Source organism: Peromyscus californicus, unplaced genomic scaffold (genome assembly GCF_007827085.1).
Source record: "Peromyscus californicus insignis strain IS unplaced genomic scaffold, ASM782708v3 Scaffold_22__1_contigs__length_63687245, whole genome shotgun sequence".
Lineage (NCBI taxonomy): Eukaryota > Metazoa > Chordata > Mammalia > Rodentia > Cricetidae > Peromyscus > Peromyscus californicus.
Window position 1 is genome coordinate 63,175,191 of NW_026294525.1, and position 72,089 is coordinate 63,247,279.

Consider the following 72,089-nt stretch of genomic DNA (forward strand, 5'->3'; position numbering starts at 1 on the left):
CTCCCCCTCTCTCTCTCTCTCTCCTCTCTCTCTCGTGTGTGTGTGTGTGTGTGTGTGTGTGTGTGTGTGTGTGTGTGTGTGTGTAGGCCAGAGGACCCCTCAGGTGGTGTTCCTGCTAAGGAGCCATTCTCCTATTTTTTGAGACAGGGTCTCTCACTGGGATCTGTGGCTTGCCGATTTGTCTACACCGGCTCTCCCATGAGCCCCAGCGATCTCCTGTCTCTGCAGCTTCAGCACGGGACTACAGGGGTAGGCCACCATGCTTTTTACATGCATGCTGGGGATCTCAGCTCAAGGATCATGCTGGGTGGCCAGAGCCTACCTATGAAGTCATAACCTCAACCCCTAATCTAACCAAAGTAAAAAATTTGCACAGAACCTACTCTAAGTGAATTTGTAAAACAAATGACAAATGATAAGCTGTCCAAAAATTACCATTTATATAATAGACAATGAAATAACTTTGACATATTGATGAAACGTATGACATGTTACTCATGACCAGAAACCATAGGAAGAGCATATACAATGTTGTTAAGTACTTGAAAAAACTGTAAAGTGATTTTATTAGCATTGATCAATGTCTTAGTTACTTTTCTGTTGCTGTGAAGAGACACCATGCCCAAAAGAGAAAGCATTAATTGGGACCTTCAGTGCCAGAGGGTTCCATGCATGTGAACATGTCAGGCAGGCTGGCAGCTGGCAGGCACAGCAGTGGAGTGGTAACTGAGAGCGTCCATCTCCACCCACAAACAGGAAGCGATAGGGCACTACCGGGAATGGAAATGGTGTGGGCTTCTGAAACCTCAAAGCCCAACCCCAATGACACACCTCCTCCAACAAGACCACACCTCCTAACCCTCCAAACAGTCCCACTGACTGGGGACCAAGGACAGACACACAAGCCTAGGGGGCCATTGTCATTTAGTCCACCACAATTGATTATACCTAATTGTGGGTTTCATTATGACATTTTCATGCGTATACATATGTACACACATAAAGTAGTTTGATCATATTAATCCCAGTAATTTTTATTGTCCCCCATGTAAGTTTTTAATTATACACATATTTGTACATACTGATTGGTAGAATATGGTAATTCAATATGTGCACACCATGTGTAATGAGTTGGTCGGTTTTTATCAACTTGACACAAACCTAGACCTAGCTGGGAAGGACTCTCAACTGAGAAAATGCCTTCAAAAGATTGTCCTGTGGACAATGTGGGGGTACTGTCTTGATTAATGATTCACGTGGTGGGGCTTAGGCCACTGTGGGTGATGTCGCCTCTGGGTTGGTGGTCCTGGGTAGTATAAGAATGCAGGCTGAGCATGCTGTGGGGAGCAAGCCAGTAAGCAACACTCTCCATGGCCTCTGCTTTGGTTCCTGCCTTGAGCTCCTGACCTAACTTCCCATCAGGAAGGGCTGCAAGCTGTCAGCTGAAATAAACTGTTCCCTCCCCAGGTTGCTTTTGGTCACGACATTTGTCGCAGCAACAGAAACCTAACCAAGCCATTTTCTTTTTCTCTTCCAGCCTTCCCGCCCGCGGGTGTCACATTTGGTTATCTGCTGTGAGATTGTGGTGGTCTGAGTAAGAACGGTCCCCATAGGTCATATGTTTGAGAGCTTAGTCATCAGGAAGCCGCACTGTTTGAAAGGATTAGGACATGTGGCCTTGTTGGAGTAGAGGTGGCCTGGTTAGAGGAAGCATGTCATTAGGGGTGGGCTTTGAGGTTTCAAAAGCCCAAGCTAAGCCCAGAGTCTGTCCTTCCTGTTGTCTGTGGATCTGGATGTCACACTCTCAGCTACTTCCTCAACAACATGTCTGCCTGCCTGCGCGTCACCATGCTCCCCGCCATGATGATAACGGACTGAACCTCTGAAACTGTAAGCAAGCCCCAGTTAAAAGCTTTCCTTCATAAGAGCTGCCTTGGTCATGGTGTCTCTACACAGCAATAGAAGAATGACTATGACAGAGATCAATTGTTTATGATACATACAAATACAAATACAGCATTCTGAGGTTGGCTTGTTTTACTTACCATGGTGTTCTCCAGTTCCATCCATGCTTCTGAAAACTACAGAATTTAATTCATTTAACTGCTGAGTAATATTCCAGTGCATCTACACGTGTTTTCTTTCTCCATTTATTTGTTGTTGACCCTGGTTGGCTGTTGTGGATGGAGCCTCAGCAAACACGATAGTGCAATGTGATGTCTTTCATGCCTTGATTACATTTCCCTTGGATACAGCCCAGGACTGGCCACTCTATTTCAGCCTTTGAGGCTCTTCCACACTGTGCTCCATGATGGGTGGGTCACTTTACTTCCCACCGACAGCCCAAGAGCCCTCTTTCTCCTCAGTTTGCCAGCATTTGTTATCTTTTTGGTAGAAGTCCTAACCAAGGGGAGGTGATCTGTTACCATGGTCTTGTCTTGCAATTCCCCGACAGATCATGACATTGAGCATTTTCTTAAGTTATCATCATTTGTATGGCTCAGGTTAAGATTTTTTATTTATTTATTCAAACCCTGTGTATCTGCGTATGTCTCTGTGTGTGGGTATATGAGCTACAGGCACCGGAGAAAGGCTGAGCCCTCAGATGCTCTGGAGCTGGAGTTGCAGGCAGTTGTGAACCACCTGATATGGGTCTTCTTCTGCAAGAGCAGTACATGCTCTTAGCTTCTGAGCCATCTCTCCATACCACTCGTAATAGAAGATACACAAATTCAGATAATTCTCAAACTTCACTTTTCTCATTAAGTATAGGAAAAACCAGATATTTATTAAAACAACGAGTTGGCAAAGCACCTCCTTAATTTGCTGGTGAGATATTTATTGGTAAGACATGTATGGAGGATGACTTGGAAAAACCTATCAAAATTTAAATGTTTATCTTTAAAAAATGTGTGTGTTTGTGTGTCTGTGTGCACGCGTGTACATGGGCAAACGCTTGCACAGGCACATGCTAAGGTGCCCCTGTGGAGGTCATAGGACGGTTTTCCAGAGTCGATTCTCTCCTTCCACTGTGGGCTCTCTCTGGAGGTCAAACTCGGGTTATCGGGCTGAGTGGTAAGCTCTTTTAACTGCTGACCTTTAAATGTCTATCTTTTTGATATAGAACCATTTTATAGGTTTAGTTTGTGGATACAGCTGGATAACTCAAAATGATGTCCATGCAACGTTAGTTATTGCACTTTACACTATGGCATTACATAGAAGGGACATTCGTGCCCATAACAGTGGCCTGGGCCTCATAGCATATCTGCACCATAGAATATGGTACAGCTATAGGAAAGAGCAAAAATGACTGGGTGTGAGGGCACACGCCTTTAATCCTAGTGCTCAGAGAGCAGAAGCCAGCCTGGTCTACATAGTGAGTTCCAAGCCAGCCTGGTCTACATTGTGAGACCCTGCTCAAAATAAAGACAGAACCAAAGGAAAACCAGGAGGAGGGAAAAGAAAACCTGTCCTTGTTTTCTATAGAAAATTCTTTCCCATGTGCTATTAGGAAAAAGCTGCAAAATGTGTGGATGGCATACTTCCAACCTTTTAAAAGGAGAAGGCACCACACATTTGTGTTTGTGTAGAAAAGCTCTGAAGCCACATAAGAAACCAGTGCTGTGGATTCCCCGCCCGCCCCCCCATTTGAATGGTAGGAAGAATTGCATAGACATATTATAGAGATAATTTTTTAAACTATTCTTTAGTTTTCAATCATTTGATACTGTACTATTAAAACCAACAAGAATCATTCAAACAGCTTGACCACATACAAATATCCTTTTCAGATTCATGGGAACATTGTATTATAGTATTTTGTGTTGTGCTAATAGTAAAATTGGTAAATAGTAAATGTTGAAAAGCTTTTCTAGTCTGTGTAGAGAGAAACTCTGTAGGAGAATCAGCTCCCTGATGAATCAGCATGGATGTGAGAAGATTAGTCTGTGTGATGTAGAGAATATGGTTGGGCTGCCTCAGCAAACAGCGAATTTCCTGTTGCTGGCCTGTTCAGGTACATGTGTTACTGCAACTTGGGAATTCTGGAAAGAATAACAGCCCTGGTAATCTCTCCAAATAATTCTGAGGTTCTATAGTTACACACACACACACACACACACACACACACACACAACACACACACACACACACACACACACACACACAAAGTATGGATCTGGAGAGATGGCTCAGTAGTTAAGGGTACTGACCTGAGTTCAAATCCCATAACCTGAATGACAGCTCAGAACCACCTGTAACTCCAGTCCCAGAGGATCCGATGTACATTTCTGGCCTCTGCCAGCACCGGGCATGTAAGTGGTGCATAGAGCTACAATGCAGGCAAAACATACATGCACATAAAATAAAACAATGTGTTTTTAAAAAAGGTGACGTAAACACCATGCATTTTTATCATAATACAGATATATTTTAAAGCAGCTTAGAGATTTAGACATCTTCAAAATTATTTTGTGGATTATAAGGAACTAACGAGACAAGAACTCTTGGGGATGGGGTGGGCAGGGAGGCTGGAAGAGGGCCCAGGGCGGGCCAAGGACATACAGGTAGTCTTATCAAGCTAAACAGTCCTGGCAGATGCGCGTGAAGCTTGTAGCATTTTGCAGGCAGAATAGGCAAGAGCACACCACTTCCTGGGACTCCAAGCAATGTGCAGACGGGAAGTGATACTCTAGGAAATGACTCGAAGTTATCGCATTGATTTTCAAATCATCCCTGTTCATCCCAGCTGGGGAAACACCTGGCAGCCAGTGCCTTCAAGCACTCTGACTTCCAGTCTGCCTTAGCTGATGTCCACGGCTCAGCTGGATATAGCAACCGACAGACTAGAAGGTGCTTGGTAAATTTTTGATGAGAATAATGTTGGACCCAAACAAACGCAGGTCTTTCTCGGGAGCATTTGGAAAGCTGACAGAGGCTGAATTGCCAGTGAGTGACCAGCGAGCCCCTCCTCCACCTTCCCGTTCCTCCCTCCTCACTCTTTCTCCTCCCCTCCTTTTCAAGTCACTTCCGTGGCCTTCTGAGAAATGACTTCGTGCTCTGTGGGAGATACTGCACTGGTGGTGCTCAAAAAACTTAAAAAGTCACATAGTCACATGTGTTTTACTGCCCATTGTATTCCTAGTATGAGGGAAATAAAGATCACCCTCCCCCCCCCCCCCCCCCCCCCCCCCCCCGTGTGTGTGTGTGTGTGTGTGTGTGTGTGCGTGTGCGTGTGCTGTGTGCACGTGTGTGTTGTGTGCACCGGTGTGTGCAGATGTAGAGGTCAGCATGTGTTCTACCCTGTCATTCTCCACCATGATCTCCTTGAGACAGCGTCACCCGAGTCTGGAGCCAGGCTGGCAGCCCGCAAACTCCAGAGACCCTCTTGTCCCTGGTCTCCAACAGTGCTGGGGTTACAGGCACGACATGGCCATGCCGGCTTCTTGTATGGGTCCTGGGACCCAGATTCAGCTTCGCTTAGCTCTGCTTGCTCCGGAAGTGGTCTCTGTGGCCACTGTGACGGTCTCTCAGTGTGAGTGAGCTGGTGGTTAGTGGGATGCCGTCACTGGGAGGTGGTAAAAAGACAGCAGGTACACTTCGTGGAGGAGGGTGAGAGGAAGAGGAGGTTTAAGGCTTGTTGTTAAATGTTAATTTTGTGTGTCAGCTTGGCTGGACCTGCGCCGAGATATTTGGTCAAGCATTACTCAGGGTATTTTTGTCAAGGTGTTTTTTTTTTTTTCTTTATGACAGTCATATTGAAACAGTTGATTTTGAATAAAATAGATGAATGCCCAGGATGTGGGTAGACACCATTTAGTCCTCTGATGGCCTTAATAAACCTAACATCCTCTGAGGATGCTCTTTCCTGCGCTTCCAGCCCACCTACACCTTTAGGCTTACCAGCCCCCACTTCATGAGGCCACTTTCTTAGAAAGCTCACTAGAGGCACATTCCATTTTATTGGCAGATACTGGTTAATACATTAATTATGCTTTTAAAAATAAGTGTTATTTGAAATCGTAGCATTATGCAAATGAAATCAGTTAATTTTGTTTTTATCTATGAATATCATATGAATATCTATGATTTTCAATTTCCTCATCTATAAAATGAGAAGACTGGATAGTCATGCACTAAAATCCATTCACCTCACCTGTGGACACATAATGTTACGTTGACCACTGTGTTCTTTCCAGTGAAAAGCGAATGGAAGTGGTATATTCCATGTCTGGGCCTGCATCTTAACATGGAAGGTATTCTTTCTCTCTGTGCCACATTCCCGTTCTCCGCATCGTTGAATCTGTGGCCACTCAGCCTGTTCATAAGATGCCTTAGGAAGGAAGCACTTTGGAGGCTGAGGTATGAGGAGAGTTGTGAGTCTGGGCTACATAGTGAGACTCTGCCTCACAAAACAAAACAGAAAACAGACATAACAGCAAACGCCTCAGGAAGTGGGAGAGCAGTGCACAGCAGGAGCCAGACTTCCTGTATGACTGCTGCAGGGCACAGGGCGAGGGTGTGGACCAGTCCCCCAGCACCGGTGGTGAGTGAAGGAGAAAGAAGTGTCTCGGGGCCATGGCGAGCGCGATCAGTGTCTTTGTTGAAAGCAGCTTAGTTTTGGACCTAACTAATGCAGGGCAGCACTGGCAACTGTCTTGTCTGCTTTGTGGGATTGTTATGACAATCGGATGGAAGAAAACGGCCAGGCTCTGGGCGACCGCTGATTGCACCATCCTTATTGATTAGGCAGCACGAAAGCTTCCCTGAGACCTCAACAGCAGTGTGTGCCGTAGAGACTCTGGACACTGGGAGAGCTAGTGACCATCTTACTCTTTTCCAACGGGAGAACACCGCTCTGAGACTCCAAACAAAGCAGGTTTTATTAATCACCAGGCTTGCCCCCATCACATTCAGGAACCAAGAGCTAGTGTAAACAGCGGGGAAATGAGCGGCTATGGAAAGCGGCTGACACATTAGCTCACCTTAGTTTTATGGCCATTTTACAAGCTGGTGGCAATTCCCAAAGTACCTGTGTGAGCTACAATATATTGAATGTCATTAATTGTCTAGGTTTTGCCCGAAAACCAGTTTAGAGTGACAGGATTTATGGTTTCATACTCCTGTGAGGGCACACCAGCTTCTAAACCTTATTGGTCTGAGTATTAACTCTTCGCTGGTTCTGATTTTACATACGAACGTCTCAAAGTACAGCACACATTTCGGAAGTCACTGTGTGTTTACTATATCTACAGAGAGGTAGGCGCCGTGACAGTACGAGATTCCATCTGAAGCGGATGGACAGACATTTGAAAGAAAGAAGACAATGGCCACTGGCTGCTTTCCGTGGCCAGATATGGCCTCAGAGCAGCATTCCTGTGGGATGAGAAAATGGAGTGTTTCTTGTCCCTTTCTGCGGGCCAAGCAAGTCTGAGGTGCCAAAGGAAGTAGGTTATTAGGCCTATTTTCACAGTTTCTTTGACATCTCTTTCATTTCCTTATCAAAACTTCATACTGGAAAAAAGCAAAGCATTAACAGCCCCCATCAAAAGAGCGATCCATTAGGAAAAGCTCCAGGAGGTCCTGCCGGATGGGGAGAGCAGTGTGCACAGGGAGGGGGTATCCAGCTGTGATGGCATGTGGAGCAGCTAGAAAGGCCAGCCTGGAAATCCACAGTGAAATCCTGCAACTTGTGAAGCTGAATAAGCAACTGAGTTTCTTTGGAATCACACACACCAGCAACTCCATACACCAGCTATTCCACACACCAGTTACTCCACACACCCAGCTACTCCACACACCAACTACTCCACACCCCAGCTACTCCACACCCCAGCTACTCCACACACCAGCTACTCCACACACACCAGCTACTCTACACAAGCAAGTTCCCAAGGCAACTGTTTTCCTTAGACACTGGCAGCTGCGTTTCCCAGCAATGTCTTACACAGAAAACCAACAGGAGTCATTCTGACAGGAGGGAAGGATCATCTTAGGTGCTAAAAAAAGAAAATATCTGGGCTTGTTTGGAACAAGTGAGTTTCAGTGGTTTCAAACCCATTTGGGAATTTTCTTCATAGTAACAAATGTCCAAGAAAACGCTTTTTCTTTATTATTAGATCTTAGATTGATTTAGCCAAATACAAAGCTGTCTTTACCAAATACAAAAGAGCAAAATAAAATCAAATGAAGTGAGTAATTAAACAGAGGGAAGGGAGAGAAAACGAGAGTGTGTTCTGCAGACGATGGAAGAGATGGAGTGTGATGGAGATGGAGTGTGATGGAGATGGAGTGTGATGGAGATGGAGTGTGATGGAGATGGAGTGTGATGGAGATGGAGTGTGATGGAGATGGAGTGTGATGGAGATGATGGAGTGTGATGGAGATGGAGTTGATGGAGATGGAGTGTGATGGAGATGGAGTGTGATGGAGATGGAGTGTGATGGAGATGGAGTGTGATGGAGATGGAGTGTGATGGAGATGGAGGGTGATGGAGATGGAGGGTGATGGAGATGGAGGGTGATGGAGACGGTGCTGTGGGGAACTGATAGAATGGATCTGTGACAGAAGAGAGAGGTGGGGTGAAGGTGCAGCTCATTAGACATTGCCTGTCTGACAGACAGCATCTCCTGCTGAAGACGTGAGGAGAAGGTAGGTTGTTAAAGCGGAACTGAGTCCCACAGCTCTAGCCAGAGCTTTCAGAAGCTTGGGAAAGGTAGGCTTTGGCTTGGCTTGGTTGGAATTCATTTGATTTTTGTACATTTGAGTCACTGTTTTAGAGTTACTAATTTTATTAATATTATTAATATAACATATATGCAAAATATGATATTATTAATATGGAGGAGGGATACATATATCATATATAATATTTATACCCTATATTATGTTACATGCATTTTTTTTTCCTGAGACAGGGTTTTTCCGTGTAGTTTTGGTGCCTGTCCTGGATCTCGCTCTGTAGATCTCGATTCACAGAGATCTGCCTGCCTCTGCCTCCCGAGTGCTGGGATTAAAGGCGTGCACCACCACTGCCCGGCGTTACATGCATTTTATACACGTGTATGTTTAGTTATTATGAAAAATTAAGGAATGTGCTGAGTGATCGGGGAGTTCGAGAAGCCATCACAAGTGGGAGATGTTGGGAAGCTCTGGCTTAGCTCCTATCTGAGTCTGCCGGCCTGAGATCACAAAAAGCCAAGGGCTGACGGTCTAACCTCCAGCCTGCCTGAAGTCTGATGACAGAAGAAGGCCACTCCCAGCTCAGACCACCAAAGACTTTCCTTTACTCTGCATTTTGTTTTATTCAGGGCTTTCTGTCGCTTAGAAGCCCCCCTACAAGGGGCAATGTGGTTTGCCTGGCTCAGTTTACCCACTCACATCAGTCTCATTCAGAAACACCCTCACAGACACACCCAGGATAATGTTTAACTATATAGACACCCAGGGGCCAGCAAGATGACGCGTGAACGCAACCATCACCATCATACCATGCAAATGCTGGCCTTGGTGTACCTGTCCAGAAGGTCACACAGGACCTTTGGGGTACAGCCCACCGGCACCCGCATACTGCTCTGTGAAGTCAGCAAGCGTGGGGGGAGGAGAGAGTGTTGATTGTCTTTGCCTGTCCTCTTGGTTTCGTTCCGACGGGAGGAAGGTAGGGAAGAAAAGGGGAGAGAAGGCAGTTTGGAAATGAGGGAAACGACTGTCAGAAGACCAAGTTCTCTCTGGCTCAGAAGTGCTACGGGCCGGTGCTCCAGCTCACTTAACAGCTACACCTCCTCCCTGATGCCCCTGTCCTCAAAGACCTGCTCGGTCCCGACCCCAGGCCTCTCACTAACACTAAATTGGTAGCTCTTTGGATAAAATAATTTCACAAGGCTAACCAAGAGCTTAAAAAATCCCTATGTTCTCAGGGCTGGGAACACCATTCTGTTAGGACAGACACCGACCGGGCTCTGTCCTAAGACAACCAAATCTTTCCTACTGAGGTTTTATTTTTCTTGGGGTGGTAGTAATTGATTGTGAAGACAAATATTCTCATTAGATGAAAATTAGCTTCCTTCCTTCCTTCCTTCCTTCCTTCCTTCCTTCCTTCCTTCCTTCCTTCCTTCCTTCTTTTTCTCTCTCTCTTTCTCTCCAGAGTTTTATGTAGCCCAATCTGGCCTTATGTCCTCACATAGTGAAGGGTGACCTTGACCTCCGTCTAAACCTCCTGCCTCCAGTCCTGCATGCTGGAATTTTAAGTGTGTGGTGTCATACCTCGTTTATGTGATGCTGGGGAAGTACCCTGCCCACAGCGTCTGCTCTGAAAACTCATACACATTTCAACAGATTGTTAACATTTAGCTACATTTTTTCATTATCTTTTTTTATTTAAAAGTTTTTTTTACAATTTTTTTAATTTTATATGCCAACCACATTTCCCCCTCCCTCCCCTCCTCCTGCTTCTCCTTTATCCCCTCCTTCCCCATCCACTCCTCAGAGAGGGTAAGGCCTCCCATGGGGAGTCAATAAAGCCTGGTACATCAAGTTGAGGCTGGAGCAAGCCCCTCCCCCATGCATGGAGGCTGAGCAAGGTATCCCTCCATGGGGAATAGGCCCCAAAAAGCCAGTTCATGCACTAGGGATAAATCCTGGTCCCACTGCTAGTAGCTACATTTTTAATTGTTTTATGTGTGTGCGGGTGCATGTGTTTGTGGACATACACATGTAGGTGTAGTATTTTCTAAAATTATGGTGTGTAAATGCTGTACAACACACAGCTAATCAGGTTTTAAAAAGTAATTGTGTTACTGTGGCACACACCTTTAATCCTAGTACTTGGAAGGCAGAGGCAGGTGGATCCTTATGAATTCCAGGCCAGCCTGGTCTACAGAGAGAATTTAAGGCCAGCGTGAGTGCATAGTGAGACCCTGTTGAGAGAGAGCAAATTTATGTAGATGTATATAGTCCAGGGTCAGCAAGACTGCTTCCCTCATGGTGGCCAGGAAGCAGAGAGACAGACAGCAAATGCCTGGGACAAGACACACCCCTTCAAGGGCACACTTCCAGTGACCCTCTTCCTCAAACTAGACCCTACCACCTGACGTTCCACTGTCCTCCCAAACAGTGCCTCTTGTTTGGGACGGTGCAACCTCGAATTTCTTTTAAAGATTTATTTATTTTTCTGTTAATTTGATGTGGGTACTGGGAACTGAACTCAGGTCTTCTGCAAGAGTCGTACACGCTTTTAACCGCTGAGCCATCTCCTTAGCTCCAGCCTCAACTTTTGGCAAGGTGGGTCTTGATATGCAGCCCTAGCTGGCCCGCACTTACTATGTAGCCCAGGCTGGCCAGCACTTACTATGTAGCCCAGGCTGGCCTCAAACTTGTGTCAATTTTCCTGCTTCAGCCATATGAGTCCTGGGATTACAGGCGTGCACCATCATGCCCAGCCCTCCCTTCATCCCCAACTTCTCCTCCTCTTCCTCCTCCCCCATCACTTCTCTTCATCTTCTTCCTCTTCTTTTTCTTCATCGTTTTCTTTGAGACAAGAGCCTCATATATCCCGAGATGGACTTGAATATGCTAGGTAGCCATGGATGACACGCACTTCCACACCATTGAATGTAGTTCTGGGAATGGAACACAGGGTTTCATGGTTTTAGCATGTATATCTTTTTTTATCATTAAATTTATTTATTTTTATTTCATGTGCTTTGGTGTTTTGCCTACATGTATGTCTGTGTGAAGGTGTTGGATCCCCTGGAACTGGAGTCACAGACAGTTGTGAGTTGCCATGTGGGTGCTGGGACTTGAACCTGGGTCCTTTGTGAGAGCAGCCTGTGCTCTTAACCACTGAGTCATCTCTCCAGCCCCTCAGCATGTGTATCTTAAGAACAAAAATATTCAGTTCTATAAGTATATTGTCATAATGTAATATTTAACATCTATAGGATATTATACAACACACACATACACAAATACATATACTTTACACATTTCCTAAGAATATCCAAGTGTTCCTTTTTGTTTGTTCGTTTGTTTTTTTTTTTTTTCAAGAAAGGTTTTCACTTCCTAGCCCTGGCTGTCCTGGAACTCACTCTATAGACCAGGCTGGCCTCTAACTCGGAGGTCTGCCTGCCTCTGCCTCTAAGTTTATGTGATGGGATTAAAGGCGTGCACCACCATGCCAGGCTACTCAGGTTGTTCTTTATAGTTGTTCTCCCGCGCGGCTCCCCCCCCCCCCCCCCTGATTAAGGATCACATATTGTACTTAGTCATCTTGTCTCTCCAGTCTCCTAAAATCCAGAATGTCCCTGCCTGTCCTTGCCTTGTTTTGGTTTTCATCACACAGAGGTCCCTTTTGTGCTGGCTTTTATTTGTCCCTTTTTGGTGATGCTGGATTAAACCCAGGGCCCCCTGCATGCTTGGCAAGGGCTCTTTCACTGGGCCACAAATTAGCTCACACAGACATCTTCTGAAAAATTATTGTGTAGGTGGTTGTTTTCTCTACATGTATGTCTGTGTACCACATGTGCCCAGGGCCTCGGAGGCCAGAAGAGATGTTACAGATGGTGGTGAACCACCGTGTGGGTGATAAGGTTTGAACCTGGGTCCTCTACTAGATCAGCCAGTGCTCTTAACCGCTGAGCGCTTGCTTCTGCCCCCTTACATAGGTATCTTTGAAGTACCTTTGCCAGCTGTCTTTAGAGCACCCCATAATATGTATTTATCTAATTGTTTTCTCATTACTGTACTCATGTTCAACATTCTATGGCAAATTGTTGTTGTTGTTTTTAGATACTAGAGGCAAATGGAAAATCCACATATTTCAATAGGGGAAATGTTTAAGCAGATTATAGTTCATTGATGTAATAGAGGTTAAAAAAAACTTTTTATGGTTTCATGTGTGCACCACAGCAAAGCTGTGGAGGCCAGAGGACAATTTGCAGGAGTCGCTTCTCTCCTCCTACCATGTGGGTCCTTGGGATCTGGCTCAGGCGTCAGGTTGGGTAACAGGTGTCTTTATCTGCTGAGCCATCCTCCAGCCTGCATCTAAGAGAGTTGTATGAAGCTAAACACTATCTTCAGAAAGCTGTTTCGGGGGCTGGAGAGATGGCTCCATGGTTAAACGTACTTGCTGCTCTTCCAGAGGACCTGAGTTCAGTTCCAGGCACCCACATTGGGCAGTGTACAACTGCCTCTAACCCTAGGTCCAGAAGACCTGACTGATACCCTCTTCAAGCTTTCTCAGGTACCTGTATACTTCTCTCTCTCTCTCTCTCTCTCTCTCTCTCTCTCTCTCTCTCTCTCTCTCTCACACACACACACACACACACACACACGAGTATGCTAAAAAAGAGAAATCTTTACAAAGTTTAGGAAAATTTATGTTTAGTGCTCAGTGAATGGAAAAGTTAAAACTATAGGTATAAAATGATAAGGAAATCAGTCTTCGAATTTAGCAAAATTGTGTTTGACTAAGGAATGCATTCAGTAATGCCTACCGCAAGCAAGTTTAGAGTGCAATGGGGCCACCCTGTCCCAGAGAACACAACTCTAGGGCCTCACTCTTCTAGAAGACCGTGAGCTCTATTCTGAGAAAAGTCCCATTTTTTACTGGCAGTTAATTTTTTTGCCTATTTCTATACTGAAGAGAGGTTAGTATTTTATTTTGGTATAGGCATAGACAGGCTCTCCCTCTCCTCCTCCTCCTTCTCCTCCTCCTCCTCCTCCTCCTCCTTTCTTTTGGTTTTTCAAGACAGGGTTTCTCTGTGTGTAGTCCTGGTTGTCCTGGCAGGCTCTTCTTTATATCATTTAATTTTATTTCATTACGTGTGTGTGTGTGTGTGTGTGTGTGTGTGTGTGTGAATGTGTGTGAGTATGTGTGTGTATGTGGGTGTGAGCGTGTGTGTGTGTGTGAGCATGTGTGTGCACGTGTGTGTGAGCATGTGTGTGTGTGAATGTGTGTGAGTATGTGTGTATGCGTGTGTTTGTGTGTGTGTGAATGTGTGTGAGCATGTGTGTGTATGTGTGTCTGAGCGTGTGTGTGTGTGAGTGTGTGTGTGTATGTGTGAGTCGTCAGCTCATGCCATGGCACACCTATGGAGGTCGGAGGATAACCTTTGGGAGTCAGTTCTCTCTGCTCAGGATCTGGGTGTCGTGGGAGCTCACACTGGCAGGCTCTGTGCAGCAAGCACTTTACCTGCTGAAGTGTCTAGACAGATTCCTCAGTATGCTGATGTTGATAAGTGATATTCCCTTTGAAGCTTTTCTCCAAGAGTCATCCTTCTCTTGAGCTCTCTTGCTTTGTCTTCTGATAAATGTGCCTCCCATAGCTGGTGGCATTTCCCTCTTTAGACCAGAGAGGCTCAGGTTCCTAGGTCCGAACAGCACACCAGCTCTCTTGGTATCCTACCAGATCATCTTGACAGTCACTACATCATTGTATGGTGGTGGTGATCAATGGCAGACACCATATCCGGCAGCCTTTCTGTGCTCTTGTCTGTAGGTAGACTGGAGTCGCGAGGGAGCTGCTGGCCCCAGGAGTATCGTTAGGTCGCGATGGATGAGATGTCTCCGAGGATGCTTAGAGTGGGATGGAGCCTCTAGTTGCCCGGTGTTGGGTAGCTCTTGTCTTCTTCCCTTCTGCAATACTGTGTCTCTCCACCTGATTGCTGGTCTTTCCTGCCTAACGACCTACTGGTTTACTCTGGTCTCAGGGTGTGAGAAACCCGATGTCAGACACAAGGGTGTACCATCTTCACTCAGGAGATGGTTCCATAATGGTTAACAGTTGAGACTAAATATTTTAGGGTCCGTCACCTTGGCAAGTCGATGTGCTTTGGAGAAGAGTGGGTCTTGGATGTTAAAGAACAGTTGTCATAATGAAGCTCAAGTATAGGTTACTAATGCATTTCCTTACTCTTCTCCCTGCAGTGGTCCCTGACTGGGTACTTCCTGCTGCATCAGACATTTCAGCTATGTGTTCTGTAGGATGGAAATGCTTCGAGGATTCTGCCTTCATAATAATCTACTTTATATCACACAATCTTCATTCCCAGCATAGCCAGACTGGGTTAGATCCATATGGGAAGCCAATCCACAGGCTGAGCTGAAATGCCGAACACAGCTTGAGAAAATGAGCTGGACCAATCAGAATGTCTTCCCAGGGAGTGTGAGGCAAGATGAATGCAGCAAACCAGAGTGAAGGGATGCCAGAGCCAGGGTCTGAGTCACAAGCACAAAGACCTGTGGTTGATATATTGTGCACCCCAATAAACTTATCTGGGGGTCAGAGAACAGAACAGGCATAATATTAAACATAGAGGTCAGGCAGTGGTAGCACACGCCTTTAATCCTATCACTTGGGCGGCAGAGATCCATCTGGATCTCTGTGAGTTCAAAGCCACACTGGAAACAGCCAGGCATGGTGACTCATGCCTTCAATCCCAGGAAGTGATGGCAGGAGGCAGAAAGGTATATAAGGTGTGAGGACCAGGAACTAGAGCTGGTTAAGCTTTTAGGCTTTTGAGCAACAGTTCAGCTGAGAGGCATCCAGTCTGAAGAAACAGGATCAGTTGAGGAATTGGCAAGGTGAGGTGGCTGTGGCTTGTTCGGCTTCTCTGATCTTCCAGCATTCACCCCCATACCTGGCTCTGGGTTTGTTTTTATTAATAAGACCTTTTAAGATTCATGTGAGAGAGCACCAGAGGGAGGGGCGTACACCATCAGCAGCAAGCCCCAGATCTCTGCAGAAGAGACCCTGAGGAGTCAGGTCCCAGAGTTTATTTCCTTTCTTTCTTTTTGTTTTGGTTTTTTTTTGTGACAGGGTTTCTCTGTGTAGCCTTGGCTGTCCTGGAACCTGCTCTATAGACCAGGCTGGCCTCAAACTCAGAGATCTTCCTGACTCTGCCTCCCGTGTGCTGGGATTAAAGGTGTGTGCCACCACTACCTGGCCTAGGGTTTGCTTTCTAGCCTCTCTGTTTTCAGTCCTTAGCTGTGTGGGCCTTTACATTAACACAGCCCTCCTAAGGCAAATCTCGTAGATTTCTATTTCACATTATGTGTGTGAGTGCCAGTATATCGAGTTAGCTCAGAGGCATTCTCTTAACTTTCCTTTTGTAAATATAGAAGGATCTGGCCTCTAAGGCTGCTTGGACACCTAGGAGCAAGCTTCTGGCCTGTTGTCACAGCTCATTGAATATTCATTGCTGTATTCTTTTCAAGCGGGGCATAGGGATTAATTCAGCTAAAGCGCTTGGTCTCTCTCCTCCCATTATAACTAATGTCTTCGTTGTTTCCAGTTTCTGACCCTAAACTGGGCCGTAATTCCCTCTTTTGGCAGTGCTGAACCAGTAACAAAATCCAGTGCTGACTCAGCGGTGACTGGGAGGAGCAGGGAGAGACTAGGAGCGTGGTGGTTAAAGGGACAGGAAAAGGGGAGGGTCTTCTGAGGGGTTTGGGTCCTTCTGGGAGAGGAAGCCTCCTTCCTTTAATCCATATCTGGGCCAGATCTGCTGTGGATTGGAAGTGAGAGGACCATGATGGCCCTGGAAATTCTACTAGGGTATTGCAGTACCTACAAAAGGAAGATAACGAGTCTGGGTGTCCTTCGGGGTCGAGAATGGCTGGCCAGGTTCTAACTGGCAGTGTATTTTATTTGTTTAGGACAGAATCTCATTACAAGGCCCAGACCGCCACCAGCTTCCCAGTCTCCTGCCTCTGTCTCTAGTCTCTGCCGTGCCTGGCTATGCATCTTGTTTATACATTGGCAGGAGCCTGGATGTCTGGGTGGTTTGTTGGTAGCATATTTTTCTTCTTCTTAATTAATTAATTAATTAATTAGCTAATTAATTAATTACTTTTTCCAACCAGATCACAGTTTCCCTTCCCTTCCTCCTCTCCTCCCAGTCCCTCCCCACAAACCATCCATCCCCATCCATTCCTCCTCCTTTCTCTTCAGAAAAGGACAGGTCTCCCATGTACATCAGCCAGTCACGGCATATCAAGGTGCAGTGAGACTAGGCACTTCCTCTCCTATTGAGGCTGGATGAGGCAGCCCCGCAGGAGGGAAGGGTCCCGAAAGCAGGTAACAGAGTTAGAGACAGTCCCTGCTCCCTCTGTTAGGAGTCTCACAGGAAGACCAAGTTACACAACTGTAACATATATGCAGAGAGCCTGGGTCAGTCCTAGGCGGGCTCCTTGGCTGTCGGTTCAGCCTCTGTGAGCTCCTATGAGCCTGGGTTAGTTGACTTCTCTGTCTTTCCTGCCAATGCCTAAACAACCTCTGTGCTGTGTGACACTCTAGATCCACAGTCTATGCTATGAATGGAAGCGAATTTCCTGAGACAATTCTAATTTCATTTTTTATTCCTTTGTTTTCTTGAAATGAGGTCTTGCTGCACAGCCCAAGCTGACCTTGAGCTCACTGTCTTCCTGAGTCTGACTCTGAAGACATCAAATTCCTAAACTCCATCCTTTACTGTGCATTCATGACTAACACTGAAGTCCAAGTGATAGCTTTATCTCGAAAAAGAATTTATGGGATGATTTTTCAGCCTATCAAAATACCTACCAGCCACGTGCGATGCCTGTAATTCCACACTGAGAGGGCCGAGGCAGGAGGATTGTGAGACCCTGTCTTAAACAGCCACTACTGGAAAAAGAAAGGAAACAAAATAGGAAGCTTCTCGTGAAGCTCTCACTAAATATTTGTTGACTATTAATCACTAAGAGCAGGCATGGACCTTGGATGAGTGACATCTGATGGGGATAGAGGGAGGGGCCACCCTGAGGTGACACAGTGTCTGAGGTGTGTGGTCTACTCCCTTTCCATCATATTTGGAAAAATTCTCAGGTGGGCAGGTTTTCTCAGAAGTCCAGGGAAGCGGACTACTTCCTCTACTTTAGGCTGCTGGTGTGAAGAAATGAAAAAGGAAGGCTGCAAATGTCCATTTAATGAGTAGCGCACACACACACACACACACACACACACACACACACACACACACACACGCACACAGAGTTTGACAATAACATCAAAAGCAGAGCCGTGCTGGCGGCAGGTGGTGGCGGCGCACGCCTTTAATCCCAGCACTTGGGAGGCAGATCTCTGTGGGTTCGAGGCCAGCCTGGTCTACAGAGAGAGAGAGTGAGTTCCAGGACAATCAGGACTGTTACACAGAGAAACCATGTCAAAAAAAAAAAAAAATAGCGCTACGTGGATAGAGAGTCAGGGCCAGATGTGCTCCTTCGTCCTCCTCCTCCGCTCCTCCAGCCCCCGCCTCCTGGAGCTTCATCACTATGACAGATTCCGGACTCTGATGAGGTTCTGTTGCCAGGAAACCACTGTGTCATCAGTCTCTGGGTCGTCTCTCCCTCTCCTCACCAGAAGACTCTGCTTTTGTTTTGTTTTGTTTTTTGTTTTTATTTTTAATTGAGAGGAGGGGAGAGAAGGGGCAGAGTCCGGTCTCTGGGGATGAGAGTGAAGGAAGAGAAAGAGAAAAAGAGAAGACTCTGTTTTTTACTTAGTTTTTTTTTTTAATAGGTAAGACATTCACATGGTTCAAAGATAAAACGTACATAAAGCCGGACGGTGGTGGTACAGGCCTTTAATCCCAGCGCTTGGGAGGCAGAGCCAGGCGGATCTCTGTGAGTTTGAGGCCAGCCTGGGCTACAGAGTGAGATCCAGGACAGGCACCAAAACTACACAGAGAAACCCTGTCTTGAAAAACCAAAAAAACACAAACAAAAACAAGAAAAAAAGTACATAAAATTTTAAAACCAAACAAATCCCAAATTCCTCCCACTTCAACACTCAGTTCCTATCCTCGAGGAATAATCAGGGCTAGTTATTTCTTGTTTATCCTTCTGAATATTTTGAAGTACATGAGTCATACAGATATATTTTATGTCCTATCATCTATCTTTACACACCTGACAACCACTTTACACACATGTGTGGGTTATATGCTTCTGTCTTTATGAGTGGCTTTCTCATATTGATTCATTGATTTATCCAGAATTTTTAATAAGTTAAAGATTTATTTATTTTTATTTTATGTGTATGAGTGCTTATCTGTATATATGTCTGTGTACTATGTACATGCTTGGTATGCTCAGAAGTCAGAAGAGGGCATTGACTCCTTCTGAACTGGAGTTACAGACAGTTATGAGCTGCCATTTGGGTTCTGGGAATTGAACCCTGATCCTCCACAAGAGTAGCCTGTGATCTTAACCACTGAGCCATCTCTTCTGCCCCTCATTCAGAATTTTTAATAGCTAAAGACTATTCTGTTGTATGAATTTATAATCATTGACTAAAACAATTCCTTTTAAAAAAAAGATTTTGTATTTGTGTGTGTGTGTGTGTGTGTGTGTGTGTGTGTGTGTGTGTGTGTGTGAATGTAGGAGTGTGTATTAGTCAGGATTCTCTAGAGTAACAGAATTTATAGAATAAAATCTCTCACTATATATAGAAAGAGGATTTATTAGATTGGCTTACAGACTGTGGTCCAGCTAATCCAGCAATGGCTGTCTTCTGGTCCAAGAATCCAGTAGTCGGTCCACAAGCCTGGACATCTCAGCTGGTCTTCAGAATATGTCAGAATCCTGAAAAAGTGGACTCTAATGCCAGCAAAGGAATGGGATTGCTAGGGAGGCGTGAGCAGAAAGGCAAAGAGCTAAGCTTCCTTTCTCCATGTCCTTTATACATGTCCTGCCAGCAGGAAGTGTGGTCCAGATCACAAGAGGGTCTTCCCACTTCAAAAGATCCAGATTAGAAGTGGATCTTCCCACTTCAAATGAAGCAAAAGTCCCTCACAAGTGTGCCCCACCACTCTTGACTTGAGTTTTAGTTAATTCCAGATGTGACTACAACACAGCTGACAGCTGAGGAAACATCACAGGGCGTCTGTCTGCGTGTATGTCTGTACACTATATGCATGTTTGGTTTCCCTGGAACTGGAGTTGCAGATGGTTGTGAGCTGCCATGTGGGTGCTGGGAACTGAACTTGGGTGCCCTGAAAAAGCAACAAGTGCTCTTAACTGCTGAGCCCTCTCTCCGGCTCCTCAATTCCCCTTTGATAGACATTTAGGTAATTTCAAGTTTTTAGTTACTATGGACAGTGTTTTGTAAATAACCCTTGTATGATGTATTTTTTTTCATGTGTGTGCATACTTGGAAGACATGTTTCTAGGCTCAGAAGGTACATGTATAATCTTGTACCACTTGACACTGAGGTCGATGGACTACATTTATTACAGTGGTTGTATAGCATTCCGTCACCCAAGGATGCCATGACTATTTTAGTTTGTATAAAGGTATTTGAATTCACCTAGCCAAATTTCTCAGTACTGTGGCCACCATTTAAGCAATGCATGACTATATTCGTATTTCAGATAGATATTGTGAATTTACTCATTGTAAAAATTGGAGCAATTTATACTCCATCAACAATGCATGAGATTGGGCTCTTGCTTACTTGGATGAGGAAAAAAAATAGCGTAATTTTGATTTTCACTTTTTTCGGTGGGCTTTAAAAATATTTAAGCCAGGGCTGGTGGCACACACACATAATTCCAGCTACTCAGGGGACTGAGGTGGGAGGATGTCAGATTCAAGATCAGCCTGGGAAGTTTATTGAGACCTGTCTCAAAAAAAAATGGGTGTATAGTTCAGCGACACAGTACTTGCCTAGCATTTGTGGGGTCCTACGTTCAATTTTCATTCAGAACACCAAAACACTAACTTTTTAAAGAGTTAGTTATCGGCTGGAGAGATGGTTCAGTGGACAAAGCCCTTGCCACGCCACCCTGAAGACCAGATTTCAAGCCCCAGATTCTGTAAAAGCTTGGCAGGAACAGCCACTGTTTGTAATCCCAGCTGTCAGGAGGCAGAGACAGGGGAGTCCCTGAGGCAAGCTGCCTAGCTAGTGTGTGTAACATGCTTGTGCCTGTACCTGCACACACACTCACACACACTATGCACATGCAAAAAAAGTTATTATGCTTATTTCTTTTAACAGATTCTCTCTCTCTCTCTCTTTCCTCTTTTCTATCACAGTATTGATATTTCTTATTGATTTGGTTTAATCCTAACCTGTCGTTTATCTTTATTTAGTGGGGGAATGAATGTTTATTTTAAAATATTTAATATCAAATTTACCAAGTTTAAATTTTACTTTATTTTATTTTATTGAGACAGGGTCTTGCTATGCAGTTTTGGCTGGCCTAGAAATTGTTAAGTAGACCAGGTTGAAACTGAACTGGCAGAGATACCCCTGCCTCTGCCTCCTAAGTGGTGTGATTAAAAATGTGCACCATCACGTCTGTCCAAATATTTGGAATTTTGTTTCATAGTTAAAAGAACTAGATCTATGGGAGAGGCAAAAACGACCTTAAAAGTCTTTCCCTGGCCTACCCTAACATTTTATCCATTTATTTTCATAGAGATATTTTCATTTATATAGAATTTATCCCGTGTCAATGAGCTTCCAGCTGCTGGCGGCAGACTTGTCTAGTCTCCTCTTTCTTCGTCATGACCCCGTCGTCGGGGACATGTGTGTTTACTGTGGCAGGCTCCTTTCTGAGCAGTATTAAAACATCACAGTGCAAAGCCCTAGGGCCACCCTGCTGTTTCTATGACAATGGCAGAGAGGCCCCTTCTCACCCCACTCAGCTTTAGAGACAGTCTCCTTCTCAGGCATGTGCTCACATGGGACCTCAACTGTTGTCTACCCAGCCCCCACTGCAGACGCCCCAAATGTGGAGCGCAGCAGCTCAGAACCACCGCACTCAGGGGTGGAATTAGGCTTTGGGCCTGAATAAATAATTAGAAATTGGCTGCTGAGAGAATGTCCCTGATGATTGCTTGCTCTGGAATTTTTCTGGGTGGCACACAGAGTTTTATTACCCAATTAAAATACAGCAGATTAAGTAGCGCAAAAGGAAGATGGAGTGGGCAATAAATTTGCTGTGGAATGGGCTGTGGAGGGCCCAACCTGAAAGGCATGAATTTATGGTTCAGAGAGAATTGAGAAATAGAATAATCTAGTTTCGCCAGAAGGAATCACTAGCCAAGCATATTCTTCAAGGGAGACAGAATGTCTGCCTTGAGGAGCAGGAACGACAGTCGGAGGTTGGAGGCATGGACAGTGAGAAAGGCATGCTTCTGCATGAAAGGGGAGTATGTGGGGGGTGGGGTGGGGTGAGAGGAGCTAGCCAAGGGGGCATGAACAAGGCCTCTTGCGAATCTGTAGCCGTCTGTGACACCCCAGTATGGAAATAGACATTGGAGATTTGGTGGTGCCCGTCCTTGTTCGTTGCACAAGCTCAAGGCAAGCCTGGACTACATAGTGTGATCCGGAATCAAAATACCAAAACATAATACAAAAACAAAGTCACACACACACACACACACACACACACACACCCACACACACACCACCACCACCACCACCACCAACAACAACAGCAGGGGAAAAACTCTAAACCAACCAAAGAAACGGTGCTGGCTGGATTGGATTTGGGCCCTAGACTGTATCTCCAAATGGGACACATCTTAGAGTACTGGGCTCAGGTTCTCGGCTCGTGAACTTTGTGGGAGACAACGTTTGACCCACAGCACTGACTGTCTTGGAGAACGGCGGCTTCCCTACTATCCACACCTTGTCCTCTTCGGTTCCCAGATCTTATTCACGGTCATCCCCCAGTTCTCTTGTGGTTTACTTCAGAGTTCCAGTTTGCTATGAGCTGTGGGGGCTGCATCCACAGGGAGGGGTCGGCATGCCTGTTCTTCTCTTGAGGATGGGGGGGTGAACATTTCTCCTTAGGTGGTTGCATATCTGAGAGAGCTGATTTGGCACACGTACCTTCCGAGGGGGATTTAAGTGTGCCTGCACACAGGCTTATCACATGTACCCAAGATTTTGGCTGGAGCACCCAAGTGTCCTTACTTGTCCTGGAGCTACAAGCCTGCCTTGTTCCCAGACTCTGAGCAAAATAAAGCTCAGATCCTTGTCTTTGGATTGTGATCCTGCACAGCAGATTAATAATGAAGATGAAGGCCTGTGGATCAGATGTCTGCACATCCCAGAGCTGGGCTCTGACCCTAGCCCACATCTGTCAACAGGGTAATACTAGTTCCTCCCAGTCCAACTCATGACTGATGCTTTTGGCCCAGGCCCGGGAGCCATCCTTGAGTGCTGGTTGGTATAAACTGGTTTTGTTCATTCACCCATGCATTCATTCATTCAGCAAATACTAACTCAAAAATACTCCCCAAATAACTCATAAATACTGCTCAAAACCAGTTACTCTTCCAAGACACAGTGTGTGGTTCCAAGGCCGCCTCTGTGCCCAGCCATCTCAGGTTCCCACCATGGCTACACTTCACACGACTGCTTGAAAAGTTACAAAAATAGTGAACTAGCTCACAGATACGTTTTAAACTCCTCTATCTCTACTTTCTACCAGCAGTAATGATTCTGATCAGCTCACCGTTCCTCAGTCATAAAGCTCCATACACCCTGATGGAAGTCAAGGCTCTGTGATTTGTTCCCATCAGCAAATGCTCCCTGAGACAGTTATAAATCGATGTGCTAAGCCCTACGCCAGGCATCAGGAGTCCTATGGACACACGGTCTCAGCTTTCCAGGGGAAGTAGTGGCGCGTAGTTTCAACACCCAAGGCTGGGATGGAAGGGCCCTGTTCAACTAGCCAAGAGTTCACCAGTGAGATTTACCTGGGAATGTGTGGCTGAAAACATATTCTGAAAAACTAGGAAATTCTAAATGAATCCACTGTCCAAAGAAGCCATCGTGGCTCCAGCTACTGCTCTCAGGGCTCCAGGAACTGCCTCCCACTTCTGCCCTGGCTCGTGGCGCTGATTTGGATGTAGAGTCTCGGGAGCTGTTGTGAATGGGTTAGTGCTGGCACCAGTGACGTTTCTTGTTGGTGTGATCAAATACTTGACAAAAAAAACGTAAGGAAGTTTTATTTTGGCCCACTGTTTGCAGGATGGTCCATCCACAGCAACAGGAGAGGTGTGGTGGTGAGCGAGGACCCCTCTGTACCAGCCAGTGAAGTGGCTGCCGAGTTTCTGGGGTCAGGAAGCTGATACCTGAATGTTGGTACTTGTCCCCTTTCCTTGTTCTACCTTTTTTTGTTCACACCCCACCCATGGCATTCAGAGTGGGTCTTCTCTCCTCACTTATACCCTCCTGGAAAAGCCTTCACAGACGTCCCCAGGAGCGTGTTTCCTAGGAGATTCCACGGAGGTCACCAGGAAGATGAAGCATCACAGTGCCCTTAGAAAAGGGACTCCATAGGGAGCCCTGGTCCCTTCCAGTGACTACACTGAGCAGCTGGCTGTCTGTGAGGAAAGGGTTCCTGAATTTACTAGCATTTTGAGTTTGGACTTCCTAGTCTCCAGGGCTGTGAGAAGTAAGTGTCTGACGTCAACTAGCCACCTTGTTTATGATAGTTTACCAGCTGGAACAGGCTGTTGCGTTCCCACCAGCCTGCTGCTTCCGAGGGTGCCGGCTAACTTGTCCTGTTCATCACTGTTTCCCTCAGGCCCCAGCAGGCTCAGGAAGGAGATGACGCAGTGAACACCGGAGAAGAGGAGACTTTATTAGTTTTAATAGTAAAATAAGGCTACTCCACTTTTTTCCAGACCCAAAGACATGTATAAACATTTTTAAGGAAATACAGTTTTTGTTTGTTTTATTAAGCAAAGCAACTATATTTTTCATATAAATATGTAGGTGTTTTTGAGACAGGGTATCACTGTGTAGCTCTAGCTGTCTTGGAACTCACTACATAGACCAGGCTGGCCTCGAACTCACAGAGACCCACTTGCCTCTGCCTCCCGAGTGCTGGGTGAGCACCGAGTGTACACCACTATGCCTGGCTCCATTTTGAATATTGTATAGATTCACGTAGAAAATTAAAAAGAGAACAGTTGATGTCTTTTCTTCCACTAAGTGGCAGATTTTAATTTTGTTTCTATCCATGTCCATTTTAAATCAACTTCTTACATGTGAAGAGTAAAACCCAGGAACTAGTCTGGTGGCTCTCTAAAATGTCTTTTAAGGCTTTTCAAGGATTCATCCAAATAAGAAAGCCAGGCAATATAATTAAATGAGCATGGTAATTGGGCCGATTCATGGAGATAAAATCTCCCACCTGGTGAAAATAAAACCTGAAGTGACAGCCAAGAAACAGAACATAAGCTTGGGTGGTTACGGCTGATGCTGAGGGGTGAGGAACTGGAGCCGCACTGGGCTTTGTAAGTGCATCAAAACGAAGAACCAGCCTAGTTAGTGCACAGGCATCAGCAAGGTTCCCAGGCAGGGAAGGAGGCACCCAGAGAGCACACGAAGGCTGGAGGAGGTGACAATTTCTGCGCATCTCATTAATATATGAAATTGAATTAAAATACATCCCCAAGACTGGTAACATTTATCTCAGTGTCAGCAGGGGACCAGAAAGCCAAGAATGCAAATTGTTTCTCAAATTAAGTAATTTGTCATGGAAAATGGACTGTTATAAATTTGGTTAATTCTATGCTCTCCTTTGTCAGCTGATATTGAGAGAAACCCAGGTAAGCAGGTGGTAGCAGACCTTCTGTAGCAGAAAAGAAAATTCTCATTTGGTGGCCATAATCACTGGAGTCCCCAAAGATGAGCTTTGTTAGGATCTACTAATTGTCTACCCAGATTTTAGAGATATCTATTTTATGTGTATGAGTGATTTGCATGTATGTAGGTGCACCATGTGCATGAAGTGCCCAAGGATGCCAGCAAAGAGCGTTGGATTCCTTGGAACCAGAGTTAGAAATTTTGTGAGCTGCCTTGTGGGTGCTGGGAAAGGAGGAGGAGAAGAATAAGAAGGATCCAGCCTGGAGCTGCTTGTGGCATATGTTATCATATCTCGTATCGCTTTACTTTTGTTCAATCTAGAACAGTTCCTGGCCTTTGACTTCCAAGATCTTGGTGCTTTTGAAGAGTAGAAATGAGTTATCAGGGCAAAGTTTAATCAGTGAGTTTCTGTCTACCCATCTGCACTTACTGAGTCTTTCACTACGGATGGATATGAACTGATTGTCTGCCATGAGATGAGCTGTCGGGCACTGGGGTGTGTAGTCTGCTGGTTGGTTGGTGGCTCTTCCCTTAGGAAAGGCCTTTAGAGCCTCTGCGTTTTGAGAATCCAGATTTGGCTGAGGATACCTGCGCTCAGGTCCCAGCTGTACTACATACTTCTGTTAAATCTTGAGGCTGCTGCTTAACCTTTTCATGCCCCTCAGAGGGGGAAGTGAATGCAAACACCTACCACAGCTAGGCATGGTGATGAGGATATGAAATCTCAGCACCAGGGACTGAGGCAGAAAGGTTGTGATTTCCATACCAGCCTTAGATACGCAGGAAGCCTCGCTTTATACAGTGAATGAGCGAACAAACAAGACATAGTCTTATCTTTCAGAGCTGCTGTGAAGGTTGAAAGTGGTCTATTTCTGAAGGAGTTAGACACTACTGGACATACAGCAGAAAATTGTAATCTATGCTTTGGAGACAGAAGTCAGTTCAAGTTCACACACACACACACACACCATCTAAATATCTATCATAGACATTTATTAAAATGATTTAATGCCAACATGTCTGATTAAATGCAGTAATCTGTGGTTGAAATTAGACATTCTCTGTGTGAATATGCTAAATGGTCATCAGCTCACATTATTCTAAAAGGAAAAGGCAGTAACACATTTCAAATCCACCTAACCCTCCCCTCCAGTTCTCTACAGCATGAATGAAATACACTAAGACTCCTAAGGGCCCCAGTAGGTGCCGCTGAAATATATATCACTTTCTATGATAATTGCTTTGAGTTGAAGGCATTTCATTTCCTGCGATCCCTTATCTACCTCAAAGCAGAGGGTTTCCCCAAAGAAATCAATTTTCACAAGCTCTCCACCCTCCTAAAAGCAACTCTTACCCTCTGAGCCGAGAAGTCTGTGCCATACCTTCATGGACATTGTCACAAACTGCTGTCTCTCATCTGTTCTTCTGGGGGCCATTTGTCTTTCAAAGAGTCATTTGTATCTTTATACAGGTCCCATCTCTTCTAAGAAAGCCACTCACCTGTTTTTGGTTTTGGTTTTTGTTTTCTTTCCCGTTACCTTTCCTGTCTTCATCCTGATAGGTATCTATGAGGGTCGAGGATGTGACTCAGTGACAGAGCATGTGCTTAGCATGCATGAGGCTCGGCATGGCAACACAACAAAACACATGAGAAGGTCGTATACAAGCCTGAGCATTCACCCGTCTCTGTCACATTTTCTGTGAACTTCCACAGACCTACTTGAATATTTTCTTTCATTTCGTCTTTTGTGAGTTTCATTTGCTGATACTAAGTGGTCAGTTTGCAAGGTTATAGAAAGCCCCTCTGCTCCCCTCCCCCACTGTGTACCTCGTATTAAACCGTGATCATATCAGGACACCACATGTGTGAGGTGCTGATCACTAGAAGGTCGAAACGGTTGCCTTGTGTGTTGTCGTTTATACAACGAATGCGTCTGCTCTACTGCACTGACCGCTCCTCCCGGGTAACCCAAACCCACAGCTCTCCTAGAAACGCCATAGACTTCTCTGGTCTAGCACCAGGCAGAAGCAAGGGCTGGACATAAAAAGTCCTAGAAAAGGGCATTCAGGACAAGCGTCAGTGACAGAACATGACTCATCTGATCATGAGGTTCTGAGGTCACCCTACCATCAGCAGCATTAGAAGGCCACAGGCTCTCTGTGGAGCCTCACAACATGCCTACACCATGCAGGACAGGACCTCTTGGCCACTTCCTTGTTTTACAGTCAGGCTGCCGTTTACAAGTCATGGCACCTTCTAAAGACACAAGGGACATAATTCTCAATTGACATGTTGTTGCTGTTCTGTCTTTGAATTTGGAAGGTAACTGGAAAAATTTTCCCCACATTGTTTTGCTAAAATGTATGAGACTTTGGGAGGTGTAACTATAAAAATTTCCATCAGTCTAAAACAAACAAAAGAACTCCGTGGAGCAATATGTATATTCTGGGAACTTTGGTTGTGAAAAAACAAAAGGCAGTGTTTCCAGGAGACACTTGGCATGCTACACTCGCATGTAGAACCCACTTCGGCTGGCTTCTAACCCAGAGAAAGTCTTCATTCTTGTTTACCTTATGAACACAGTGTTCTACTGGGAAAGACAGGTCAGGAAATATAGACCAGATAAGACTGTCACAGAGTTGTCTACAGAGACTAGCTTCTATGACAGAGATTAAAAAGGGAAGGACTTTACGTAGAGTGTCAGGAGTGCCCTTCTAGGGGCCATGAGGCCTAAATAGAAACTTGTGGGGTGACAGGAAGTTAGGTGTAAGGGGAGTCAGACAAACATTCCAGGCAGAGGCAAAAGCAAGTACAGAGACCAAAGTGAGCCTGAACTGGCTGGAGGCCAGTGTGAAGGGAGGAGGAGGAGGAGGAGGAGGAGGAGGAGGAGGAGGAGGAGGAGGAGGGATCTCTGAGAGCAGGCCAGAGAGACAGGTAGGGCCCAAGGCAGGTGGAATCCCAGAGGCCATGGTACGGTTTGGACAGAAAGTGAAATAAGAAACTGCCCATGTTTCCATAGAGAAATATATGACACAGCCCGGGGAAGCCAGGAAACGTCAGAAATCAGCAGAAATGAGGTGACATTGAAGACAGAGAGGAGATATCAGCAACGGAAATTTGGGTGGGGGGGAGAATAATTGGACATGATGTTGAGTAAGGAAGTGGATGAGTCCGGGTTGATACTCATAGCTGGATCTGGCGACAGGTGGTCTCAAGTGTGTGGAGAGGAGAGCTCTCCATGAGGAGATGTGTAGTGGGTCACTGAATCCAGGTGTGTGGGATTCACACACACTTTATGAGAAAGACTAGAAATATGGGGCCTCTATATGCCTAGTAAGAAAAAAAATGAAACAGGACTTGGCTAATAATGGTGTTGTCTCCATCGTGTGTAGGTAAATGTATTTTTGTTTTGTTTTTAGACCGTCTCATGGTGCAGTCCTGGCTGGCCTAGAGTTAGCTATGTCGACAAGGGCCTTGAACTCACAGAGGTCTGTCTGCCTTTGCCTTCCACATACTGGGACTGAAGATGTGTGCCTCCACGCCCGGCAAGATAAGTGTGTTTGATAAAACATTACCTCTATCTTTCTCTGGCAATAAGCTTGGAAATGATCAGAATAAAAATGGAAGCCAGTAGTAGGCGAAGGGTACAAATGAGCCACCTGATGAGTAAACCCCTCTGAGTAAGTGGAAAATAATTGCATTTTAGAAGACACACAAGAGAGGCCTGAGGGAGGAAGAGAGCTGGAGGGTTGGAGCTTGAGCACCACGAAATATTGCAGGGGAAGTTACATGCCCAAGGCTGGTAGTTACATTGACCAAAGACAGATTAACGGGTGAAATAAAAGCATACAGATCTTGTTATGATTTTTACATGGGGCTGGGGGTGTAGCTCAGGTGGTAGAGTGCCTGCCTAGCACATACAGGGCCCTGGGTTCAATCCCCAGCCCCACCTAAACTGGACAGTGGGGCACACTAAGAGGGAAAGGCCTGAGAATCAAGAGTTCAAGGTTACCTTCTGCTACATAGCGAGTTCAAAGTCAGCCCGGGTTACAGGAGACCCTGTCTTAATGATACTGATAATAATAAATATTAAAAACAAAAACTTTGCTTAGTACAGAGTACTTTATAGAAAAGAAATGAAAATTTCAAGGCAATTACTTGACTAAAGCGCTACATATATCTTTTTGGGAAATGGTGACACATTGTATAGAAATAACTAGATGAGGAAAAGGGCGTGTGTTTCTGGGGCAATAATTTACGGGACTATGACTAGGAAATACATGGGAGAAACTGATGGAAGGAAGCTGGCTTCGTCTGGAGTCCTCTTGGCACAGAATGCCCGTCTCTGCAGATAAGAGTGTTTTCCTCCTGGAAGCAGGAGAGCATCTTCCTCACAGGGCATTTGTGCCATGGCTTTAGGAGAAAGGGGAAGGCAGTGTTCGGTCTGTATTTGCTCCTCCTCAGGCGCCTCCAGCTCAAAATAATCAACATGCCAGAGTGGTGTGTTTTAGGGTGGAGTGTTCTGGTCTCCTCCAGTGCCTTGGTAAAGTTCAAAATTGTGGAGAGATTAGCTACAGCAGAAAGTTTGATGTTTGGATTAAAAGCAAATGTCTTTTTTTTTCCAGAGCTAACGAATTCCTCTCTCCTTGGTCTTTTTGAATCAGGGTCTCACTCTGTAGACCAGGCTGGCCTTGAGCTCTTGATCCTCTTGCTTCTGTTAACTGAATGCTGGTATTACAGGCATGTATAACTGTGCAAGAGAAGTCTAAGGGCTGGGGTATATCAGTTGCCTAAAATGCTCAAAGCTCTGGGTTTGATTCCTACCATAAACACAAAGAAACAACAAACAAACAAACAAACAAACAAACAAACAAACAAAAAGCTTGCGCTCAGCAGAGTTAACGTTTGCCGCATCCACCAGAAGGCAGAGCGGGAAAGGGAGGCTTTGTGGTCCTGGGCAAGTGCTCTGTCATCGAGTTGAGCTACATGCCCAGCTCGTGGCTTTTGGAGACAGGGTCAAGACCGCTCAGGCTGGACTTGAAATTTCTGTGTAGCTTGGGATGGCCTCAAGTTTATGATCCCAGGATTACAGGCATGGGCTAATGTCTGGCTAATGAAGTTCTTTCCCACAAACCAAACAAAAGGTCTCTTTCTGGAAAGCATTTCCTAGCTAAATGTTAGGGAGGGAAGGTGGCAGCATTTGCAGGGTGATTTCTGTACTCTAGGAAAATGAGATGATTTCTCACGAACAAATGGACCTTGTACTCTGCATTCAAGGCTCTTTGGTGAGACGTGACATTTTTTCAATAGAAAATCATTGTGACAAGCAGTGTTTAGGAAGGAAAAATTGGGGGTCCTTAGAGTGTCCCCTCCTCTCTGAGCTCCCATCTTGTCACCAACCTCCTAACTTTATTCCACACACATTGGGATATCTGCCATTCCTTGGAAATTCTCGATGTACTTTGAAGCAGGCTAGCCAAGCATAGGGGAACAAAGAAGATAATCGGGGCACGGGGACATGGACTGGTGGTTAAAAGCCAAGTTCAGTTCCCAGTACCTATGCTGGGAGGCTCACAACCACCTGCAACTCCAGCTCCAACTCCAGGTGGGTCCAACACCTCCAGCCTCCTCAAGTGTGCGCGCGCGCGCGCGCGCGCGCACACACACACACACACACACACACACACACACACACACACACACACACTTAAAAAGAGGTATGCTGCATAATTAAAAAGAGGTAGACATGAACATAGAACTGTTTTCAGCAGGACCTCATATGAATACGCAAACTGTAAAAAGCCAGACCACTTGCAATCAGCTGGGACCAACGTGGATGAGATCACTGAGAGCCGACCTTTGCCTCACGCTAGAGGCGTCTTCATATCATTTGCTTTGCAAAGTGCCTGCTCATGGCCCGTACCTGACGCCACCACACAGTGAGGGCAGAAAGAGAGAGGAAAGCCTGTTCTTGGAAAATTCTCGTCCTTCCCTGGAACTCTGCACCTCCTTCCTGCCTTAACTCATGAATACTTCTCTCCTTCATTTGAGTTTGCTCATAAGAAGGGTGGGGTACCCTTCAGAACCCCAACCCACCCCTTGGGTATGTACTTTTGCTCTGTACAAAAGTTACTAAACCAGCATTGTCCCTAACAACAATCTATAAACATTTGTCCTCATACCCTCATGTATGTGGAGTCTTTACCCTTCATCAAGGAAATTTCTTTTTGCAACAGATGGAGACCACCATAGAAAATCACAACCTATTAAAATGCAGAGGTGTGGAGCCCAGTTCCAATGAATACATCTACAAAACACCCCCACATCTCAGGCTCAGGGAACACTGCAGAAGAGGAGGTGGAAAGATTGTTAGAGCCAGAGGATCAAGGAGTTTGCTGTGAAGTTGTGTCCCAGCAAACACACCCACAAAGTCTCACCAAGATGATCATCCAAACGTGAGCTGAATGGGGGCAACAGTAATGAATGAGTTAAACCAGACAGGGTAAAGCCATGAAGCCTCAACCCCACTCAAAGAACTGCAGGAAACAGGAAAGCTGGGCGCAGGAGAGGTGGTCCTCTCCAGGGAAGAGCACACCAACGGGCTTTAGGAGAGGTGGTCCTCCCCAGGGAAGAGCACACCAATGGGCTTTAGGAGAGGTGGTCCTCCCCAGGGAAGAGCACACCAATGGGCTTTCCAGCACCAAACGGCCGTCCCTGAAAACATACATACAGGTAATGTTATATGGACTGAAGAGATTATATTTATGAATATAGATATGTGTACAAATGCATATATGCAATGATAATTAATGAAAAAAAGAGGCCATGAAGTTGAAGAAGATCGTAGTGAGGGGAGGTCTATGGGAAGGTTTAGAGGGAGGAGAGGGAAGAGAGAAATGATGTGACTACATTATAATCTTAAAAATGCTTTCATAAAAATTACACAGCAACAGCTTCCTCCCGATTCCTCACTCGTCTCGTCTGTGAGTTCTGTTTCTGACAGTAAAGGGACCTGGGAACCTGGGGGAGAGGGCTCTGTCTGGTTTCTGTGTTTTTGAGATCTAACTCCATCGCCCTCACTATCAGCAACACACGTGTCTTTGGTCTCACTGATGTCCCAGCAGCATGGACAGCGCTCCTGGGACAGAGGCCTCTGCTGCCTCTCAGCGACATCTGCTTTTGTCTCAGTGACTTCTTCCCTCCAGTGCCTTCGGCATACTGAAGAGGTGACTCCTGTTCACTGACCGCCCTGCGATTCCATACTTCAGCAGTCCATTGCAGGGGCCCAGAAGACCTACCAAGTGTTTGTCAAATTGAATCCATCACACAAATTATTATCTAGCTCCAAATGGGTTCCACGGTAGAAAGGTTTGTTTACCCCTAAAACAACTTCTGAGGATAGAGCTCTTCAGAAATTAGAGGAGAGGAACCAGTAGGAACATTCGAGGGTATTTATTTTTGTGTGGTTTATTTTGTATTTTAGATTGTCACCAATGGTATTAGTGCTATTTAAGTCATATTTTTGTAGCCCTCTCCCCCACCCCCTCCCCCGAGACAGGGTTTCTCTCTGTAGCCCTAGCTGTCCTGGAACTCGCTCTGTAGACCAGGCTGGTCTTGAACTCACAACTGCCTCTGCTTCCCTGAATGCTGGGATTCAAGGCGTGAGCAACCACTGCCGTCATATTTTATAGCTTTTCATTTATTTTTATTTTGAGATTTTGTGTGTGCAGGGGTTTGTCTGCATGTGTGTCTGTGCAGCACTTGTGTGCCTGGTGCCAGCAGAAGTCAGAAGAGAAGTCGGATCCCCTGGAGCTGGAGTTACAGATGGTTGTGAGCCTCCAGGTGGGTTCTGGGAATTGAACTCGGGTCCTCCGGAAGAGCAGCCAGTGCTTTTTAACCACTGGGCCATCTCTCCAGGCCCAAGTTTTAGCTTTTAAAATAATTTTGGGGCTCAGTGGTAGAACACTTGCCTAGTGTGTGAGGTCCTGGGTTCAATTCTTAGGATCTTTTTTTTTTAAGGAAGTTCTTCGGATTGTTTCTCTTTCCTATTGGAACAAATGAACTCTGTCAAGAACACAAACTTCAGCTTAAGAGAAAAACCTTTGGGTGGAGAGATAAAATAGACCCTGGAACCTCCATTCATCCCTACACTCTCTGCCCTGTTTGAGAGGCCCGTGTTTGGACAGCCACACTTAAACATGGCACTGCTGATACTGAAGGCCTTTTAGCTCGCCTTGTTCTCCTTTGGGGCTTATGAACTTGCACATTTTAGAATGCTTTCTCAAAGTGGAATGCACAGTTTCAGTGCTTTGATTGGGGGCAAGAGAAATAGCACAAAAATTATTGTAGTAAATTTAGAACTGTGATTGACCTGGATATTGCAGGAAAATACAATCCATGTGAAGAGTGAATGCTTCATACACAACTTCCTCAGTGGTGGTGGTGGTGGTGGTGGTGGTGGTTGGAGTTCCTTAGAAACTTTTACTTTTACTCTAGAAACACTGAACGTTCCTTTTGAATGAGTACGTAAATTCTCAGGTTCAGATACTCCAGAGGCCCTTGAGTCCCTGGCATTTGCAGTGGGCTTTGTATTTGTTTAGTAATCTCTTAAGTTCTTCAGCATAAAAAAAAAAAGAACCTCTTTAGCCTCTTAAGTGTGGGTGTGGTTGACATTTTGCATCCTTCAGATGCACTGAAGAATGTTTGGGAGAAACTGGCTAAGCGCTAAGTCTCAGGCTTAGGCTTTGACGCCTTGGCTGATGAGAAAGGCCACTTTGGTCCCCCAAGTCCACACTTTATATTGAGCGTTAGATCAAAATTAATTGCATTCCCAGGTCCTAGTCATTTATTTTAGTATATTCACAAGCAGTGGGACGTTTCTTTATAATTTTGTTTTGATTTGTAATTCTTTACCCAGTATAGCGTGGACTGGCCTCTCCTGCTGTGTTACTGTCATGGCAGTGATGACAAATGACTCCTCCACCACCTAATTACTTCGTCACAATAGTCGGAATTGTTGTAAGCAAATTGATAAAAGTGAGCATGGTGGTGCCGCCTCAGAGTTTTGGGGAGAAGCCCCCTTCCTTGTTCGCTGATGCTAGTGGGAATCTCACAGACTATTTCATAACTGTACCAACAGTAACCTTAGAGGTGTTCCTTTAGGTAAAATAGCAGGGATTGGCCATTTGGAGTGGCGAGCATCTTGCAGCCCCCCCAGTTCAGCTGGATGATATGTCCTGTTTCCCAGAAATAGAATTATTGGGCAGAAGTCTGGTCACTTGTCTCACTTGGTTTTTTAAAAGAAAATTTACTTCCTTTTATTTTTTTACGTCCATGTGTATGTTTTGCCTGCATGTATGTATGAGTACCACATGTGTGCCTGGAGCCTATGGAGGTCAGAAGAGGTGTCAGATCCCCTGGAATTGGAGTTAAGGGCAGCTGTGAGCTACCCTGTGGGTGCCAGGAACCAAATCTTCATTCTCCATAAGAGCAGCCTGTGCTCTTAACTGCTGAGCATCTTGCCAGGCCCCTCACTCAGAGTTTATGTGGAATTTTCTGACCAATCTGCTTGCCAGGCTGAAAGGTAGTTCCCGAAAAGACCTCAAGGAAAGAGCCCATGGTGATAGGCTGTGCCCCTCTCTAAGACACACTACAATGTCTAGAACCGTAGCTTCCAGGATTTGCATTAGCCTGAGCAACTCTATTTCATAAAATGGCAGCTTGCTCTGTTCTGAATGTTGACACAAAAGCCAAATGGCTATACCATGCTTGTGGAAGTAAATGCCCACCATCTGTGTAGTGCAAATCCTGAGGCCCAGACTATACACAACCTGTTTATGCAATACTACCAACTATGATTTATCAAATTAAACACATAGGCATAATTCAGAAAAACTGACTGTGGGCTTACTGAACACACTAGACCAATGAACTACATAACCCCTTGCCTGTATCACGTCAAAGGACTGTCCCATGTTCGCATGACTATTCATTTGCCATGAACCTTGTCCAGGAAAATTGTATAGCTGAGGACTTCCACCTCTTCCCCAGAAGCCAGCTCATGTGTGATTTCTCCTGCCTGTTACAGCAGGCTACTTCAAAGCGACACTTGAAATGGCCCATTTTTAAGACCTGCATTTGACAACTCTGAGCCCCGGCCAGTTCTAAGCCTGGGGCTCCTAAAACCTCTTACCTGGTTCCTTATAGAGACCCTGCCTTGTGTCTGTGCCTGCTCCCTGCCTGCGCCTTTAGTTCAGTCCTTAGAAGCCCGTAACCTCTTTAACTCTTTCTCAGTATATATTACGATACATTCTGACATGTGTCCATGTATCTGACATAGCTTATTCATGACTTTGCCCTTGTTTCTTTGCATAACTTACTTCTGGATAAATGTAGACTGCATTTTATATTTGCCTCCTTAGTAATAAGAGGAAACATTACTTTGTTCTTATTGGGACTGAGAAAGTGATATTCAAAGTATGGCACTTTTACAGTTGCATATTTTAAATTAAAGGACGTGGAAAGGCCTCAGAGTCAAAGTCTATGTAACTACCTCCTATCTCTTTGATCTCTCACCCTGTATATTCCTTGGAAGAGAGACATAGAAAAGAGAATTTCTCTTCCGCAAGGCAGATCTTAGAAACCAGCCCCCTGCCCCAAATAAGCCACAAAGCCTACATTATTACTTTCTGTGTAAGAGTTTGAAGGAATCCCTGACCTGCCTTTGCCTAATAGTAGGACATAGACCCTCTTTCCAGAGGACTATTTTCCCTGCGGGAAAGAATTGCTAACAGAGAGACCAGGGGAAGTCTAGACAGCCTTTTCCAGCTTTCCAGGTTCAGTCTACTAGTGTTAGATCACATACCCTTTGATTCATCACATTTCTATATGGCTGTCCCTGCTATATCAAACCTAATATGAAACAAACACTTCCCACTGCATCTTGGATGTGCCCCTTACCGCAGGAAGGAAGATTCCGTTCCCTTCTCTTCGTACAGTTTTGGCACCCAATGTAGGACAGCTGAAACACCTGGCTTGTTCCAGAGCTTACAGACGAGACCCTGGGACAACTGACAAAAAAAGCTGCAAGTAAGAAATTTTACCAAGCTATACCAGATCTCTGCTGCAGTGCCTGGCTAAAAATGGGAGCTAATTTTTTTCCCTGGGTCTTTTCCTCTCCAAATTCACATTAATAGAAGACCAGAGACCTTGGTTCTAAGACTGTTTCTGAGATGTTCCCCTGTCTGTTAGTTCCAAGTGTTCTGTGCAGCCAAGTGTGGTAGTGCACATCTCTAAGCATAGGACTCAAGAGGACGCAGCAAAAGGACCACAAGTTCAAGGTCAGCCTGGGCTATGTTGTGAAGCCAAGTCTGAAAACTTAAAAAACAAACAAACAAACAAACAAACAAAAACACACTTAAAAATAAACAAAAAAACCAAAACACCCAAACCCAAAGTACTCAGTGTGCCATGCCAAATGCTATATTGTGTGTGTGTGTGTGTGTGTGTGTGTGTGTGTGTGTGTGTCTGTCTGTCTGTCTGTCTGTCTGGGTGGTGCTAGTGGCTGAACCCAGGACCTTGCACATGCTAGGCAAGCACTTTGTCACCAAGCCACAGTTCCAGTTCTGCCATCATTTCTCTGAACCACAGCACATTCCGTCCCAGATGGCTGTGAGACCACAGTGCTGGGTGGCTCGTGGATACCATGGTAGAAGATTCTCAGTACCTGGAAGAACTGTGAACAGGACAGAGAGGGAGGAAGAAAGCAAAGAAAATTTTTCTTTTCTAAAGCAATGTACAGGAAGAAATTACAGTTTCGAAGCTTAACAGAACTACCTTCCCAGTCCCGATAATATGCATATATTTCATCATTAAATTTTGCATTTTACAAATCAAATGGGGAAAAAAAAGCTAGAACATGTGATAATCCTGTAGCACTCACTGGTAACAGAAATAGTTTATTTTTAACCCGAAAGTATCTCGTAACTGGCAGAGCAAACACCACAGGGATTTGAGAATCCGCTCTTCCCTCAGTCACCGCCATAGCCAGTTAAGTCACGGCAGAGTGCTTATTTAGTTATGATAGAAGGTGGAAGCAGATGCAGCTGATAATTAGTGGTGTTTATCGATGAAGTCTTCAGCAGACCAGAAGGGGCTGGCCCAATCTTAGATTTAGGGCTGGCTGAGTAGAACCTCTGCCTTGATATCAACCACAAGCCCATGAGAGGTCACCAGCAGCTAAGACCCACAGAGAGGGAGAGAGAGAGAGAGAAAGAGAGAGAGAGAGGGGGGCGTGCAGAAATGTTTTAGAAAGTGTGTGCCATTTGACATACACAAGAAATGTCCGAATGTTTTAACTATTGCATATACTTTTGGTTGAATTTAATTATTTTTCAGCTTTTATGGCTCCATGATACTCTAGACATTGAACCCAGGGCTTTACACACGCCAAACAGGCATTCTAGTATATGAAAGTTCTTGGTGGCGAACTGCACTCTCCACTGTATTCTATTCCTATTTTGAATCGTGTAGGTGGGGGCTGGGAGGGCCCTAACTAACCCTTCATGACTTCTTTTAGCACAGATCGTTATAGCTGACTTAACAGATGCCTCTCGTTGAAACATGAAAGCGGGCTTTAGTGCCACGGTCTTGCACTGGAGAGTTCCTGGCCAGTGACACCGTGTCTGAGCACGGCTACTGATCAAGGGAGAATCTTTTTTCTCCAAGGACAAGACCCCCTGATCAGTTATCTGATCCCAACTGGTCAGCCCTAAACACATGGACACATGCCCGACACTAAATGGATTTAGTAGGTCATATTATATAACAATAATAATTATAGAAGAAATCATGAATCTAAGAATGGAGGGGTTGGAGAGACAAGAGGGGGGAGCGGAAATGATATAATACAGTGTACTTGTGTATGAAATTCTCAAAATATACATTTACTAAATAAGAAAGGGTTCATATTCCTTACCTATTCTATTCCCCTGAGCTTGCTGGGTATTTGGCAACAGTGAGCAGCCAAGGGAGAGAAACCTACCCAGCGAGTTCATCCTGTTTCTACAGAGCATTCAGGACAAGTGTGTGACTTGACAAGGTTTGGGACAGAAACCTCAGGTCACATCATGGCCTCTGTATTGGGTCACTCTGTTGGTCCCTGAGCCCTCTGTGTGCATTGTTCTTGTGGCTAGTCACACACGTGATCTTCCAGTCATCTGGGCTGTGTTAGATGATGGCACTACCTCTTTCTGTAATACAGTTCAGAGATGAGCCAGTGTGGAAGACAATGAACTTATCTGCAAGATGCAGCCATACCCCCTTTAAACCTTTGTAGATTGGATTTATTAATCCTTCCTGTATAGTGTTCATGGACTGATGAGAACCAGCTGGCCCTCCAGCTTCCAGCCACAGTTTTCCCTGACCCTATCAAGAGGGAGAGGTGGCAGCCAAGTCACTCCATACTCGTCGTCCTGACTGTAGCTTGGACTCAGAGTTGAATATTTGATTCCAGCTTCCAGGGTCTACGGGGTGAGGCTCCATTCTATTCTGTGGAGGCAGGGGCAGCTTTGGCTTCCTGACTGCTGCTCGTAGGTGACTTTCCTCTGGACCGGGATCGTCAGGCTGTTTCAGGACACTTGGAGTTGTTTGGCTTCCTGCCCAAGGCCGCTGAGAATTTCATTGTAGAAGGTTCCTTTGCTTCAGGTTTCAAACCGATAGTGAAGATCTTTTGCAAGGAAATAGGTTTTAAAAACAAGGAAAAAGAACAAGAACATTTTATTTAGAAAAAGAAATCCTTAAGAGAATGAAAAGATAGATCACAGATGGGGAAAAAATATTTGTAAAACATTATCTGAAAAGGATCGACATCCGAGCATATCAAGGACCCCCCCATTTATATTGATAAAGAATTGATAAAACCTGTAGGAAAACCATCCCAAAATGCTCATCAGTTTGAAACATTAGTCTTAGTTTTGAGAGACATGATCAGCTGGAGCCCTTGTTCCTCTGCTGTGGCTACGTTCTCTGTCTCAGCTCTGACCTCTTCCTGCAACAGCCTTGCTTTCCTTAGCTTTGACCTCAGGTTCAAAACCTACAGGGAGCACATCTGAAAGTAGAATAAAACATCCAATGATGTTTCCAACTACAGGGTCTCTGTTCTTCAAGGTCGTTGTCACAGCTTTAAGATGTGTATACCAGGGAGTGTTCCTTGGAATTGCATTCCATTCTTCCAGTGGTTACAGTTTCCTGACTCAATTTCATCAGAAATCTATGAACTCCATCCGCGCCTCTGTCTCCCTTCTGGTCCAGCTGTCCCCGGAACAGAACAACAGAAAAGGCCAGTTAGCAGCTGTGCTCCGTAATGTGTATCTGTCAGGTTCAAAAGAAGCAAATGGCTGACCGTGGTGCCTGTTCTCAAACCAAAGCACATGCTGGCCTCCATGCCCTCTCGGCCTGGAAAGTAACCCCTTACAGAGTCCATGCTGGCATCCTGGCTCCTCTCAGCTCTTCTTACTCCACCCCTACCCTAAACTTCTCTAACTCATGGGCTTCCCTTCCCCCAGCTTCCCATTCCTATAGAACCCTGATATTTCAGCCATGTGCCCCCTTGGCTCTCTCTTGGTCCCCCTCTCTCCCTCTCTCTCAACCCCTCTTCTCTCCTGGCCTGGCCCATTCTGCTGGCCATGTTCAGTCCACTACTTTCTCTCCCTGCTCTGGACTCTCCTGGTGCCTCTGGCTGCACTCTCCATCATATCTACAATAAAAACCTTCCCCTCAACCTTACCTTCAGGTATCCAAAAGAGCTGAAAGCTTGTCTATACCCAAACCCATGCATGCTTTTTATTCAAAATTACCCAACTTTAAAAGCAAACCAACATCCCCTTTACTAGATAAAGAAACTGTTACATATCAACGTAATGAAATGTTATTATCATTACGAAGCAACAAGCTGAACTAGGGATAGTAGCAGAACATGTGATTAGCATGCTCAACTTCTCGGATTCAATCATAGCACCAAAACAAAATAAGCGATGAGCTACTGTGCTAGTGTTCTACAGCTGTGACTAAAATCCTCGAGAGAACAGTCTGAAGGAGTAGTTATTTATTTTAGTTCATGATTTCAGAGTGTTCAGCCCATGGTCCGTGCTCCCCTGATCCTGGGCCTGTGGTGGAGCAGAGCAACACGGTAGTAGGAACATGGGGTGGACACAACTTACTAGAGAGGGGAAAGGATTGGGGTCAGGTACAACCTTCACAAACACTCGAGCGATTTCCCTCTTCCAGCTAGACCCCACCTCCTAAAGTCTCTACCACTTCCCAAGGGGCACTACCAGCCAAGGACCAAGCCTTCGATACGGGAGCATTCTGAGGACCCACTTCATATCTAATCCACAAGAAGGAGACTCCTTTCTTTTGGAGAGAGCCTGGATTGAGGATGCCACCGCAAGTGTTTCTTGCTCAAAAACCAGTGACTTAGGAAAGTGTTTTCCCAGGTTCAGTCTTCAGGGTACTCAGAGGCCGTTAGAGCTGTGGGAATGGACTTCAATCTGATCCAGTAGCCGGATTTGTCAGTACTGTCCATGTGACGCTGTCTTCGAAGACACGCAAATGGCTAAGAGTGACAGGACAGTGGACGCATGCGCCAAAGTTCCAGAAAGCCACCAAGGTCAGACAGTGTTGGCTGGATTCTTGGTAAGGAGGCCTCAAGAAGCTACCATGTAAAACTGGGGAGGTAAAGCCTTGGGTGCTGCGGAGAGCACAAGGTGTTGGCGATGCCGGGACCGGAGTATCTGCTTCAGGAAACTTTAGGTATAGAGTGGGGTCAGCAGAACTCAAGGGGTGGGGCTGTCCATGTCTGTAGGGACCTGATGATGTCACCCATTACCCCAGAGCCAGAGCTGCGGGCCTTGATGTATTCCCTGCTAGGTCTTGCTTTGGTCTGGGCTTTCCTTCCTATCTTCCCAGTCTTCCCTTTTGGCATGGGGATATTTACGGTGTGTCATTACATACTAGAAGTCTGTAATTAAAATATTTTCCTCAAAGGGACTCACAATTAAGTGATCACCTTAAGTCTCAGAAGAAACCTTTTGTTTTCTAATATTAGAACCGTTAAGACTGGGGGACTCCTGGAGGTGAAGCCAATGCATTTTGCGTTAGGAGATGGCCATGAGCCTTTGAAGACCAGGGGTGGAAAGCTGTGGTTAAAAGTGATATATTTGGTATCAAGTCTACAAGGCATGGACTTGTGATGGTTATCATTGTCAACTTGACTGACTTTGGAGTAATTCAGGAGACACACCTCCAGGGAATGTCTGTAAGGATGTTTTCAGAGACATTTAAGTGAGGAGGGAGACTGACTCTCAATGTAAGCAGCACACTTCCACAGACTGGGGTCCTGGATTAAATAAAGGACAGGCGGGCAGCCATGTGCGCACCCCCATTCTTTCTTCTCTGCTTCCTAACTGCTCAGGTGTGAGCAAGCTCTTGCCACTACAACTTCAAGTGGCTTTTGCCACCATGAAGGACTATGCTTTCAAATTACGAGCCTAACAAACCTGCCTTCATTTAAAAAAAGAAACATGAAGGGACCTTAAATGCATCTTTGAAGGGTGGGAGAAACAACTGGAAAAGGCTACATACACGAGACATGTTTCTAATCGTGTAAAATTGGGAATGGTAAACGCAGGTGGGGAATGAAAAGATCGATGGAGTCTAAGGATTCAGAAAGAGTGAAAGATGAATGTAGGTGAAGTACATGATATTTTCAGGCTAATGAAACTGTTCTGTATGATACTGTGATGCTGGCTGCGCGCCATTCAGTACGCGTTTGTTCAAACCTTTACTCCAGATCACAGAAAGAGTGAACCCTAATGTGGACTACAGACTTCAGCTACCAACAACATATTCATATTGGCTCAGTTGTAACAGATAAACCACTCTAAAGCAAATGTTAACATCAGAAGGCTCCAGAAAGAGGAGTATATAATTTGTGCTCACAGTTTCGGTAAAACTAAGACACCTTAAAAAAAAATGAGGTGGGGCAGTGGTGGCGCACACCTTTAATCTCAGCACTCAAGGGGTAGAGGCAGGCAGATCTCTGGGAGTTCAAGGCCAGTCTGGTCTACAGAGTGAGTTCCAGGACAGCTAGGGCTACACAAGAAACCTTGTCTCCAAAAACAAACAAAAACAAACAAACAAAAAATGTGTAGTAATTCAAAGGAAACAAAAAGATAGTTCTGAGAACAGCGGGGAGGGTGTGTGTGTGTGTGTGTGTGTGTGTGTGTGTGTGTGTCTGTGTGTGTGTCTGTGTGTATATGTGTGTATGTGTGTGTGTCTGTGTGTATGTGTGTGTCTGTGTGTATACGTGTGTATTGTGTGTATGTGTGTGTGTCTGTGTGTGTATGTGTATGTCAGGGATGTCACCAGTGGAGTCAGGCAGTGTGGTCAGCACAGGCCTGAACCTCCTCAGAGAGGCACTCTGAGGGCAGATTTCGGATGTGGTGTTTTCTTGGCACTCAGGGTCCAGCAGGCAGGCGTCGGCTACTGATCTGATGCACAGCGGTTCAGGGTTCACAGGCTTAGACCCAATAACGGCTTTGCAGACTGCCGTCATGAGAGGAAGGTGAAGAAAAGGACGATTTGACTGAGTTTGAAGACAAGAAGTAGAAAAGTCCAGCAGTTTCAACAGCCCGAAGCACTGAAGAGCTCATCAGAAAAATCGTCTGAAATTTGGACTTGTCGTCGTCGGAACTGTCCGACTCAGGCAACCTTGATGCACAATTATGATTGTGAGTGTGCGGAAACTTGTGCTGTCTTCACAATGCTCACCACGCACATGGTGTTCACATACACCCCTGATGAGAGAGCCAGAGAGCAAAGGAAGAAATGGAGATGTCGTCGCTGAGTCCCTTAAAGGGGCAGTCTTAACCCGCCTGGCTTTCCCCTTACATTTATTTCACAGAATCACTTGCATGCTGGTGTTTCTGAGGCCTCTTCCTGCTTCGCCTCTTTTCCCCCTGCAGGTTTATGTTTTGTTTTGTTTTGTTAAGAAATTGCTTCCAGCTCATTCAAAATCTTTCTATTGTTGTTAGTGCTTATTTATTCCACTCTCCTCTCCTCCTTCTTAACGGGGTGTTTGTGCTTCTCAGGAGTGGAGCCCATTTTGTCCTGTTGCTTAGTTGCCACTGGTTTGGAGACACAGCTGCAGGGTTAGGTAGCTGGTGTTTGAGACAACGCAAATTCCTTGAGGGAAATCAAAACAACGATCACTTTTCACAACTCCGTGTTGGATAACTTCCAAAGGCAGGTGGTACTTTCTGAAGGACATCGTGTTACAGAGAGCACTAGGCCAGAGAAAGGTCTGTTTCACGCCTCCGCCAAGTGTGTGTCCTGCTTCACACCTTCACCAAGTGTGTGTCCTTGACAAAACTGTTCTGCCAGCCTGGGCCTCAGGGGTGCGATGCACATCTCCTGTTGAAAGGCAGAGGACTTTGATCTCCTGAGGTCTCGTGCTCTCGAAGGTTCTGTGAGTACTGGAATGTAAGGAAACACTATCTACTCAGACTGATAAACTTCAAGCTTTTGCCAGGTCCATTTGAGCCATAGTTCCCTTAAGTACCTGTAAGCCTATAGCATAAAATTAGTAACCTTAACAGCGTCCTTTGCTGAACAATGTCTGAGCCTCCTGTCTGCGTGGGCATGCAAACTTGGGGAGCAGCGGTCACGGGAAGAGGTAGGAGTGGGGGGCAGGGCTTCAGTGTGGAGCCAATAGCCCTCCCAAGAGCCCCAGTTTCTGAGAGCAAGTGGTTTGATGGGTCAGCAAACCCTCCCAGGAACTAAAGGAGACCTCTGGGGAAAGGCTTCGAGACCTTGCTCTCTGCTCTTGCTGGCTTCCTGAGTGGCAGTGGGCAGCAGCAGCTGGAAAAAAGTTGTACTGTCACTGGGAGAAAATTAAGCATCCACATTTCCTTTAAGGCACCTTCAAAGCTGAGCTGTGGGCTGCTTTGAACTGCGTGGCTGTGGGTGGAGGGAAGCGCCAGGAAGGGTCCACAGGAGGAGGAAGAGCTGAGGAAGAGGTGGAGGGAAGTGCCAGGAAGGGTCCACAGGAGGATGGAAGAGCTGAGGAAGAGGTGGAGAGAGCAGGAAGATGAAAGGGATTTGGGACACCAGACATCTTCATGGCAGGCCTGGGGGAGCATGCTTACTGAAGAGGACTTGAGGGAGAGTCTCTGTGTGTGGAAGGCATGTATCCCCCCCTTCCAGGCTGCACCCTGGATCTGAAACCTCTGAGAAATCTAAATTGAGTCTGCCTCCTTTTACACGTCAGTGCTTTTACAGCTCTTCAGTGCCAAGACAGGCTGAGATGAGGAAAGGCTTTGGTGAGGCTGTCAGGAGACACTTTTTAGCTAGTCTGCTATGTGGTGCGCGTGTGTGCGTGTGTTTGTGTGCTGGCGTGCGAGTGTGCTCATGTGTGTGCCACAGCATGTGTGGAGGTCAGAGGGCAACTTTTGTGTGTCGATTCTCTCCTTCCACCGTGGGTTCCCAGAGCTGAACTCAGGCCATTATGCATGCCAAATGTTTTTACATGGGGAACCATCTTGCCTGCTCATCAGCCGGGGTTTTCTGGTTCCTGATTCCTTCCCTAGTCGAGGCCATAGAAATGATGGTTTACTATTTCCCAAGGCTGCTCACAGAAACTCAAATCTTCTCAGACTTCTCATGTCCAATGATAACTCACAAGAAATCCATTTCAGAAGGGAGACTGCCTACATTTTTTAGGAAGAAATGCTGTACAGAGAAATTAAGGGGCTCTGGACAGGCCTCATTGGTCCCTCTCCCCTGCCCCCCCCCCCCACTCTATCAATACCAGGTCACACTCTGTTCTGTGCTCACATTTCTATCCGGTGCCCATGCTCAGTTACACTGGAGTGACATCATCTCCATAAACACCTGAAGGACAGGTGATGGAAACTTCCAGACAACAGAAAATCTGGAGGCTCCCCGAGGGGGTGTGAGCACTGTGACTGCCTTCACAACCTTGCTCCAATCACTTTCCGTCTGTTGTAATGAACGAGTAAATGCGTTTCTCTGCATTCTTTAAGCCAGACTCCAGCAAGTTAAGCAAACTCAGTGAAGGATTTGAGGGGCTGGAAAGATGGCCCAGTGGTTAACAACAATTGCTGTTTGTGCCCGGGACCTGGCTTCCGTTCCCAGCACCAACATAGCAGCTCGTAACCGTCTGTAATTCTGGTTCTAAGGGATTCCATTCCCTCTTCTGACCTCTGTGGGCACCAGGCACACATGTGGTAAACAAACACATGCCAGCAAAACACCCATACCCATAAAAGGGTAAAAAGAGAAAATGAAGAAATTACTAAGTACTCCATAATAAAGCCTATGTGGGGCTCTCCAAGTACACTCAAGGCGAGGGCTTGGCTCAGGTCTCTTTAGCATTGCCATCAGGAACATGAGTGATGTGAAAGGAATGTTCACAGATTGTTCAGATGACAAAACCTGGGAGACACGGCTGACTGACTGTGTGGAGTTACCGAGGGAAGCTGTCACATCAGGAAGGGAGGCGTCACCTCTCCCACAGCTTCTGTGTCTCTGGAGACGAACGAGCCGTCCACTGCTCCTAACTCTCAGGCCCTTGACCTGCTCCTCTCCACGACCTTCGCCATCTCTTCTCTGATACCAAGACCACGTTCTGGATTCTGGAGGCAGGAGGACAGCCCTCTGTGAGCGCGTGTCTGAGTCACTTAGACCACGTTCTGGATTCTGGAGGCAGGAGGACAGTCCTCTGTGAGCGCGTGTCTGAGTCACTTAGACCACGTTCTGGATTCTGGAGGCAGGAGCACAGCCCTCTGTGAGCGCGTGTCTGAGTCGCCTGTAACTCCAGCTTGTGCCTTCTGCCTCTTGTGTCTATTCTGCACGTGACCCAGGTTCTTGACCACTTCCTTCCTTTCCTGCATTTGTGACTGCCACCATTTTCCTTCTGGAATCCAGTTCAGACACTTGAGTGTGGTCCCCTGTTCTTGTCAGTACAGATGTGAATACTAGAGATGATGGGAGTAATGTGCCACTTGTCACGGGGGTTGCTTTGTGCTAAAGTAAAATTAAGAAACAAGAAAATCTTCATTTTTTTCTGCCTAAGAGAGAGCCATAAATTCCCCTTTGTGAAGATGTTCCCCTCCTCTCTCCTGCACAGGGAAGGGAATAACTCTCAACACTAGAGACAGAAAATCCATCCTGAGATGGGTCTGTACTGACACACGTTACACACCTGCTCTTACCTATCGTTAGTTTTCCCGCAAGCTTAACTTTCCACAGTTTGTCACCCCTTAAAGCTCAAACCCTCCTCTTCATCTTGTCCATTCTCCACAAGTTTATTTTCTTCGCTTAGATGGTATACAGACTATATTTACTCTTGGGGGAATTCTGTGCCTCTGGGAACAGAAAACAAAATATTGATATCAGATAAATTTTGTGTACTCTCTCTCCTGTAGTTTAGTTAATAAACTTTGGTCATGGAAGAGGAAAACTGTCTTCCTCACTGTGGTGCCTTGAGGAAAAATGGTCCCCATGGGCTCATATGTTTGACTGCTGGGTCCCCAGTTGGTGGAACTGTTTGAGAAGGATTAGGAAATGTGGCCTGGTTGGTGGAGAGCAAAAGCCCGCATCATTCCCTGTTCTCTCTGTGTGTCTCTCTCTGTCTGTCTCTGTGTCTCTGTCTCTGCCTCATGCTTGTGGATCAAGATGTGAGCTCTCAGCTGCTGCTTAGCCCTATGCCTGCCACCATGCTTCCTGTCATGATGGTCATGGACTCTCACCCTCTGAAACAAGAATCTCCTAATGAACTCTTTCTTCTGTAAATTGCCTTGGCCATGATGTCTTATCACAGCAATAAAGAAGTAACTAAGACACATCTTGTATAAAATTTGAATGTATGGGATATTTACTCTTTATATTGATTGGATGCCAGATTCTATAGATAAACGTATGCCCTCTCTATTGTCTCCATTCTTATGATTATTCTCTGCCAATGCTTCAAATGCCAGTAAGGTACCTGCCAGGCCTGTTTGAGGTTCCACCCAAACCTCCAGGAGCATTTATACACAGCTTTCAGAGTTCTTCTTGACCTGCCTCTGGCTTTTCTGGCCTCTCATCCTTGACTATGGCATGGCATCTTCCTTCTTGCTCCTTGGAGTGACCTTAGAATTCCCAAAGGAGAGAGACTGAATACTCACTGGCCAATCCTTAGTCTTTCAATGCATCATCCCTGGTTGAAGCAAGCATTGTTCCTTTCTACCTGCCTCTGGCTTTAGCTTCTTCATCCTCCGGCCTGAGTTCCAGTGGACACTGGAGGTGGAGAGGCCAATGGAGTCTGATGCATGACCTACCCACAGGTCTGTCTTTCTGCAGTGGCTTTGGAAAAAGTCCCTCTTACATACCCTTCTGAGTTCAGGTGGCAGACAGGAGAAGGAAGATATTTGGGGAGTGCCAAAGTAGTGAGCATAGGAAGGCTGTTTCACTGAAAGATCCCAGATTTTCCTTTTTTAATCATAAGAGTGATTCATGCACAGTTAAGGGAATTTGGAAGATAAGAGATACATAGAAAATAATCATGCTCCCTGCTGCATTAACTGCTCTTCAGGGGATGTGGACAAATGTCTGTGTACCTAGATAGGACATCAACAACAGGCCAAGGTATAGTTCCACCAAGTCCAATACGTTTATTGGGCTTACTTCTAAAACACCAAGGAGGGATGTTCTTACAGGAACATGAATCAGCCCCAAACAGCTGTAACACTGCCAAGCCCCACCACATCAGGCTGCCCCCCCTTCAGTTAACCTTCCACTTCCTGGGTACTATAACAGCTCCCAAGATCACTTGCAACTGGGGATGGGCAGGAGGGAATAATGGCTGCAATTCCCTTCCCTCTTCCTTCTACCAGGAGGTGTCAGGAACTCCATCACTTCTACTCCAGACCTAGCTACCTCCGTATTTTCTCACTAAGTTGCCATGGCTACATGGCCAGGGTAGTATCCACACCAGGATGAGGACAGGGTGAACATGCTATGTGCTGAGGAAAAAAGGCGATACCATCACTTAGCGTTTTTCCTTCCTCTTATCTGCTCTGTGTTTTATTCCTATATGGCTAATTTTATATTTTGCTTCTTATTTCAAAGGCCGTGAGAACTTTGTTAGTCATGCATTTCCCAGCAAATGGATAAGCTGATGCTAATATGTGAACTGCTCACCTATTCTTGGACATTTACGTGATTTCCATTTTCTGACTTTTCTTCCAGTACTGAGGCATACACAAGCCCTGGATTCAGTCCCTGGAGAACTACATCTCACTTCGTTTTACTATTTTTATTTTCAGACACCATTTTACCTCTGTTCTTTTGTTTTGTTTTTCTTTTTGAGATGGTGTCTTGTTGTGTAGCCCAGGCTGGCCTTGAACTTGAAATCCTCCTACTTCAACTTTCTGGGATTACAGACGTGTGCCCCTCTGTCTTTTCTCACTCTCTTTATCGCTGCTGCCGTGACGCTCAGTGTGCCTGGAGTATCGTTCTGCATTCAGAGTCACACTAAGATTGACATCAGAAGAATCAAAGGATATAAACTTTCCCCACAAACACCATACTGTATTATAAAATAATACTTGGTTATGGTACTATTTATCTATTGTGTACATTTTAGGGCCAGCAAGATAGTTCAGTGGGTAAAGCCACTTGCCATCTGCAGGGAAGCATGGAGTTGGCTAGCTGCCTTGAGAGGCATACGTCATAGGTTTTTCAGGTCCATGGCTTCTGGGGTACAATGTACCTTCCAGTTCCTGAGAGACTGGTGCACTCCCTCAGGCAGTGAAGCATTTAGGCTATGTTGTGTTTCTCTGTATGTTCCCTTAGTAGTCAAGGAAGCAGGGGAACTTGACAGGACAATTGGTCTTAGACCTTAATCTTGTGTACCCTGTATGGCTTGTAAGCTTTACTGTATCCTGGCAACTGCAACTGTATCAATCCTGGCAATTGCCACTATGTTCTGTTTCTGATAAAGGTATGAAAAGTCTGATTGCTCTCAATAAAATTGTCACAGCCTCCTCGGTTGCGTGTGGCCCCTCCAACCTGGCCTGATTTCATTCCTCACAGCCTTATCACGTGACCTTGGCCAGGTAAGTAAATGCGGGTGCTTACAGCTGACAAACCAAGCCTGATGACCCGAGTTTGATTCCAGGACACCCACATTGTGAAAGGAGAGAAGTGACTTCCACAAGTTGTCTTCTGACTCCATGTTCACTATGGCACCTGTGTGGCGCCCGCCATAAACAAACAAATAAATGTTATAAAAATTAAAAGGGTATCTTTGAAATGAATGACTGAACAAATTAGTTTCGTGTGTGTGTGTGTGTGTGTGTGTGTGTGTGTGTGTGTGTGTTCATACATTCCTGACACATTTCAAGAGTGGAGATGAGAGAGTTACTTTCTGGATGAGGGTCTTGCCTTTGGTCTTGAGAAGACAGGATCTCTTGTTAGTGTTGTTACACTGTGCACTCCAGTACTCAGGAGTAGCACTGTGCACTCCAGTACTCAGGACTAGTACTGTGCTCTCCAGTACTCAGGACTAGCACTGTGCTCTCCAGTACTCAGGACTAGCACTGTGCTCTCCAGTACTCAGGACTAGCACTGTGCTTTCCAGTACTCAGGACCAGTACTGTGCTTTCCAGTACTCAGGACTAGTTCATCCATGCTCTGACTCTTCCATCTCACCATAGAAGTGTTGGGATTGTAGGTGCTGGCACCACATCTGCCTTTTTTTTTCCCTTAAATGTAGGTTTGGGGGACTGAACTTGTACAGCTAGTGCCTTTATGCACTGAACTGTCTCCCTGCTCCATTGTGCACTTTTTCTTTTGAGGAGGAAAATGGACTCTGTGTTTGTAGAATCTGCTCATTCTGTCCCCTCAGAACAACTGCGTTCTCTTTGGGGAATGCACTTCTTGATTTCCTCAGGGCTGAATTCTTCTAACCTTAAGGATTAAGAGACTTAGGATTTCAAATTATTGTGCATGGAGTTTCTTGTAATGATCAGCATCTGGAAACTTCTTGATTTGCCTACTTTCTGTCAAAGGCACCAAGAATCCAATCTGTCTTGTTCATCATAACTCAGCACCAGGCATGGTAGCTAGCATGTAACAGATGGTCCGTAAGTGGTCACAGGATGAAGACCCTTGGGTTCCTGTCTCACGGCTGGTCACGGAGCTTCTTCCTGCCCTGCCCTCCTCACTGGGGCTTGAAGCTCTGGTGTCCAGCGGGTAAGTCCTTCCTCACTGTGAGTCCGTCCACTCACTGTGATGATAGGAGAAAGCATCTGGACTTCAAGAATTTTATCCAGTGAACAATAAATGTGAAAGGGACAAATGTGAGGGACTATTCAAGGTATACGACTGGTGTGAATTACGCTCAGCTTTTTGCTCAAGATTATTTGAAGTTAAATTGAAATTTCCATGGAAGGTCAGCTGGCTTCTTCCCTGAGTTCTGCTGCGGGCGCTCTTTATGAACTGGGTTTCTGGTTTACTTAGGGAGGTTTTCCTTTGCGGAATACCTTTTCTTCATGGTTAACATTTTACAGGTACACAGTAGCTCAAGAAAGCGGAAAGTAAGTTCTAAATGCTGCTATGACTATCTCTATGCTGTACCAGGTCTGTTCAAAGATAAATATTAAATGAGGTAAGGACTCATTTTAACTGCTTGATAAATGTTTAAGCAGCTTAATAGTATAACATTTACTAAAAAAGTCAAATATTGACTAAAGCTAATGTAAATATTTCTTAAATTAGCAGTATAACTGGGCAGTCAGAAGTGAGTAAAGCAGATGGTAATTACGGGGAGATGGAGGCGTACACAAGGATACATTTACTAATGTATCAACCCAAGCCTTATTGTAATGTGTGCGCATAGCTGTGTGGGTACACGTGTGTGTGTGTGTGTGTGTGTGTGTGTGTGTGTGTGTGTGTGTGAGAGAGAGAGAGAGAGAGAGAGAGAGAGAGAGAGAGAGAGAGAGAGAGAGATTTGTGTGTGTGTGTAAGAGCGAGAGAGAGAGAGAGAGAGAAAGAGAGAGAGAGACAGAGACAGAGACAGAGAGAGACAGAGAGAGAGACGGGGTAAGCTCATGCCAAGCACACATGTGGTAGAAAGAGGACAACTTTGTGGATGGAGTCAGCTCTCTTCTTCCACCTGTGTGTGGGTCCTGGGGAAGAAACTCGGTTACCAGGTTTGTGTGGCAAGTACCCTCACCCACCGAGCCATCCTATCGGCCCTCACCATGGTTCCTTTTACCAGAGGGGAAGCTTGAGGATGCTTTCCTGGGAGGATGGCTCCCCTGCGGAGCTTCTCTAGCCGATAAAGATAGTAGTGACTCTGCCTGTTGGCGTTTATACACTTTGAAAGCCTTCCTCTCTCCGGGCCTGAGGTTGCGGGGCGGGGTGGGGGTGGGGTCCCTGCAGGAGTCACAGCAGGAGGCGAGGAGGTGAACCTGAAACCCAGTTCAGCCTGACTTAGTCAGACCAGATCAAACGTCTAGTGAGTCTGGCGGCCGGCAGTTTGTTGCCAGGAACATTTAAACAGTACAGTTTGTTTCCTGGTGTAGCACAATCCCCATTGCGCAAAGAGGCATAGTTACATAGAAAATTAACTCAAAGTACATGTCATTTCTTCCAAGAAGGTAGGGTCTAGAGATAGGCTACTTGTATTCACTCAAGGGTCTGGGGAAGGATCTGGCCTGGTCTCAGGCATACAGATAGAGTAGAGGTCATTGGGGCTATTAGCCACCTCTGGTCCTGGTTGTGGGATCTCGGGGGAGCCCCTGGCTATAAGGGCCATTTAGATTACCTAAGGTCCTGCTTGTGAGAGCTTGATATGGCCTGGCCCAACAGGTAAGCCTGGCCCCACAGATAACACAGATCCCAGGCTCTTAATCACCTCCAACTTCCAGCCTTCTGGACAGAAGAACATCTTTTTGCGACCTTTCCTTTGAGAGAACAATCCTTTGTGCTTCACGTTACAGTTTCCCTGGATCTGTGAGATATGTGGATGCAAGGACCTTCGTGCTCCCAACATGGGGTCCCTTAACTCTAGTTTTCTTTATTGGATATACTTTGGGGAGTTTAATCTAGGATCATTTAAATAAATCACTCCATTGAAAGTTGACAATAGATTAGAAAGTCCAACTGACTGCCACCCCCATCAGAGATGAAGCCTGGTTGAAATTCTGGTGTTTGTTTGTCAGAGGTCTCACAAATTAGTCCACTTGGCATAGGACTGCAGGCTCAATAACCATTCAAAAGCACTGCCAGACCCCTGTGGTAAAGCCATGCCTGTCTGTCTGTCTGTCTTCCAGTGCTTGTTCCTCTCAGGCCTCCTCCTGCAGCTGCCTCACAGATAACTTCCTTTTCAAGATGGCAGGTGAAGCCCGAGGTCTCACGAAGCCCGTGGTCTCATGAAGCCCTCCACGGCCCACGGTGATTTGTTTATTGCCAGTCCGGTTGTTCTTTTATTGATTTGCCAGTTCTTTGGTCAACCTCCCTGTGCTGAGCAAGAGAATCATATACTGTTAATATGTAAATCCAGTATCTAATTACCCAGAGCATATAGAAGGCATGGGTACATTCCCATCCCAAGGCTGCAGTGGCAAAGTACCCCCCACGACCTGGGTAGCTCAAATAGTAGAAATTTCCTGCCTCACAGATCCGGAAGTTAAAAAAAAAAAGCCTGAGATTAAACTGTTAGCAGGGTTGGTCCCTTCTACTGTTCCTTCCTTTTTACTTGCCTGTGTGGTGATTTACCGCAGTTTTGGGGATTCCTTGGATGGTGGATGAAGGCATTACTCTGTCTCCACCTTCATCTTCCTGGGTACATGTGGATTAGGATTTACCTTGAGAATCTCATTTTCATGTGATTACTTTTACAAATACTGTGTTTCCAAACTGGTTACATTTTGAGGTACTGAAGGTTGGGACCTCAGCATGGCTCCTTGACAGTGGCTGGAAAGTAGTTCTGTCACAATTTCTGTGGGTGGTGGTTGTTATCTGTTTGTCTTTGAGACGGGATCTCACTCTCTGGCCTAAGGCTAGCCTAGAACTCAGTATGGAGTCCAGCTTGGCCTCAAACTCGCGGCATCCCTCCTTCCTTAGCCTCCCAAGTGCTGCTTACAAGCCTAGCTCGGTCACAGATCTCTGCTGTTCGGTGGCTTTGGTTTGGGGCTCAGCACTGGGACAATGGGCTTTTCTCTCTATGGATGTCTGAGTGCCCATGACCTGGACACTGGCTTCATACTCTGTCAGCTGAGGACGAAAGCCTGGAGCCTTAGTGCTCTTCCTGGGGCCCCAAGGGTGATTGTGTGTGAACTTCGTTTTAGTTATAGACGTATTAATTTTGTTTTAAAAAATGAATCAGTGTTAGTTAGTAGGTGGAAGAATACAAAAGCTAAGAATGTGGATGCTATCAAAGACCCTGCAGATGCCCGAGTTCTGGGGCCATGTTAGTGTCTGAGGGCCATGCTGCCGCTGGGGGCGCGCTGATCTGAGTGGCCAGCACTGCACTGGTGACATCCAGACCCGGCTGCTGCCGAGGACCACGTCTGGGCCTGTGGTCCTACAGCAGCCCCGGGGTCTGTTTTGCCACCAAAGGTCACATGGAAGCCTGGGGTCTAGGCCGAAACTTGTTGGTGTCCAGGGCCGTACCAATGCTAGAGTCATCGTATCTTGATCCGAGTGGCCTGTGTTTCTAATCAGGGCCAGGATGTCTGGGCCTGAGCTGCTGCAGAGGGCCATGTCTGGGTCTGTAGTTCTGCTGCAGTTGAGGTCTGTGCTGATGTCTGTGACTCATGTCACCTCAGGGGACCATAGGAACCACGCTTGATGAAATCTGGGCCAGCCCCACCCTTTGCTGGCCCTTCTCCTCATGGACACTGCAACAGGAGAGCTGGTCCCAACCTTCACAGGAGAGTCCCCCTTCCCCCTTTCACCCCTCCTGCAATTGAGAGAGAGAGAGAGCCCCACCCCTCACCATGGGCAATGGAGAACTGACCCTGATGGCATGGGCATAGGGGAGCTGGCTTGCCCCTCACCTGAGGGAAGCGGCCCCAGTGGCTCAGACCGACTAACTCAGCTACCACTCAGGCCCACAGCCTGGCCTTGAGTTGGCCCACCCTGACGAGTCGAGGACCAGCTGGGCTCGTGGAGGGACTGGTCCTGTAGAGTGATACCTGCGGAATCTCCAAGACTTGGAGTGGCCTCAGGATAAGCCAGACTGTGCGGATCCAGTGATGAGGGTGTACTAGAAACCAGAGGCCCTGAACCAGAGCAATGACTCACCGCAATGAACATTTGCAAGTAAAGCTGATGGACAAAAGGGTGTACTGTGTGACACACCGTGACTCCCAATGCCACCAGGACAGTGAAGAGGGAGTGGAGAGGAGGGGAGGATGAAGGAGCGAAAAGGGTTGTTTTTCCTCTTTGTTTTTGTTTGCTTGTTTTGTTTTGATTTGATTTTTTTAAAAAATTTTCTTTTGGGGGACACTGCCGGGGTGAGGGGAGGATAAAGGGGAACTGAGAGATGAGCAGAGTTAGGGTGCATGATATGAAATTCTCAAAGAATTCAATAAAGAAATTATGTTAAATAAAAACCAAAACAAAACAAAACAAAACAAAACCCAAAAACAAACAAACGAAGAATGTGGATTCTGGAACCAGGTAGCCTAGGTTCAAATCTCTGCCCCCCAGGTGTGAAGCCTCAGGCACATTCTATAACTGTTCTGTGCCTCAGTATTCTCATTTATGCAGTGGAGGTAGTTAGCAGACCTAATCAAACAGAACTGCACACAGAGAGATGCACACAAAACAAAGTGTCTGGCCAAGGTAGTGTCCAGAACGGCCACATCTGCACTCAGTACAGGTCTATAACGGTGGTGACACCCTGCTGTCCTTCAGGAGCATGTGGTCTAGAAGCACACTCCACCGTCCTAAGACAGGGACCGAGTGCTCTGACCCCTCCGTTACTGGCATTTACGTGGTCTGTTCTGCGGCCACCCATAAGGAGACAAGGATCTTTGCAGAAGGCCTGGGCTAGGCAAAGACCTCAGCCAGGACCCCGTCCAGATCTGGGAGCCCCCAGAAACTGAGTCATCATTACCAGGACCCCATCCAGATCTGGGGGCCCCCAGAAGCTGAGTCATCATTACCAGGACCCCATCCAGATCCGGGAGCCCCCAGAAACTGAGTCATCATTACCAGGACCCCATCCAGATCCGGGAGCCCCCAGAAACTGAGTCATTATTACCAGGACCCCATTCAGATCTGGGGGCCTCCAGAAGGTGAGTCATCATTACCAGGACCCCATCCGGATCTGGGGGCCCCCAGAAGCTGAGTCATCATTACCAGGACCCCATCCAGATCTGGGGGCCCCCAGAAGCTGAGTCATCATTACCAGGACCCCATCCAGATCCGGGAGCCCCCAGAAGCTGAGTCATCATTACCAGGACCCCATCCAGATCTGGGGCCCCCCAGAAGCTGAGTCATCATTACCAGGACCCCATCCAGATCTGGGGGCCCCCAGAAGCTGAGTCATCATTACCAGGACTCCATCCAGATCTGGGGCCCCCCAGAAGCTGAGTCATCATTGTCAAGGGCCCAGCTTGCCCTTGCCTATGGCAGCACCTTCGCCAGACAACTGGCCCCTTTATTGATGCCAGAGTGGTCTCTTGGAAAGCAGCTAGTGTTTTGTGCTCCACTCATACATTGCTGCCTAGACATGCCCATACCTGGCTGTGTGCAAACCTTTGGGGTCTGAGTGTCCATGTGCAGTGTCCACAGGGACACCCCAAAACCCTCTGAGAGCAGAGAAGAGTTCTGCAGGAGATTTTATTCAAATGCTGCTATAGCATGACAGTGGTTAGGAAGAGGCCCAGGTGACTTTAGAGAGACTGTGAGTAGGGCCGGGGAGGGCCCAGATGAAGAGGACATCCTTGAGGAAGTTCTTGGGCTGTGCTTCCAGAATGAGGAGGCTTTAGATACACGGAATGATGGGGACTCGAAGAGGAACTGCAGAGCTTTTGGGACTAGCCCAGACGGGAGGTCTTATCAAGAACTCTGTGCTGTGGAAGCCATTGGAACTTAATGGAAAAGTTACAGAACTGTCATTAAACCTGGGTGTTTTTGAAAGATCACACAGGCGTCTGTATTTGATGGACGGATGGAGGAAAAAGTGTTACAGTGAATAGCCAGAAAACTACAACTGGAGACAATCAGAACATTTAGGAGGTGTTTGTGACATCCAGATACAAAATTCTAGGAGTCTGGGCTCCAGTGGTGTAACATTTGGTTGGAAGTAAGGAGACCCATTAAGAAGCAGTTATGACACAGCCCTGTGGGACTCACTGAACGACTGGAGAGATAAGAACAAAGAAGGGCTTGGTTTGGATTACAGAGCACATGGTGGTATGTGGAACCAAGATAAGATCCATAAGGAAAGGAGCCAGTCCGGGGGAACAAAGACAATGATAAGAACAGGAAATGCCAATGGGTTCAATAGGTTCTGTGTTAGTGTTCTTTACAGGTCCTGTTATGGGTTGAATTCCCCACTTCACCCCATTTATGTCAACAGTTTAGTGAGCAATTCCTTAGAAAGCGATCTTATTGGAAAGCAAGGTCTTTGCAGAGATGATTCAGCTGAGGTCACTGGGGTGGGTTGTACAGAGGGTGCGCTGTGCCTTCACAAACACGGGGAAATGGGAACACAGAGGTAATGGTGCACACAAAGGGAACACCGTGCAAAGATGGAAACAGACCAGATGAAGCCTCCACGAGCCAAGGACCCACCTGAAGCAAGAGCAAGGTTGCCACAGATCTTCCTGCAGCAGCCTTGGAAGTCCTTGACCTTCCCAACACCTTAATTTTGGAGCTCTGGCCTTTAAAACTGAGAGAATAACTGCATTATCCTGTACCTTTCCTACAGTAGCCCTTCCCACCAAAGGCCATGTCTAGATCTCCAGCTGGAGCTGTTTCGTGTCTTTGCTATAAAGGCCCAGCATTCAGGGAGAAGCAGGAGGGTCCATGGTAGAGCCAGTTAGCCATAGTGTGGTGGACGTATGCCATTTCTATCCAACCCTCATCTCCTTTGCTGGAGAAAGACTTCTCTACCACTTAATGTGGTCAGTGGGACCAAGGCTCGTGGTTCCACCTTCTCCCAAGTGTGGATGGAGTCTAGTTTCAGTGCTAAAAGGAATTTAGCACACAAAGAAATGAACACAAGCAGAAACAAGAAGTAAAGGGAAAAAATGCCTGGGCAGTGTTCTGGTCTCTGGGATCCAAATTCTTACAGATCTTTGAGGAATTCTGTGAGTTACTCTAGGCTCTATTCTTCAACATTAGGCAATATTTTCTCCATTTACCTCTGAGAGTTTGGGTTAACACTTGCCATTAAAGGAATATAAGTATAAATAAAAATCATGATGATCGGTAAGACAGAATATGCAGAATGAGAGAGAAGAGAAGACGGCCAGAGCCCGGGAGCCTGAGGAGGAGAAGGCAAGGAAGATTAAAAAAATAGGTAGGACCATGCAGAGGCCGAGGGAGAAGACTGGCTTGTGGCCCTGCAAGAAAACAGGAAAAAGAGATATCATGGACACCCCATGGGATGAGGCAGGGGTGGAAATGAAGCCATTAGATCGGCTTTCTGGAAGGCTGTGTTAATGATTTGTGACTCTATAACCATTACCCCCAAACAGAGCAGCTCAAAACCACATAGGTCTGTAATCCTCAGTCTCTGAGGGGCAGGGATCAGAATGGTCTAAGCTGGGGACTCTCAAGAGTGTGGGGTCAAGCTGTCAGTCAGAGTCAGAGTCTGAAGGGTTGACTGTGGGTCGAGGGTGCATTTCTAAGATGTCTGGTGGTTGGAGACTTCAGCTCTTCCTCTGTGGGCTCCTTGGAAGGACTGTTCAAGTCATAACTCCATACAAGCGATCTAAGAGGGAAATGTAGTTTATTCTAGCATCCATTGTTTGGGTCTGCCAGCTAGAAGTGAGTCAGTAAGTACTCTCAGTGGAATGACCTCCTTAAGGAAGAAGTACCAACCCTTGCCAAGCTGTCTTCAGAACCAGTACAAACTCTTGGGCAGTTTCTGCCCGAGCCATGCTAGGGAGGGAAGACACGAGGCACACAACCCTTTCTGGAAACGTGCCTCCGAAGAAACGGTGGTGTAACTTGATTATTGGAGGAGGAAGAGCAGAGAAAGTTTTACAGTCTCCTGTGACTTTCCTTTGTTGACACAGGGCCTACACCCTTATAGATCTGCAGTCATCTAAATGTCAACAAGTGGAACCAAGGCAGTGGGGGCTCAAAGCTTTGGAACAAGCTCTGCACATTCATGCAGACACATCTCCCACTGGGAAGGAGCAGAGTCATAAAACCTGCCTGATGTACACTGTGTCTGTGGTAGAGGACAGCACCACAGCCACGGTTAATGCTTCATGATGTAGGGATGGATCACTGTTGTGTAGGATTTGTTACCGAGAAGGACCTGTTACCTGAGAGGGGTGGGTGAGCGCAAGCAGAACCCTCTACAAGTGGAGCTGTGCATGGTGGACCTCCATGTTTTTATATAGTTATTCCCTCCCTCTCTCCCTCCCCCTCCTCTTTCCCTCCCCCCTCCTCTCTCCCTCCCTCCCTCCCTTCCTCCCTCCCTCCTCCCTCCCTCTCTTGGTCCCTCCTCCTTCCCTTCTTCCCTCCAAGTTTTGCTACGTGTTCCAAGCTGGCATTGATTGCTCATTCCACCTTACCGCCATTAGGAGTGTGTCTACATAGTTCCCAGACTCCAAGTGATGTTTCCAGGGGCCTGAGCCCTGTGGTCGGAATGCGCCTTTGCATTGAGGAAGAGGAAGAAGACAGCTCATGAGGGAGGAAGAAGGATGAAGGAAGCATGGCTGACAGGATTAGAAAGCTTCATGCATCTGTCCTTGATTCTCACTCTGAACTGGAGGAGAGGCTCTCCTATCATTCTCGAGACTGAAGAAACAGGCATGTGAGCAAGATGCTTGTCAATTGTAGATCTGTTTAGCAAAGTAATAATAAAGCATACGGGAAACATTTAGTGACGTGGAGGAGCCAGCGCAGTCTAGCTCCTGGGTGCCGATGGTGATGTCATTTCCCGGCTCTGCTGTCTGGGGCTTTTGCATGGGTAGCTTGACCCTGGCCATGGCGGCAGTATTTACTCTCAAGTACTTGCACCTCACAGAGCCGGCTTTATTTCTGAGCACCTTGACCAGAGACTACTCGCTGCAGCACGAACATGGGGGGAAATGTCAGTTGAAGCTATCCTCACTGAAGAGATGCTGCAGTTCCGATGTCGGGGAGGGACACAGGGGGACGTCCCGAGGACTGGACTAGATAATGAGTCCCCGTCTGTAGCTTCTAGGGGTATTCTAGGGGTGGAGTTTCCTCTCATCCACTTGTCTGATTTCCCCACACGCAGGTCAAGGCTGTGGTGTGAGGTGTGTGGGGACTGAGGAAGTGACTGTTCAGGGAGACAGCTGAAAAGCCAGTGTGTTGTACACAAGCGTATTTCTAGACTTCGCCAATTCTCTTTTTTCCCTTTTCTCTGTTGCCTTGCCTATTTCAATATTACAACAAGTGTCTAAGAAGATGTTATCAGAAACAAGAGATCTTTATAACTCCATTTAACCGTCCGGTTCCCTCTCTCCTACGCCAGCCGTGACCATCTTCATCCTGAATTCCACGCTCATTTCCGTGATTTCTTTTTTATATCAATTATCCTTAAAACCTATGTAATTTTAGCTGCAGCTGCTGCCTGAAATGTGCAGAAAGAGGGTTGGTAGTGTTGCGTGTGTTTTTGCTGACTGTTGTTGCTATTGATCCAGCTGCTTCACTCATCCATTCTGTCGAAGTGTTTTGTATATTTTCATAAGAACTTCTTTAAATGTTTAAAATAAAAATATAGAGCTGGGCCTAGAAGTCCACACTCCTCTGTCCTGGAGTTCAAAAGTGGAAGACAGGCCGGGCCTGGTGGCATGAACCTTTAATCCCAGCACTCAGGAGGTAGAGGCAGGTGGATCTCTGTGAGTTCCTCCAAGCAGGCCTGGTCTATGCAGAGAGACCCTGTCTCAAGCAAACAAATAAACAAACAAACAAACAACAACAAAAACCACCAAAAACAAAACAACAGCAACAAAAGTGACAGGAAAACTGATAGTCAAGACCAGCTTGAGCCACACAGCAAAATGCTGTCTCAGAATAATGCATCAGTTTGGTATAATTAGGCAGACGACTACCAGTTTATCAGCAGATTGTTAAAAAGCAGTTTCTATAGCACCTCTGGTCTTGTACAATCTTTTCAGAATTGATTTTCAATGTCAGCGCCTTCATGGTTTTCTTCCTCCCCTCTCTGATTTCCAATCAAGAGGTCAAGCTTCACATCCCGGGCTCAGCTGGGAGGGCAGTTTAACAGCATTCTTCACAAATTGCAAAAAGTTTGCGTTTTCAAGGCAGCAAGGATTCTTTCAAGTTTCCACTTTGTAGATCTTTGTAAAGCATTATTTATCTTAGAGCAACTGAACATCCAGTAATTTATCTGACTTTTAATCTCCTGGAACCCCAAGCTCTGACTGAGCCTATGCTCGTCCTTGGGTTTGGGTTATGGGGGTTTCTAACTACTCATCTTAACTTTTCTTTCTCAGGTCACATTTGCCTTTGGTAAGGTAGTACAGGAATGCTCATCCTCATTTGTAATTCAAACCAGCATTTGGCAGCGTTTATACAAATCATGGCTGAAGAAACAGTTCCTGATAACTATGGCGATGATGAGACCTGTCTGGAAGGACATTCTGGGGTCTCTCGACTTCCTCCAACTGAGTTGGCCAGATGTCACCTTTGCCCAGGAAGGGCCTGCAGCTTCCCTAGGCCCATAATGAGCCGGCAGTCCCCCTCTGTTCCCAAGGAGACACACCCACGTGACATGGAGACATTTTGGTAAATGCTCAAAGGTGAAAGCTGGCCGGGCGGTGGTGGCGCACACCTTTAATCCCAGCACTTGGGAGGCAGAGCCAGGCGGATCTCCGTGAGTTCAAGGCCAGCCTGGGCTACAGAGTGAGTTCCAGGAAAGACGCAAAGCTACAGAGAAACCGTCTCGAAAAACAAAAACAAAGCAAAACAAAAATGTGAAAGCTGGTCCTCTTCCCTCAGAGAAACAGTCAGGGATGGCAAGAGGTAAAAAGTTTCTAGGAAGAAAACAACAAATGGTCAAAGGCGAAAAGATAAGACTGTGGATACGAGGGATACGAGAGATGCATGTTCCACCAGCATCGTGAGGAGAAAAGGGAAGGAGTGTGAGTTTGCTCTGGAGCTCAGTCTGAGAACAACCAGGCAGAAGTGTCTTAACCTCTGCCCTAAAGAAACTTTTATAGCAACTCGGAGAAACTTCTACTGGTCCAGGGATTCTGGAGTGAGCGCGGTCTGTGGAGATGACCACAAAGAATGCCTGCCGCCTGTGGGGTCTCAGAGGCACTGGAAGCTGCCTCGCTCCAAGATGGTGCCTTGTCTACTCAGCTCTCCTGCAGAGATGCCAGAAGCTTAGAGGAGCAGCAGGGGTCTAGCCTGTCCTGCACCAGTCAAACTGTGCCCACAGCTGGAGCAGCAGGGGTCTAGACTGTCCTGCACTAGCTGAACTGTACCCACAGCTGGAGTAGGTCTCTTTCTAACCACTGGAAAACACCCCAATTCCTGAATGACAATGCATCAAGAGTTGACTATCGGGGGCAGTCAGTAAAGTGCCTGTGGTGTGAGCGCCCGGACCTGAGTTCAAATCCCCAGTACCGATTTAAAAAGCTGAGTGCTCACTAGCACATGGTGGTATGCGTCTCTAATGTGAGGGCTGGGAAACCTTGAAACTCATTGGCTACCCAGACTACCCAAACCAATGAGCTCCAGATTCCATGAAAGAACCTGCCTAAAAAAAAAAAAAAAAAGAATGTGTAGAAGTTATTAAGACACTCTGTCTTCACATGTACACATGCATTTATGCACATCAGCACACATGCAGATTCCAGTCCATGCTTGTCTTCTGGGGTGGGGAGAGTTACTTCCTCACAACTTTCTGCTGTATCTCCAGCTGTAATCTAGAGCTTTGATCCCTGCTCAGAGGAGAGGGGCTTATTATGAGGCTGCCAGCCACTTACACCCCACTGTGACCTAGTGTTGGAATGCATCCTATGAGAGAGGGCTGGGGAGGAGCCCGGGGGCCAGGCCACTAAAAGGGCTTTTCAGAGTCCTCTGTAGTTTTGTTCTGGAGGCTTTGAGGGCAGCATGGGCTACCAGGACTAAGGTTGCTCATGGTTTGGCTTTCATCTGAAACCAATACGGCTGAGGCTGAGCATGGACCACCATTGAGAACAGGACAGACCAAGGCCTAGAAACAAACCAGCTGTTGGCAGATCAGGCCATCACCTCCCAAACAGACTGTCTGTGTCTCCTTGTTCTGTTTATTTCCTTTTGGCTGACTAATGTTCAGTAACATTTTCCCAAAGTCCCCATATGTCGCCCTCCCCACCCTCTTCAGCTTACTAGAGCAAGGAATACCGATGCTCTGGGTCACCAACGGTGGCGAGGGACACAGAATGAACTAGGCTGGTAGGTTGTGTGGGCCATGCCTGCCTGTGAGCGCTCTGCTGGACTCTGTCTTCATTAAGGGTGAGGTTAGTCCAGCTCCCTTCTCCAACCAGCACGCTCTCTCAGGCCTCAGTGGTACAAGGCCATCCAGAACTTCCAGCCCAAGGAAACAGTGAGCAATAGTTTCCCTCTAAGGTTATGGGAGAAAATTACATTTTAAAAATAGGTAGATACACCAAGGAGTAGACTACAACATACATGTGAATATTTTAAATGCCATGCAGAGCTAAAAATAAATTTCTGGTTGGGTGTTATTGTGCTTGTAATTCAAGAGAATGAAGGATGTTGAGCGGTGGTGGCACCTGCCTTTAATGCCCACACTTGGGAGGCAGAGGCAGGCAAATCTCTGAGTTCAAGGCCAGCCTGGTCTACAGAATGAGTTTCTATCAGTAAACAAAACAAACCCACCAATGACAAACTTCGACACTTTCAGTGGCTTTCTGGGCCCCCAGGGCAGCTCTGGGGTATGCACTGGCTGAGGCTTTCTTAGAATAACTCATTGTCCCTTCTCTTCTACTTTGGAGACTATTTCAACAGAAGAGTTAGAGGAAGTTCAAAGACTTATGCAAAACCAAATGAGGTTATTAGTTAGTAGTGAGAACTGTGAAGAAGGAAGTTCTCAGGGATCTCCGGCTCGGCCTGGGTGTCCTGAAGTGCTTGGATGGCTGGGGACAGCTGGCCTACATACTTCTGGGAGCAGATTGCTTCCCATCAGAGCAAGACTGGAATTTAAATGAGTAATTATAACTCCAGGTTCCCCCTAGGACGCCAAGCAAAGCCTGGGGTTACCGAGCAAGGACCCGAATTTCTATCCCATCTTGCCTCCTCTTAGTGCTTGTGCACTAAGAATCGATCCGAGGGAAGTGGAGGGACCTGCCTGAGTCACGCAGCTAAGGGCAAGTCTAGACCAGGATTCCGGCGACCTCCCTCTACGTGCCCTGATCGACTGGAGTGAGCAAAGCTGTTTCTTATTCCAGGTTTCAGGACAAGCACTTCTCAGTTTCACTTGCTCCCTGGTTAAAATAAGCGCTCTGGGACTAAATGTTGATTTGGAGTGTTGTTGGGTAGCATTCCGAGCATGGATAAGACCAGATCCTCACTCCTCATTCCCTCATTCAACACGCGCTAGCAGGCACTGCCCAGCTGTGTAGACGGAAACACGAGGATGAATTATTCTCGCTGCTAAGAGGAGTGACGGGATGGGAGATGGTCCAGAAGAAGCCAGTGGAGTAGCACATCGTGGTGCGTGCAGGGCGGCCCTGGGGCAACACAAAAGGGGTAATCTAGCCGAAGCAAGGACATGGGAGGCCCGGGAGCCTTGGGGGGCATTTATGACGTAGTAAGGATACATTGGCAGATTGGAACTTACCTTTTGATGATAAAGTTCACACTACCAGAATTCTTCAAAAATTGTTTTTAGATTGATTTATTCAGTTTTACACGTGTGTTTTGCTTACGTGCATGTATGTGCATCACTTGTGTGTCTGATGTCCATGGAGGCTGGAGGAGGGATATTTGGAGAGATGGCCCTGCTGTCCCAGCTGCTTGTCACACCAGGGCCACTGAAGAGAGACTGGGATGGAGTCTGTGAACTGAGCTTTGTTCAGAGAGCTAGCCACCGAGAAGGCAGAGCTGCCAGCAGGTTAGAGACAGGGAGAGGACACAAAGGCAGTCAGAAGTGTCAAAGGTGAGTCTGGCCTTGTGCTGAGGTGGTCAGTCTTGCTCTGACATTCACGGTGTTGGTGCCTCTCTTCTGTGTCTCCTGAACTCGCCCCTAACTGTTCTCTGTCTCTCTAGCAGCCAGGTTTGCATAGTTCCACAGCCATCAAGCCTCACAGTCCTTCTGTGATGTCACCTGGACTAGGCATTATCTCAGAACAAACAAACTACTATTAGCATGTCCATGTTGAGCTATTTACAATATGTCCATACAGATTTCTTTTTTTTTACGACATGATGTACAAATACGCCCTTATAACACAGAATGTGAAACTGCCCTATTCGTCCCATCCCTCCCATCCCCAGGTCACTTGCAGATATGATTAAATTATGGATATTAAGACCATTCTGAATTAATTATTAAGGTGGACCCTAAATGAAATGACAGCATCTTTATCAAAGAATGGCCGAGGTAGATGAGGATGAGAGGGCCTTGTGAAGGTGGAGACAGAGGTGGGGATGACGCCAGGCGCTGGGTGAGGCACCGGAATGCTGACAGCCCTTAGGTGCCGAGGAGGCGCGGAGGGCTTTCTCCCAGTCTCTGTGTAGAGCACACTCTACTAGTGTGTTGATTTTGAACTTCTGGCTTCCAGATCTATAAGAAAATAAGTTTTTCTTCTGTTAAACCATGAAGTCTGTGGTGATTTATTCAGCCCCCAGGAAACCGATACATAACCTGTTCTTGCCCCTATCCATCCTTCGCCCCTACACTTCTCTGTCAGCACCTGGCCCACGTTTCCAAGCTCGCAGAGGATGGCATCAACAGCGTGATGGCTCAGTGTTCAGTGAGTGCTGCCGAGCCTAGTTCTCCTCACTCAGTGTCCTAAGAGTTCCAGGGGAAGTAGGAAGACTCTACTGGTGTGACCATGGCCGTGTCTTCATGTATCAGCTGTTACGTTCTCCAGGGACAGATGACTGCCATTCCTAGTTAAGGTGGATCTGCCTAATTAAACACAGAAAGCCTTGTGACTCACTATTGTGAGCTGCCAGGTTCTCATGTAGCTTTAATTTTCACCTTTGGGACCCACTCTTTCTCTCCCCACCCCATCTTTCTCTCTCTTCTCTTCCTTCTTTTCTTCCTTACTAGGGATTGCTGGGGATTGAACACAGAACATCGCGTATGCCAGACAAGTGCTCAGCCACCGAGCCACGTTCTCTGTCCCTAGTTTTTCTTTTTAAGAAACAGTCTTGTCAGGAAGGATGAAGCAAATGTTGGAGCTGGTGTCCAGCCTGGGATGGTGGTGCATGCATGTAACTCTAACTCTTAGGAGGTTGGTCTTGAATTCACTGTGTAGTCCAGGCTAGCCTTAAACTAATTTTTTAAAAAGATTCATTTATTTTGTATGTGTGAGCATTTTGTCTGCATGTATTTATGTGCATGTACCAGGTGCTTACCTGGTGCCAAAGTGATCAGAAGAAGGCATTGGATGTCCTGGATTGTTTTGAGCCTCCATGTGGGTGCTAGGAAATGAACCTGGGTCCTCTGCAAGAGCAGCAAGTGACCTTTACCACTGAGGGAACTCTCCAGGCCTCTCCAGCCTCCTAGGGGCGGGATTACAGGCGTGCACCACCCTTTGCACACCAACACTTACACTTACTTCACCCCATCAGCCTTGTTCTGGGCAGAGGATGGAGGGTACTTTCATACCCGCAGCTTTGTGCTGGTTGCTGGCATTCAGCAATGGTGGGGGACGGCATCTGCCCCTCCTGGCTTCCCTCTAAAGACAGCCATTGTAGAATGTATATGTGGTAAGACCCCAAATTTGTTGTTTTTTTTTTTTTTATAAATCACATATAATTTGGGTATGGTGGTGTGTGCCTGTGATCTCAGCAACTAGGGAGGCTGAGGCAGGAGGATTATATGAATTTGAGCCCAGTCTGATTAACATAATCAGATACTGTCTCAACATGAAAATTACAAATAGATACATCTGTACACATTCATACACATTCATATGTACACATAGGCTCCATCTGTTTAAAAAATACTGGTTGGAAACACATGCAGTACTATAAATGTTGGCAGTTATTATTTCTAGATCCCTGGGTTATAATTTTTTTCTTGGTAGTTTTCTTCATTTTCCAAGATCAGTTGCTAAACAATTTTTCTGTTAAACGAAGTCCTAGGTTCTGCCTTTAAGGTTTTATTCCTAGACTGGTTCTGAACATAAGTGCCGAAATGAACTTTCGGACCAGAGACTGTGCACTCCCTCCAGTCCTGTGCTGGGCTCATGGCAACCATGTTTGTTATTTCCTTCTTTTCTTCTCTGGCTTTTGGAGACAGGGTCTCACGTAGTCAAGGTTATCCTCACACACACTATGTAGCCAAGGCTGGCTGAATGTTCCTGATCCCCTGTCTCCGTTTCCTAAGTGCTGGGATTAATGGCATGGCCTCTTTCATCCTCACCAGACAGACACACAGACAGCAGAGTGTCCAGCAAAGAGGAGGAACTTCTCACCAGACGGACACACAGACACCAGCATGTCCCAGCAAAGAGGAGTAACTTCTCACCAGACACACAGACACCAGAGTGTCCAGCAAAGGGGAGTAACTTCTCACCAGACAGACACCAGAGTGTCCCAGCAAAGGGGAGTAACTTCTCACCAGACAGACACACAGACACCAGAGTGTCCAGCAAAGGGGAGTAACAGTTACTGAGAATTTTCCGGATTTCCCAGTGGCCCTCATCTTGTCCATGCAGCTGCTCCCTTTGATAAGGATTTTCGTGTGAGGTCTTAGGCAGACTCAATATAAAACATTGATCTCATCACATGTTTTAAGCTTCTGGTTAAAAAATAGAACATCTCATATAATTCCCTAGGAAAATCGGTCCTGTCAAATCTCATTACTAATTCATAAAGGGCATAGACTGTTCAAACGGGGGAATGCAGCACCCAATGGCTGTTTCCAAAGTTGGTTCTTAAGGGAGTTTGAATCTATCTGTATCTTTCTCAGCTGTGTGGACTTGAACCAGTTAAATGTAATCCTGTGGAGATAAATTTGGTTTTGCATAAATTAGAACAGAATTTGCAAAAAAAAAGAAAAAGTTCCTGACAGAATGTTCTCTCCTCTCCCTTATTCAGTACCCACATATTTCTCTTTTCTCTTAAGGTTAGAAAGGAAGGGATTTTAGTCCCACGCTGTAGGCCAATGGGTTACATGCTTTCATGTGGAGAGAGCACACGCTATTATTATGATAATATTAATAATGCTTTTCATGTACTACATTTTGGTTAACATTTAGTCCTAATTGAAGAAAAAAAAAAACCCTAATACTAATCTTTGAAAGGAACAAGAGCAGAGTGGCTAATCCCATTTGGAAGTGGGGTTAATGGCGCTGTAATCAGATTGATTAGCTGTTAAACATCTGATGTGAAAACCATGTCATGAAGTAATAAGGAAGAATCCGTACAGACGTCCTTTTGAATTTGTCTCGTCTTTTATTTCATACGTGGCTCAAAGGCCTGTAACCCAGCTTCAAAGCACAGATCCAAGATATCTACCAGCTGACAATGTTTATTTTATTTTATGTTTTTAAATAAAGCCAGCTTTTCCAAGTGAGACTCAAAAGGAAGTCTTTACTGTCTCTCCATCAAAGTGAAGATGAGTTGGTTTTATTTAGGCAAATGGATGACCCATGAGGCTGGCTGCCCATGATAAGGGTGCTGACTTAGGGGCTAAACACCTTGCTGATTGGGATATTTTGTTTATGTTTAAGCGTGTTTATGACTAAAATGTTTCATGCATGAGGTGTGACCTGGTGCCAGGGGACTTTGGCACCAGGTAGGACAGGATGAGTTTAAGCACCAGCTTTTCAGAAAGGATAAATTCCTCTCAACACCATCCTTGCACTGAGAAAGGCTGAGTGCAAGTCCTCGGCAGGACATCTGGTCTGTGGGGTTTAATGGAGGACAGTGCATAGGTCACTGAGAGAAGGCAGAGGTAAGTGTTGGGAAGACTTCGTGAAGTTACAACAGAGACCACTTGGCTATAAATGCCCTCCCAACACGCTCATGCCTTTGAACACTTAGCTCACAGCTGGTGGTGCTGTTGTGGGAGAATGTGGGAGCTTTAGGTTTGGGGGGCCCACTGGTGGAAGTGGCTTATGGGAGCAGAAGGCGCAGGTATGTTACAGCCCAGCCCTACTTCTCTCCGCTTCCTGGTCTGTGCAGATCTGAGCGAGGCAGTCTGGCTTCCGCTGCCTGCTGGGAGCTCTTCCTGCTACCTCGCTTTCCCCATCACTCCGGGCTCAAACTCAAACCGGGAGCCAAAATGAGACCTTCTTTCTTTCGCTGTCTCTTGTGTTTGGTCACAACAGTGAGGAAAGTAACCAGTATGTCTTCTGAAAACCCAAAGACTCCTCAAACCCTGGAATGACTGGGTGCTCACTGCCTCTGTCTTTGTAGCAAAACAGGTTGCTGACGTAGCAGGTCGTAACCCCGGGTTCAAGTTGTAAATGGACACCAAGGAGGAAGAACTGAGAAGCCGAACTTTATAAAAGTTAAATGTTTCTGCTCTGAGGAAAGATCCTGTCAAGTGAACAGGATGGGCTGTAGATAGGAGAAAACATTTATAACGTAAGCTTGCGATGGAAGTCTGTATCCAAGATGCACGAAAACCTTCTGAACCTAAACAGGAAGATAACGACTTAATTAAAATTGGAGCTAAGATCTTAGCAGACACTCCACCAAAGAAGATAGGTGAGTGAAAAATGGAAAGATGCTCAGAGGCTGGGCATGGTAGTGCACACCTGTACAGCATCAGGACCTGGGGGATGGAGGAAGCATGGTAGTGCACACCTGTATAACATCAGGACCCGGGGGACGGAGGAAGCATGGTAGTGTACACCTGTACAGCATCAGGACCTGGGGGATGGAGGAAGCATGGTAGTGTACACCTGTATAACATCAGGCCCCGGGGGACGGAGGAAGCATGGTAGTGCACACCTGTACAGTATCAGGACCCGGGGGACGGAGGAAGCATGGTAGTGCACACCTATACAGTATGAGGACCTGGGGTATTGGTGAAATTATTAAGGCCACTCCACGTAGTTAAAAGGAGATTTATTTAATGGCGTAACTTACAAGTTAAAAGATAGGTAGGTCGCAGGGTCTGGGGAAGGTGTATCACAGTCCAGCGGTGTTCTCTGGAGCTCTGCTTGGCCCACCTTCACCGTCCAAGGTCCCAGAACCGAGTGAGTGTGCCACCCATCCAAATCTCAGGTCTCCAGGCGCCTCCCTTGGCCCCGCCTTGTAGGTGTGACAGTTGCTGAAGTCTCAATGGGGGTTGGAACTTCCAGATCAAAGCTGGAATGGCTACCCACTACACTGGGGGATGGATGAAGCATGGTAGTGCACACCTGTACAGCATCAGGCCCCGGGGGATGGAGGAAGCATGGTAGTGTCCACCTGTACAGTATCAGGACCTAGAGGACAGAGGAAGCATGGTAGTGTACACTGGTACAGCATCAGGACCCGGGGGACGGAGGAAGCAGGATTATACAGAGTTTGTGTTCACAGGGCCATCCTGGTCCACATAGTGAGTTCTAGTCTCACCAGGGCTGCAAGTGCAACTCAGCTGTATTAAAAAAGGAGGAGGAAAGAGAGAAAGAAAAGAAAAGAAATATATAAAAGGAAGAGAGTCGGGTGTGGTGGCACACACCATTAATCCCAGCACAGCCTGCTCTCCATAGTGAGTCTCAGGACAGCCAGAGTTACATAGTGATATATAGTGAGACCCTGTCTTAAACACACACACACACACACAAAAGAAAAGAAAAGAAAAGAAAAAAGAGAAAAGAAAAGAGAGAGAGAGAGAAAGAAAGAAAGATAGAAAGAAAGAAAGAAAGAAAGAAAGAAAGAAAGAAAGAAAGAAAGAAAAAGAAAGTTCAACAGTGCGTGTTATGTGAGATACTACCTCACACCGACTAGGTTGGCCAATACGTAAAGCACAGACACCACCCAATGCTGACAAAGCTGTGAGGGGCAGGAATTCATATTCCGTGCTGGTGGACATGCAAATGGTGCGGCCACGATAAAAGACAGTTCGGCGTTTTCTTATTCATCTTACTTGTTTACCAGAAAGAACCAACAACTTATGTCTGCAACAAAATCCCCAGCCTGGACGTTTACAGCAGCTTCATTCCTAAGTGCCAAACTGGAAACAACCGTGGTGTCTTCAGCGGGTGACCTGATAAATAGACTGTGCTACATTAGACAGTGGGTGCTAAACGATGCTCAAGGGAAATGGACTGTCACCCAGGAAAAAGCGTGGCAGAAACTGAAATTCTCACGGCGAAGTTTCAGACACGAATCTGAAGATGCCACACGAGTTCCACCAATGTGACACTCTGGGAAAGACTGTAAACGGAAAAAGCAGAAAACAAAACCCCAAATGGGTGGTTGTCGGGGGTTACGTGAGAGGAACGGAAGGAACAGGAAGAGGATAAAGTACTGTTCTGAACAGTTGCCGCAACGATGCAGAAGCATCATTTCTATATTTGGCAAACAGAACAGGGTGGGACCCTTAGAGTAAATTAGTATTAATTTGGTGATGATCTGGTGATGATGTGTTGTTGTGGATGTGTCAGTTGCACACTGATGGAGGGTACCGAAAATGGTGGAGGTCAGGCCTGTCCAGGGGTCAGGTAGCAGAAGGACAAACAAACAAGAAAACCGAAGTAGATTGAGAGGGCAAGGATTGGGAAAGGAAGCCGTTTAAGATGTTCGGGCTCAACATTTGGGTGCAGGATTTGAGGCTAAGCTGTGGAGGATGTAGGAAGGGATGAGAGTTGAGCTCTGGTAATAAGAAGGGTTGTCAAGGCAGCAGAAGCATAGGAAAGCTTAATCCAATGTGCAAAATGCAGATGCGTCTTCACGACGCCCAAAGATGCGCATGCTGTGACAGCTGATGTTACTTTAATTGGAGTCCTGGAGAAAGGGGCAATTAAATTATAGGGGGGCAAACCATTTTTTTCTGCCCTCCACTTCCCCAACATGAG